This window comes from Cucumis sativus, chromosome 5 (assembly GCF_000004075.3).
Source record: "Cucumis sativus cultivar 9930 chromosome 5, Cucumber_9930_V3, whole genome shotgun sequence".
Lineage (NCBI taxonomy): Eukaryota > Viridiplantae > Streptophyta > Magnoliopsida > Cucurbitales > Cucurbitaceae > Cucumis > Cucumis sativus.
Window position 1 is genome coordinate 23,152,531 of NC_026659.2, and position 72,089 is coordinate 23,224,619.

The 72,089-nt window shown below is 32.5% G+C and overlaps 5 protein-coding genes, 1 long non-coding RNA gene and 4 other non-coding genes across 10 annotated transcripts in view; 4 read left to right on the plus strand and 6 right to left on the minus strand.

Annotated features, from left to right (window-relative positions):
* Window positions 1–4,637: 4,637 nt before the first annotated feature.
* On the plus strand, window positions 4,638–9,196 carry LOC101205704 (probable RNA-dependent RNA polymerase 1). Its single transcript, XM_031885052.1, has 5 exons — window positions 4,638–4,721; window positions 5,030–5,603; window positions 5,748–7,582; window positions 7,728–7,878; window positions 8,041–9,196. The coding sequence occupies exons 2-5, from the start codon at window positions 5,067–5,069 to the stop codon at window positions 8,866–8,868; spliced, it is 3,351 nt and encodes a 1,116-aa protein (XP_031740912.1). The 5' UTR covers window positions 4,638–4,721; window positions 5,030–5,066; the 3' UTR covers window positions 8,869–9,196.
* Window positions 9,197–13,035: 3,839 nt separating this feature from the next.
* Window positions 13,036–13,117, minus strand: TRNAS-AGA. Its single transcript has one exon. It is a non-coding gene; the product is annotated as a tRNA-Ser (tRNA).
* Window positions 13,118–13,494: 377 nt separating this feature from the next.
* Window positions 13,495–14,791, plus strand: LOC105435533 (putative B3 domain-containing protein At3g24850). The gene has a single exon (XM_011657139.2). It carries the CDS (start codon window positions 13,748–13,750, stop codon window positions 14,543–14,545), a length of 798 nt encoding a protein of 265 aa, XP_011655441.2. The 5' UTR covers window positions 13,495–13,747; the 3' UTR covers window positions 14,546–14,791.
* Window positions 14,792–15,529: 738 nt separating this feature from the next.
* Window positions 15,530–15,611, minus strand: TRNAS-AGA. The gene has a single exon. It is a non-coding gene; the product is annotated as a tRNA-Ser (tRNA).
* A 5,251-nt stretch (window positions 15,612–20,862) lies between these two features.
* On the minus strand, window positions 20,863–28,895 carry LOC101209321 (plant UBX domain-containing protein 2). Its single transcript, XM_011657140.2, has 3 exons — window positions 27,761–28,895; window positions 21,844–22,122; window positions 20,863–21,423 (listed from the first exon to the last, which is right to left on the minus strand). Exons 1-3 carry the CDS (start codon window positions 28,631–28,633, stop codon window positions 21,157–21,159), a joined length of 1,419 nt encoding a protein of 472 aa, XP_011655442.1. The 5' UTR covers window positions 28,634–28,895; the 3' UTR covers window positions 20,863–21,156.
* A 1,673-nt stretch (window positions 28,896–30,568) lies between these two features.
* Window positions 30,569–45,730, minus strand: LOC105435534. Its single transcript, XR_969589.2, has 3 exons — window positions 45,312–45,730; window positions 31,566–31,631; window positions 30,569–31,314 (listed from the first exon to the last, which is right to left on the minus strand). It is a non-coding gene; the product is annotated as an uncharacterized LOC105435534 (long non-coding RNA).
* Window positions 41,777–41,848, plus strand: TRNAE-UUC. The gene has a single exon. It is a non-coding gene; the product is annotated as a tRNA-Glu (tRNA).
* A 3,872-nt stretch (window positions 45,731–49,602) lies between the features above and the next one.
* On the minus strand, window positions 49,603–52,693 carry LOC101211671 (plasmodesmata-located protein 6). Its single transcript, XM_004142780.3, has 3 exons — window positions 51,804–52,693; window positions 50,746–50,874; window positions 49,603–49,953 (listed from the first exon to the last, which is right to left on the minus strand). The coding sequence occupies exons 1-3, from the start codon at window positions 52,570–52,572 to the stop codon at window positions 49,943–49,945; spliced, it is 909 nt and encodes a 302-aa protein (XP_004142828.1). The 5' UTR covers window positions 52,573–52,693; the 3' UTR covers window positions 49,603–49,942.
* A 3,524-nt stretch (window positions 52,694–56,217) lies between these two features.
* Window positions 56,218–56,289, plus strand: TRNAK-UUU. Its single transcript has one exon. It is a non-coding gene; the product is annotated as a tRNA-Lys (tRNA).
* An 8,945-nt stretch (window positions 56,290–65,234) lies between these two features.
* LOC101209154 (zinc finger protein VAR3, chloroplastic) overlaps window positions 65,235–72,089 on the minus strand; it is an 11,011-nt gene continuing 4,156 nt past the window's right edge. The window contains exons 7-11 of the mRNA XM_011657941.2: window positions 71,940–71,991; window positions 70,308–70,447; window positions 69,006–69,131; window positions 68,804–68,930; window positions 65,235–65,678 (exon numbers count right to left, since the gene is read on the minus strand). Coding sequence (XP_011656243.1) covers window positions 65,620–65,678; window positions 68,804–68,930; window positions 69,006–69,131; window positions 70,308–70,447; window positions 71,940–71,991 — 504 coding nt within the window. The 3' untranslated portion in view covers window positions 65,235–65,619. The remainder of the gene's footprint in view (window positions 65,679–68,803; window positions 68,931–69,005; window positions 69,132–70,307; window positions 70,448–71,939; window positions 71,992–72,089) is intronic.

Consider the following 72,089-nt stretch of genomic DNA (forward strand, 5'->3'; position numbering starts at 1 on the left):
CTACAGGATACTGTTTTTACTTAGGTGATTCTCTCATCTCATGGCGTAGTAAGAAACAAAGTGTTATATCTCGTTCCAGTACGGAATCTGAATATCGTGCTCTGGCTGATGCTACAGCTGAACTTATATGGCTTCGGTGGCTCCTTGCCGATATGGGTGTCCCTCAACAGGGTCCTACCCTCCTCCATTGTGACAATCGTAGTGCCATTCAGATTGCTCACAATGATGTGTTTCATGAACGTACAAAACACATTGAAAATGACTGTCACTTTGTTCGTCACCACCTCCTAAGCAACACCCTCCTCTTACGTTCTGTTTCTACTATTGAACAACCTGCGGATATCTTCACCAAAGCCTTGCCATCTAATCGATTCTGTCAATTACTTACCAAACTCAAGTTGATCGCTACTCTACCACCTTGAGTTTGAGGGAGGGTATTAATGTAAATTCTGTAAATTAGGCTAATTACATTACATTAGGCTAATTATATTACATTCCTTAGTTAATTTGGGTAATTTAGCTATTTATGCATAATTTTCATACTCTTGTAAATATACTGAACTTTGATCAATAAACCACACAAGAATATTCTTCAGCATATTCTCCTACAAAACCTTTGTTGCCATCATGTTTTTGTTCATTTGGTAAAATTTGATTGCTTTTTGTTTATAAAAATTAAGCTTATAAACCACGTCTCTTCAATTTTTTTTTCTTTTTTAAAAATAAAGTAGTATTTAATAACTTATTTTTGTTTTTTGAATTAGTTAAAAGAATTCAACTATTTTAGTTAAGAAGATGAAAATCATGATAAAAAGAAAATACTTAATTTTATACAATCTCAAAAAATTGATTACCAATTTAAAAATTATGTTTGGCTCCTCTATTGTCTTTAGAATGATTTTCCTCTCTAGTAAACATTTATACTCTTAAATTTTTAAAAATAATATAAAAGTTAAAATTAGGACAAATTACACTTTTGGTAAGAGCTTAATTAATAATTAATTTTCATGTAGTTTCGAAATTTCTAAAGCAATGCTTCATCTTTTTAAGTACGTCTTGGAGGAAGAATGATTTGGATTCAGTACCTCTTATCATTGAAATAAAACATACGGAACATACGGATGACATTTAAGTTAGGTTTCTTTTGGCTAAATCTATACTTCAGTTTCTTAAGTTTAGAAAATAATTTCAAGTGATTCATAGATTAAAATTGAGTGATTGGACTAAAATTTGATGTTTTAAAAATTACAAAATATACCGATTTAATTAAAAAAATGCATCAACAATTTAAATAGACTAAAACATTATTTTGAGATTTAATTAAAAAATTAATTGCATTGAAAAATGGTAGAGTAAAGGTGTCATTTTGTTAGAATTTGATAAAAATGCCATATATTGCCTCTATTGGTTATCAAAGTTATGTTCATATTTGAGAAAGCTAAAATTATATGGTTACTAATAAGGTTGCAAATAGAGCTGCATCCTACTATCTTCACTTGGCTCTTTTTTAACCAATTTTCCTATCCAATAATTCTACTTCTTTTGATGAATTTTTTCTTTAATAAAGACTTTATTGTTATATTAAAAAAAGAAAAGAAAAGAAAATTTGATTACTTTGTAGTAAAATGCAACAATTTAAAATTTTGGAATCAAATTCTGCTCAATCTCTAGTTGAGAATAGATTTTGAAACTTCTTTCATATTTGCCCTCCAATCCAATGCTATTTCTTCTCAATTTCCAACTTTATGGTACTTGAAAATTAAAGAGACTATCAAGTACCAAAATTCTATGTGCCACATTATTCCACTTACCTACTTATTTGGAAACCTTATGGCCTAAGATTGGTTCTTTTACTTGCTCCACACTCTTTCTTTTCTTATATTATCAAATCAAAAACCAATAAAATCATATTTCACAATCACTGCCCATTTCAAACTTTTAAACTTGACTTTACTTTTCATAGTCAATGTATGTCTATGTTTAGAATACACTTTTTGTTTCTTTTTAATAAAAATGGTTTAAAACAAAAATAAAGACGTTAAGAAGGAATAAGTATTATACGGAATTTTCTGAACTCAAAACTTTGTAGGGTAAGATGGGTTATCTTGGAAATATGCATTTTTAAGATTTTTAAATTTTATGTTTCATTGTTTAACATGCGCAAGGAGGATCATTTTATTTGTCTTTATTTTTTTAGCAGATTTTAGTACAATAAATGTTAAGGGGGAAAACCAAACCTCCTATATTTAGGAGGTAAGGTATGGACTCCAACTTTATGCTCTTTAAATTACATATATATATAAAACTGAAATGATATCAAATTTATATGCTAGTTGAGTGGTAAAATTGTCTCACACAATAGTTATAATAATAATAGTTAGTTTAGCAGTCAATTTAGTTAGTTTATAGCTCGGTGTTGAGAGTAGGTTCAAACTCCATTCTTTACAAATTTTTTCAAATTAATTTTATTTAATTATAAAGCAACTCATCAACCAAAATTTTACCATTTTTCAACTTTCCCAATTCTTTATTTATTTATGAAATTTTTTAAAAATAGTAGATTTTGTAAAATATTTACTACCTATAGCAAATTCTATCCTTTAGTCTTTAATATACTATAGTGATAGAAGATTATCAATAATAGAATCCAAAATTTTGTTATAGTTCGTAAATATTTTAATTTACTTTTGTTATTTTTAAAAATGTTCCTAAAATAAATGTGTTCTATGTCTTTAAAATAAAATTTTAATTTTTAAAAAGCAAGTGTTTGTTGGATAATTAATTCACTTATTTTATTTTCTAAATAAGAAACTTGCCTTTAAAATTATAATTATGAAAGAAAATTGAAAATGAAAAAAAAGTATATACATCTTGTTAAAAAAAAAAAAGTATTACCAAACATGTACCATTTTGGATTTTAATAAGCAAAAAATTAAAAATAAAATTTAAAAATACAAAAAATACAAATGGTTAGGATTGGACGATAAATTTCGAACTAATAAAAAAGTGTCATATCATTTATCAAATTAATGACAAAAAAATACAAATAATTGAATTTGAGATTAATTAAAATTTAACACGTGTCCCAAATTAAAATTGAAGACATAATTGGCCAATTCTAATGATGTCACATGTTTTCATTTGGATCTAGTTAATTATTTTGATCAAATTAAATATTATTTATTTGAGCTAAAATTCAATTGACTAGAAAAAAAACTTAATTTAGTCTAGGGATAGTTGTAAATTTAGCAATTAAATTCAAATTAATGAAGTATATAACACAATTTTAAAAAATTTGCAAATGTAGCAAAATAATATTTTTAAAATCTCAACTTTGGATGTCGTGAAATAATATTTTTAGTAGGTAAATGCAAGTATTTCTTTTTTCTTTTGCACGTTTAATATGACATATACATTGAAAGAATCAATACACTCTACCAATTCAAAATTATGTCAACACGAAAAGATACCTTGAACAGATGCATCCAAAAAACATCTATTGCATTATCCTTTAAAGAGTAGTATCTTAGCTAAGATAATTCGACAAACAGAAACACACCTTCATATTCACATAGGCATGCTATTTTAACGTAAATTACCCAGATATTTTTATTTTGTATTTTCCAATTCAAATCATATTCTTACAGAATAAATAAGCCTCCGATGTCTTGAAAGGGAGGCCATGCCCATACACTGAGTTTTTGTTTAATTTCCAATCACATTTCTACGTAATATGTTTAGGATAACTATTTTTCTTTCTTTCTTTCTTTTTGGTTTAATTTTGGAAATTAAGATTATAAACTTTACTTTCCCTTCCAAATTTCTTTCTGTTAATTGTTATCTACTTCTTACAAATAGTTTAAAAATCAAACTAAAATTTAAAAAGTACAAAGTAGTTTTGAAAATGTATTTTTGTTTTTAGTATTTAGTTATGAATTCAATCATTATACTTAAAAAAAATGTATAAATAATCTTGATAAGAAACAAAGAAAAAATAAACTTAATTTTCAAAAATAAAAAAATTGTGAAAGTTATCAAACAAGACCTAAATATATGTATATGAGTCGAAGAAAGAGAAATTAACCGATGACGTCGAAAAAGAATCATAAGAGAAATTAACAAATGACATCGAAAAAGAACCATTCCAAACGAGTCCATATGGTCACTTTGGAATAGAAAGTAAAGAGAAAAAAAAGAGTGTAGGAGTAGTATAATGATTGTAAGAGAAGTTTTATGTTAGTTTCCAATCACATTCCTATGGGATGGGTTGAAAGTATTAAAATAAACAAACTATAACCTTTTTTCCATCTTTAACGTGTGGACCCATTTAGAAAGAATAATTGGGAGAAAAAGAGGTTCAATTCTTAGTTATTAAATAATAAAAGTTTGATTTAAAAATTGGAGTTAAAATGGAAAGAATTTTAATTATAAAATTAAAAGTGAGTTGTTGAATTATGTAATAAAAGTAAATAAATAAATCTGAATGTTTTACGTCATAAATAAGAGATTAGTGAAGAGGAGGAAAGGCATAAAGTTGGTTTAGAAGTTGAGATGACCTAAGAGAGTCGTGAGGACTTTGAGTAAAAAGTATAGTCTCCTCCTCATAGCTTCTTTAATTTATTCTCTATAAATTCCACATTTTTTGGTTTCATATTTTCCCACACACCTTTCACTGATCATTAATTTTCTTTTTGCTTCACACTGCTTCCAATATTCTTCAGGTTCCTTCTCTTTCTCTCAGCTTTCTATTTGAATTGTTGTATTCTGTTGTGTTTTTGTACCCAACAAAAATTATACTGTCATCCAACTCATCAAATTCAACACACATTTGAAAACATATTTCCCCACACACTTTTACTTTTAGTTTTCTCTCATACTAGACTTCTTTATTAAATCTTTTTTAAATGGATACATGGAATGAAAATTTTACGCTTGCCAAATATGAGATCTCCATATATATATAGTTTTGATGGACGTCCTAACATCACACAAATTCATATATCCATTATCTACTTTCAAAAACATGCAGCTGAAAAACAAATTGCTACAATACAATAAACAACGACATGGGAAAGACGATCGAAATTTACGGATTTCGGCCCCAGGTGACCGCCGACGAGGTGAAAGAATTTCTCGAGAATCACACTGGAGATGGAACTGTATCAACGGTGCGGATTTCGAAACCCAAAGACGAAAAAGCCCGGTTCACATCTGTGACTGTCCTGTTCAAGAGCAAACTAGCAGCTGAGTACATAGTGGCGAAGTCGACAACGGAGGAGAGGAAACTGTGGTTCGAAAGTTCATATCTGAAAGCCAGAGAATTGGAGAAGGCGGTAGTGGCGAAGGAAACCAAGGGTGTTCTCGAAATGGAGAGAATGGAAGACGTGAAGGGGCACTTGGGAAGCATGATTTCGAACGGGAAAATGAGAGTGATTTGGGAAGGAGAGAAATGGAGTGTGGAATTTGGAAATGGATTTAGGAAATTATGGTTTTATTTGAGTTATGAAGTTGATGAGTACAAAATGGAGCTTTGTTTTGAGAATATTTTGAGTGTTGAGTTTCGTTGCCCTCTCAACGAACCTTCCAAGTTTTTTCTCATTCAGGTTTCTTCTTTCTTTCTTTCTTTCTTTTTTTTTTCATTACTTAAATTCAACTAAAAAACAAAATATATATGATCTCCATGCATGTTAATGTGAATGTTATTAGGTTTGTTATATTATATTGAATTTTGTTTAAATTGTGTGCAGTTGCAGGGTGCTCCACGAATTTTCAGGAAAACTCCATCATCTTCCTCCTCACCATTATATTCCAACAAATCCACTAGTTTTCGTTGGATTAGGGATGTGGATTTCACTCCATCTTCCTGCATTGGACAATCCTTTACTATATGCCTCCAACTTTCTCCTTCACATCACCTTCCTCCTTTCTTCCAAACATTGGTTGGCTACAAAGTGACCTATGCTCCATTCATTCTCCATAAAGGTTCTTCTCTCGTTTCAAATTCAAATTTGGTTCCTATCATTACTCCACCCCAAGCTTTTGATATCTCTTATAAAATTTTGTTCAAAATCAATGCCCTCCTTCAACATGGTTATCTTTCTGGACCGACGCTAGATGATGAATTTTTTCGACTTGTTGATTCAAGTAGATTTCATTCTGACTACATTGAACACGCCTTAGAAAAACTGTTTAATTTGAAGGAATGTTGTTATAAACCACAAAAGTGGCTCAAAGACCAATATCTTTCATACTACACCTCTAATCAGCTTCCATGGAAATCTAATATTTCTCTAGATGATGGCCTAGTGTATGTGCATAGAGTTCAAATTACACCGTTGAAAGTGTACTTCTGTGGTCCGGAGGCCAATCTTTCTAATAGAGTAGTCCGTCGTTTTATTGGTGATATAGATAATTTTCTTCGTGTATCTTTTGTTGATGAGGAATTGGATAAACTTCATTCCATTGATCTAGCTCCACGTTCATCATCTCCTGAAAATAGTCAAAGAACTAGAGTATATGATAGAGTAATATCTATATTAAAAAATGGTATAGTGATTGGTAATAAAAAGTTTGAGTTTCTGGCTTTTTCAGCTAGTCAATTAAGGGAAAATTCTTTTTGGATGTTTGCTTCGAGGGAGGGGTTAAGTGCAGCAGATATCAGAGAGTGGATGGGTGACTTTCATCATATAAGAAATGTGGCAAAATATGCTGCTCGACTTGGTCAATCTTTTGGCTCATCTAGAAAAACTTTGTGTGTTGAAGAACATGAAATTGAAGTTATTCCTGACGTAGAAGTTGAAAGGAAGAACATTATGTATTGTTTCTCTGATGGGATTGGAAAAATATCTAAAACACTAGCTAAGAAAGTTGCTGAAAAATGTGGTTTGACCAGTCATACACCATCTGCCTTTCAGATTCGCTATGCCGGATACAAAGGTGTTGTAGCTATTGACCCTACGTCGGAAAAGAAATTGTCATTACGAAAGAGTATGTTGAAGTATATGTCACTTGATACACAACTTGATGTTTTGTTGTGGAGCAAGTATCAACCATGTTTTCTTAACCGTCAGGTGATAAACCTTCTATCAACTCTTGGAATTAGGGACGATGTTTTTGTGAAAAAACAAAAGGAGGCTATAGATCAACTAGATTCTATTTTGGAAGATCCATCAAGGGCATTAGAAGTGTTGGAGTTGATGTCCCCTGGAGAAATGACTAGTATTTTAAAGGAACTACTTTCGTTTTACATGCCAAATCAAGAACCTTTTCTAAATATGATGCTACGGACATTTCGTGCAGATAAATTGTTAGATTTGAGGACAAAGTCAAGGATATTTGTTCCAAAGGGAAGGACAATGATGGGTTGCCTGGATGAAACTCAAACACTAGAATATGGGCAGGTGTTTGTTCATTGCTCTATCCCTGGAAGATCAAGTGAGGGTAATTTTGTAGTTAAGGGTAAAGTAGTTGTTGCTAAAAATCCATGTTTACATCCGGGGGACGTGCGTTTGCTCGATGCTATTGATGTGAAAGCTCTACATCACATGGTGGACTGTGTTGTTTTTCCACAAAAAGGAAAAAGGTAGGAAAACTTATCGTGTATCAATTGCTTATGTATATTCATTTATTTCATGATTGCATATATTAAGTTAAATACATATATATTCAGCAATTTTTTTTTTTTTTTTATAATTCTCCTTAACTAATATTTCAATATGTTATATTAGACCTCACCCAAACGAGTGTTCTGGAAGTGATTTGGATGGTGACTTGTACTTTGTTTGTTGGGATACTGAGCTAACTTGTATCAAACAAGTTAAACCTATGAGCTACAAACCTGCACCAACAATACAATTGGATCATGATGTCACAATTGAGGTGTGTTTTTAGGACGTATTTGTTACTATTCCAAATATGTGCATCTTTTTTGTTATTTTTATATAAGTAATAATATACATGCATTTGTTTCAAATTTAAAAGTTTACAAGAAATTTTTTATTTTACAATAAGTTTGAATTAAATATGAATATTTTGATATAGGAAGTTCAAGAATATTTTGCCAATTACATGGTGAACGATGGTCTTGGAGCCATTGCAAATGCTCACACTGTCTTTGCAGATAAGAACTCTAAGAAGGCAATGAGTGCTGAATGTATTAAACTTGCAAAATTGTTCTCCATTGCTGTTGACTTCCCGAAGACTGGTGTGCCAGCAAACTTGCCACGCAACCTTCGTGTCCACGAGTATCCTGATTTCATGGACAAGCCTAATAAAGCAACTTATGTATCAAATGGTGTTCTTGGGAAGCTTTTTAGAGGAGTGAAAGATGTTTCATCTGATGTCAGCGCCTTTGAAATTTTCACTAGAGAAGTTGCAACCAAGTGCTACGATCCAGACATGGAAGTAGATGGGTTTGAAAAGTATTTGAGAGAAGCTTTTGATTACAAAACTAAGTACGATTTCAAGTTGGGGAACCTTATGGATTATTATGGTATTAAAACAGAACCTGAATTAGTTAGTGGAAATATCTTGAAAATGGCTAAATCTTTTGATAAAAGGAAGGATTTGGAACAAATTGCATTTGCTATGAAGTCTCTAAGAAAGGAGGTTAGGTTTTGGTTCAATGAGAATGAAAGTAAGTCTACATACGACGATATCCAAGACGAATATGCAAGAGCATCTGCATGGTACTGTGTCACGTATCACCCAGATTATTGGGGTTGTTACAATGAAGGTACAAAACGGGATCACTTTTTGAGTTTTCCATGGTGTGTTGCTGACAAACTTATTCAAATCAAAAGAGAGAAGATGTCAATGAGAAATTCTTCTCCAAAGTCATCACTATTACACACAATTTTGATGGGGTGAGTTTGTACTAACGTTTGGAGGCCTATGTTTTTCATCATGATCATCTATGTAGTTTTTAGCTTGTGAAATATAATATGTATTAATATTGTAATTTTATGAAGTCATTTTAATAGGTTTTATATACTTAAAAGAGACTATGATGAGAAGATGATCAAAAGGTTTGATGGGCTGTGTCCTTGAGTTCTAAGATAATGTAAGGAGAGGTTGTAATTTAATTTACATGTTTCCAGGCTATCTAGTGATATGAAATTTAAAGTTTTACGTTTGAAATTGTATGCCTCGTATAATAGAGGAAAATGATGAATTCAACAACAATATTTGTCTAAAAGCAATTTGGTATTTGGTATGAAGTAGTTTATCCAAATTTAAACAAGTTGTTGAAATTGGAGGTTTCGTATTAGAAAAAAGAAAAAAGAAAAAGAATTGCTCATTTTTATTACTAATTTCCCATGTAACTTTGAGTATCGTCACTCTACACTTCTTTTAAATATCAATTTGAATAGTTTGTAATTAACTTTAACTTTTAATTAGTTTACATCATACATCTGAACACAAAGAGGAACCCCTTAATTGAATCAAATTAGGTTACACGTAACCAATCTTCCATACTAAAGATCACATGATTGATAAATTTCTAAATGAGCCAGACGAGTGCACCAAAAGAAAATCACCAATTCATTTGGTTTTCCATGCTCCCTCATCACAACTCAAAGGAGTTCAACGTTACTAATCACTTGAAAATGACACAACATCAGTTGAGAGAAGAAATGATATCAAATAATAACCCTTAGTCACACGATTGCAAAATAATTCCAAATGCGTCACAATACCCACAAGAAAACCCAACCAAATCATTCACCCAACTAGTCCAAATGGTGTCCACCTCTTCTTCTAAACCACAAAACATTAACCTATAAGAAGTTATGTAAAAAAACAATGTACCCAACTAATTTTGTCCCACCTTATTTAAAATTAATTCAATTGCAAAACCTTTTTCTTCCTAATTTGGCTATTTTAATATTGTGATTAATCAATTTATTTAAAAATGTTATATAATTAATTTTTAAAATTTTGTAGGTAGTTTGGTTACAATAACTAAATCAATTAGTTAGACTAACTAAGCTAGAGGAGAATTACTAACAGTAATAACTTTTTTAATTTGATTTTGGTTGTTAAAGGTCTCATGCTATTTTGAGAGGTATGCCAAAGTTAGTATTATTTTCAAATTAAAAAAAAAAAACTGACCATTTTGAATTTTTAAACAATTTGAATAAGCTTTTTTGGCTATGAATAATTTCATCCATGGAAACAATACATGTCCTCTAGAAAAAAAAAAAAACTCCAGAAACTTTTACAATCTCCGTGTCCTCTTTTCTTCGTTCAAACCTCTAGGCTTTATAGTCCCTACTTCTCTTAGCTTTCACCTTCTTAAAAGAAAACCAAAGGATTTACGACCACCATTTTGTCTTCTCTTCCTATCAACCCCTAAATCTTCATCTTTCTCCAAAGAAAGAAAACTCTCTATAGTACCATAAATCCAACACACAAAAAAAAAGAGGAATAATTCTTTTTATTAGGATAATATTTTAATGTTAACGAACCATAAATTGTGTCAAGAAAAATTAAATTGGGTAATAGGAAATTTATGTATTTTTAGTTTTAAAAATAAATTTTATCCCATCCAATTCTTTTGTTTTTTCTTATTTTAAATGTCAATCAAACTCAAATTTTTAAGGGTGGAATATAATGATCACTTATTACTTTTTTACGATTTTAATTTAACACCAAAAAAATTTATTTTGTACTTACAGATTTCTTTCTCCCAAGACTAAACTAAAAATAAAGTTGCAATATTTAAGGGGAAAAAGAGCTAAAACAAAATTCAATTTTTTTTTTAACCAACGTTTACAACTAATTTTACAATGTTGGTGAAGATCTATATATATATAAAATAAATGAAGAAAAATTATAAAAATTAAAATAGAACATTTGATAAAATAATTACAGGTTATTAAAAAAAACATATGAATTTGTTAGTTTTGTTACGTGGACAGTGGACAGTAGATAGTTTATCAATTTTTTTTTACTTTAAAAAAATTCTTTTAATTTTTTTTTTGTTATATTTAAGGTTTGATTATTTAAAATGTCATATTAATTATAATCTAGAACTTAATTATTATTATTAGAATACATTTTTTGAAATAAGTTTTAAATTTGAAAAAATAGAATGGTTTGAGTTTGATTTGTAGATAAAAGAATTGAAGAAAAAAACCATGTAATTGTTTTATAGATTTCATATTGATTTCAAATTTAAAAAATATTTATTTCTTATTCAAATTACATAAATAGCCCTAGTAATCATCAACCAATCAACTAAAGGGGGAAAGAAAGTTTGTTATAAGTTTTCTTTTTTGAAAATTTATTTTGTTTTTTTTCCTCAATCCTTTTTAACTAAAATGATTTTTCTATGTAAAAATATAGTTTTTATTTTAACCTGAATTATTGTAGGTAATGTGATTTTTTTTCTTTTCTTTTTGCAAACTTCAAGTGTTTCCCGTTAATATAAGTCCCAAAAGAAATAGGAGATTTCTTTTAAAGATTTTATGATTTTTTTTTATTAAAAAAGATTTATTATTTGTCTTTTATATAAAATGATGTTTTTTTCCAATTTATTTTTAATATGAATATTATTTTCTAGATAAATTGTGTTTCTTTATGATGGAAAAAGAATGAGAAAATTTTACTTAATGATTTGATATGAAACATCGTCAAAGAATCTTTTTCTATAGCTATTTTTAGATAGTATACATATATATACAAATATCATAGTAATCACTTTTGTTTAAAAGTGAGAAGCTAATAATAATAATAAGTAGAAAATAAGAAGTTACTGATTTAGTTTAGTCTAATCATAGCAAAGAAAAGAGGAGGAGGCTCAAATTCATAATCTTTTCTAAAGCACCAAAGTTGAATATGTTGTCTTTTCTTCAATCCCATTTCTTCTACAAATGCATTCCATTGTGTCATCAAATAGTACACTTTTCCGTTTCCACTTCCAATCTTCCATTTCTTCAAGCAAATGCTTCTAATCTCTTCAACACTATTATTCATTATCATTACATTTATCCCTTTCTTGTTTTCTTGTTGGCTTACCAAATTTCTCTCCTCCTCTCTTGTAAACTCAAACACAAGTTTCTTTTTTGGTAGAAACAAACGTCATTCATTCTTGTTTAAATTTGTGTCTGTGAGTTATTTTTGAATGACCGTATTAATTTCATAGCCACCCATTTTCTCGATTCGATCTCTCATTGCCGTTGGCATCTCATGAATGGACGGATACTCAATCTGTTTTACTTTCTTGTTCTTTCTCTGTTTCTTAATGGTAGTATTGGTCCTTAGAAGGTTATTTCTTTTGAATATCTTCCTTTCATAGAATTATTATTATTATATACATTAATATTTGACTGATTTTGAGATATTTTGTTTAAGAGACTAACATTCAACCTTTTCTAAATTTGATAACTTGATGGTGTTATTTTCATAATAACAAATGTTTTTTTGTTTAAAAATAAAAGTCTAAATATAAATGTGTTTGATAATAGTTTATTTTTAAGCTTACATGCTATTTGATACAATTTTAAGTTTAAGGGTAAGGATGTTCAAATAACTTGATAAGCTCAATCCAAGCTATATATACTTGTAGCCTAAAATAAAATTTTTAAAAAATAAATAAAAGACAAATGGAAATTCAAAGCTAAATCTTAGATATTAGGAATGAAAATTTTTATTTGCTTGATATGAAGGGTAGACTGTATTAAATTTACTTTTGGAGAAAGATATTTTAAAAAATAAGACTGGATTTGTGAATTTGAAAGATAAAATTCTAAAAGTTTTAAATACAATTATGGTTCTAGGAAAATTAAAACTCAAGGAAAAAAAGAAAAGGAAACTCAAATTAGGTATTGGGAAATAGAAATTTAGAAAACATAGAAAGAGATTTGGTGACATTTTATAAGTATACTATAAGCTTCACTGAATCTAAATTATTTAATTTAAAATTTTATGATTATGGAGAATTAAACGATATTTGTAAAAGAAAATGGAGAATTCAAAGCGTAAAAAAAATAGAGTTGATGTCTTTTAAAAAACAAAAGAAAAGAAGAGAAGCGTGAGCGGCAGGATTCGAACCTGCGCGGGCAGAGCCCACATGATTTCTAGTCATGCCCGATAACCACTCCGGCACGCCCACTCGATGAACTTTAAGACCCGAGGTTTAAAGGGTTCTAAGTTCTAACTTCCCAGTTGATATTTTATATAGAAATACACATTTATGGCCTCATTTGAGAACACAACTGAACTATATATATATACCAACTTTGAGAACATAGCCTCACTGGAACATAATAAATAACTGGAAAAAGTCATAAAACTCTTTGATTTAATAATCAAAACTCCAAACTATCAAATTTCAATAATATAATTAATCATTAAATATTATTCATTAAATTAGAAGGGAGCAATGTCCAAGGTGTTGAGATATTTTATGAGTAATTACTCTGCGAGTCGGATTTGTGGGATATCAAATAAATGCAATTATGGCACTAACACACTTTGACTAACTTTGACCCAACTTTCAGATATGGAAACAAATTTTGAAGAACATAAGATTTCCAAATATTTTCCTTAACGGTACCCAATTTTCCATTTAATTTTCCTAACCCAACGGTAAACAGATTCATAAAAGGAAAATAATTCGTATATTAAGCTTTTTATTTCACTCCCATCAACAAATTACTCACAAATCATCATCACTTCATTCAATTCTCTCCACTCTGTTTCAATCTCAAATTTCACATTCACTTTCTGTGTTTAACAAATAATGGTAATGGAGACATCTGTTCGTTGTGGCTTAAGAATCTGTCTTCAACTTCCTGATTTAAACAATGTTTACGTACCTCGGAAAAGACGTGGATCTTCCTCCGGCGTCGGCAAGAAAGAGCAATCCATGACTGAAACCGAACTCCCCTTGTCTATGGCGGAGGCTGCGTCTATTCAAATACAACTGGCAAACTCTGTTCCTGATGTTCCACTGCAAAAAATAAACAAAACCCGCAAGAGAAAAAACCCTCCGACGCAGACGGAGGCATCGACGAGTAGGACTAAGCAACAGAGGAAGAAGAATGTGGCATCGACGAGTAGGACTAAGAAACAGAGGAAGATGAATGTAGACCAGAGTGAGCGTCCTCCGATGCCGGTGGCGATGAGAGATCGGATTTTAGAGATGGGTGGGTATGAAATAAACCTAGTGATTCAAAAACAACTTACTGATACGGATTTAAACAAAAACCATGGTCGTTTGTCGATGAACACAAAACTACTATCGTTCGATTTTGCAACCGAGGAAGAGAGCGAGTTACTGAGCGAACAAGAAAATAAGAACAAGAGGGGGATAAACGTAATGGTATTGGACGATGTTCTAGAAGAAAGAATGGTTTGTTTGAAGAAGTGGAAAATTGGAAGTGGAGAAGTTTACTGTTTGATGACACATTGGAATTCGATGGTTGAAAAAAGGGGATTGAAGAGTGGAGAAGAGATTCAAGTTTGGAGCTTCAGAAAAGATGATGAAGATGAAGCTCATCGTCTTTGCTTGGCTTTGGTTAAATTAGCAACTTGCTAATTCAACTGAGTACCTTTATGTAAGAATGACTAATTTTGGAATTGGGTGAAGAATTAGGGTTTGTGAGTTCAGGTGCGAAGCGAGGAAGGAAGAAGATGGAAAATTGTAAATGCAAATTTACTAAGAAAATGAGACGTAGGGTTTTAGAGATTTAGGAGAATGAAATTTAAAGGCCCATTCGGTCCTTTTGATGTAAAGAAACGAAATGGATTAATGAATTTAGATTTCTCATTGGCAAATGTCAAACTTTTCCAAAATTCCACCCAAATTTTCTCATTTGCACATATGCTTCTACTTCTTTTTAAATATGTTATAGATATACATTTTTAAGTTTACATAACAATTAAGAAAAAAATTGATAACCAGTTGTTAGAAATTAAAAAATTGAGACTAAATTATTACATATTCAAAGATAAAAAATTAAATTATTTTAAATTTGAAATGGTAAAAATTGAATAGTTAGCTAAATAGTTAGAAAGGAATGTTGAAGAGTTAAATATTTTAGAGGATAATATTTGACAAACAAATTTTGGTAAATTAAACTTAACCATAATTCAATTTCGCTCCAACTTTTAATCATGTTACTTGAAACTTAAATTAAATATATTGACAAACTATCAATAAACAAAAATTGATGGCTAACCTAAATTTAGATTATGTATCGGCTTGTTTTTATAGGTAGAAGCTCAAACTATTTTTGTATTATTCTAAATTCTCCTATCGTTCTAAATTTATCAAAATCATTATTTCAATTTTAGTACGATTATAATTTGGAGTAATCATATTATTGTATGGGTAAAAAAAATCTAGTTGTAGCTATTTCAATATATTTAGTAGGATTATGATTTTAAGTAATAATGGATTGTGATAGTTAATTACTATACTTTTGTTATTGAATAGCATTATGATTAAAAGTTAATTACTACATGAATCATTGATTAACGATAGGCAGTAAGTAATAAAAGGAAAAGAAAATAAAAAAGGCGTGAGCGGCAGGATTCGAACCTGCGCGGGCAGAGCCCACATGATTTCTAGTCATGCCCGATAACCACTCCGGCACGCCCACTCAATGAGATTGAAGGCAGTTGATAACATTATTTAAATAAATTAATTCTTCTAAATTTTCTAAACATATATTTGCAACATTACTTCCCTGGGCTCTCACATGCTTTTAAGTATTCAAATAATATTTTCATCTTTTCAATTATCTAATTTCCCCAGAAGTCAAAATTACTTTTTCCTATTTCTATATCTCAATTCCCTTTTCTGCTCATTTTAAAATTGCCGTGTGAAACTTAATACTCAATGTCGAAGATGAAGAGATTTTTAGTGCATTTTGTTAGTTTGTTTGTTACATCAAAATAACATTCCTTATATAACAACAAAATCAGCTAGTTGCTAATTAGACACATGATGAGTTAGGTTAGCTTTACCATTGCAAAATAGAGACGATGATGACCCTCAATTTCATGGTCAGCTCCATATTTGAATATAATCTCCATTTTTCAATCTTCTTTCTTCCACATATGAATTCCACTCAGTCATCAAATAGTACACATTTTCCTCCCAATCTTCCACTTGTTCAGGTTGAAAACAAATGTTAGAATTTTGTTGTACCCTTTCGAACCACTACTTTCAAAGCAAAATTCGGTGTAACCTTAGTGCAAAATCATATATGTTGGTTGTTGTTAACGACAATGTCAAAAATAGAGTGTGCAATAACTATAAGAACAATGACAATGTCGATGGTGGATATTTGGGGTTTGGAAGTTTCAATCAAAGTAGATTTTTGTTTTGTTCCAACACCGGAAGAACCCCTTCTTGTTCGAGGAATGTAAATGTGGTTCAATCTTTAAGATGATCTCCAAAATTAAATTTTAATCTCAGTTTGTCGTCGTTGAATAGAATTTTAGTTTTGAAAAATTGATGAGATGAGAAATGGGAAATGAGGAATGAGATAGAGAGGGGTGAAGATGAAGACGGAGACGGAATAATGTTGTTTTGAGATTTTTTTTGTTTGCCATAAATGCTCTGTTTCTAAAGGTAACAAACAGAGCCCATGAAACTCCAATCACAATCTTCACTTCTAACTTTCTCTATCACTCACTCACTATCACAAATTAGTCTCAATTATTTTTTAAAAAAGATTTTCTCTTTTTTTGTTTTATTTTATTTTATTTTCGAAAGACTAATGTGTTATTTTAGTTAGAATAATTGTTTTTTAATTAAATCCATAGCAAATTTAACATGAAAGAGTAACGTTTGAATGGAAAAATTAAATTAAATATGCAAATTTAAAATTTTAATAAAGTTATATAAACCAAAATATTAGTGGCCAAGGCCACAGGGAACTTGTAAATATTAAAAATGTTTGGCAATATAAATGTAATTATACTAGGAATTATATAATACAAAGTTGATCTAAAATTTAAGTTAAATAGGTATAAATTTAATCATTAATGAACAGAATTTATATTGAGTTCACATAAAAGTGAGTTGAGTTTTTCTTCTTCTTCTTTTTTTCTTTTTGGAAAAATAAGTGAGCTGAATTATGTAATAAGAAATAGGAAAAATAAAGATTAATTCGTTATGTAATAAATGAAGAGCAACGAGGGTATAAAGTTGGTTTAAAAGCTGGTGATGACCTTCACTCTTTCAAGACTTGACTAAAGTATAGTCTCCTCTCTATTCTATTCTCTATAAATTGCATATTTTTTGCTTCATATTTTCATCAATAATATCTTCTTTTCTTTTCATTTCACTTCTTGGTTTTCCTTTACAGACACTAGTACCCACAAACCTGCCACCCAATCTTCGTGCTTACGAGTATACAAATTTTATGGATAAGTCCAATAAACCAATTGATGTATCAAATGTGTGTTCTCGAAAAGCTTTTTTGAGGAGTGAAAGATATTTTTTTTGATGTCAACACTCTTGAAGTAGATGGTTTCAGAGGGAAGCTTTTGATTACAAAACTAGGTACAAACTTCAAATTAGATAACCTCATCGATCTTATGATATTGAAATTGAACTGGAATTGGTTATAGTGGAAATATGGACAAGTTTTTTTTGACAAAAGGAATGACCTGGAACAAATTACATTTGCCATGAAGTCACTAAGAAAATAAGCGAGAACTTGGTTCAATGAGAAAGAAAGTAATTCTACGTATGACGATAACAAAGATGACGACGAAGAATATGCAAAAGCATTTGCATGGTAACATGTCACATACCATTCAGATTATTGGGGTCATTACAATGAAGGTCGCTTTAGTTTTCCATCGTGTTTTATATACTGTCAGGCTTATTCAAATCAAAAGAGAAAAGATATCATTGGTGAAATTATATCATCACTAATAGGCAAATAATTTGAAAGGCTCAAGCTTATACTTACTTTTGGAGGGAAAGTTATGTTTTGTATTTTGATTTTCTCTATATTTTTATCACGTGAAATATTATATGTTTATGTAACACAAGATTCTAATTTTTTTTTTACTTGTAATTTTATGAAATTTTTTATTGGTTTTATATACTTAAAGGAGATCGTATGAGATGGTCAAAAGACTTAACATTTGTGTCCTTGACTTCCATGAAGGATGATGAGAGGCTATAAAATTTATTTTTATCGTTTATACTTTATTGGATGATAACAATGAATTCAACAACCTTTGTCTAAAATGGTATTTGTGTTTAATTTGTTGCCGGAAGAAAATCCATTTGTAACCAATTATGAAGTTCTGAGGTTCAAATCTCCCTATTCCAATATTTTGTACTAAAAAGGTTTTGGAAAATTATATAAGTTGACAAAAAAATTTATGAAAAAACAGTTCATAATACATCTTTTTTGCATATTGTAATATAACAAATATGACAAGTAATTAAATATACCACCGGACTATCAAAAGACTATCAGCTTTTAAATTTGTTACTTTTGCAATTTAAAAAATGTAGTGATATAAATCCAATTATCACAAATTTATATGCTATTTTTGCGAACGTCCCAAAAAATTTTAATTGGTCGAGATCATACTCCTTTAATCTTGAGCATATTTAAAAAAACAAACAAACAATTGTATGAAGAGAAAAGTTTGATCACTCAGTGTATACTTCACTTTATATATTATTAGATACTTTAGAACTATTTTATGTGTTACCTATTAGTATAAGATATAGAAATTTGAACCCTAATAGAAATTTGAACCTTCAGCTTCTAAGGAATAAGTCTACGTCAATTATTATAGTCACGTTGATAACTAATTTATATACATTCACATCCTAAATTAAAATATTGGGTTAAAAAGTCATAATTTAATAATCTCTTTAGACTTAAATAATTTTTTCTTTATTTATTTTCTTACCAAAATTCAATTCAAATCAATCGAACATGCACGATACTGGAAAAAAAAGAATAAACATCAAATTATACTATGAATTTTGAGAATTGTATCAGTTTAAATTTCAAAGTAATAGTTGTATCAATTTATACTTTTAACTTTAATAATTATATCAATTTCAATATTAGACTTTTAGAAATGTATCTAGTTTAAAATATTACACGGTACATTTAATTTTTTCAATTACACTTACAAATTTTCTTTTATCTTTTTCGTTTTTTTTTTTGTCTTTGTGTAGACAAAAATCAAGAGGGCAAAGGCCCAACCAATTACCAAATATGATCATTAGATAAAAGTGTAAAAAACCATGCAAAATAAGGAGAATGGAGGATAGAAGACCCATGATCCACCAAAACTTTACACACAACATTGTGAACAAGATCATTTTGACTCTGGCGAACATGGGAGAAGACAAGGACAACCCCTAAGCTCAACAAAGTTATTTAACATATTAATTACTTACAAGCAATCATACTCAACAAAAATATTTGAAATAAGATATGTATTGAGGAAATATTCTGAAGACCAAAACATATGGTCATCGCTTCAAGAAGCCTGACCTCCCTGCAACGGAGGACAAACTTATATCCAACCAAATCAACTTGTCCAAAGTGGTCTTGAAGCACCGAACCTAAGCCGTTTGAGTTTGAAATTTGGACACCAAGCGACATCTATGTGTTCAGCCTTCAAAAAGAGGGTGTCATCTAAACAATGACGAGAAATGGCCAGAAAGGGCTTTACCATTAGAATCCTCACATCATATTGAAACCCAAGGAGATGCTTGGCTATTGAGAGTCACTTGTAGAGGGTGTTTGGACACACGTAGTGGGATTGGAGTGCTTTAGAGTGTAATCCAAAATTCATGTTTGGATTGTGCGTTTTGAGCTCTAATGGAAAAATTAAACTCATTTCATTTCAACAGTTTTCATTAAACTCTAGTTTCCATCGTTTCCACTTTTTACATATATTTTTGTTCTACCCTCTATTTGACACACATTTCAATACTCTTTTGATTCCAAGTAATTTTGATTACATTCCAGCTCTCCAATCACAGTTAGCATTGACATATCGTTATCTCGGAAACATCAAATTGTTCCAAGCTAATTCCCAAATTTGTCACGCTGACAATTATCACGACCTTGTCCAGCTCCAAAGGATCAAAACGATAAAAATTCAAATTCAAACTAGCTTGATAGCTCCAATGAGTCCTGGGCATTACAAAGAACATCAACATTATTAGAAAAGAAAGCTTCTAGGCCAAATCTCTCTAGAAAATGGGCACTTCCACATAATGTAGGAAGCAGCTTCAACATGCTCCCTACAAAAACACACACACACACAAAAGATCAGTATGGACTCCCTTGTAGACAAGATTAGATTTGATAGGGAAAATATTATGAGCAATTGGCCAACAGCAAACTTTAGCCGGGGGCTTTGGTCTTCCATAGTGATCACCACATATGCTTGCAATCCCTCCCCCCCCCATCAGACAAACATGATCTCTATCATGGTTTTTGTATTTGAAGATTGACCATTATAACTTACAAATTGTTATAGTGAGTCAATTTATAACTATTATTAAGATTGACCATATTACCATCAACTTTCACATAAACCTTATTTGAGAGTCTTTGAGAGTCTAAATTAATCTGCTTATCAAAGTTAAAAAATTTAATTGATAAAATTAATTACAAGTCTTCCATGTTGTTCATTTTAATAAAACATAATAGAAAATTTAAATTAAAAGAATTGTAAAAATTCAATTTAAGATCTAAATTGATACATCACTTTATGGTGAGTAATTGCAAAGAGTCTCGCAAAATTCCATTCCTTGAATATAATGAACAACATCGACAGCATTTCATCTAGTCTTCGCTGATTATAAAATGGGTTTCAAACCTTTTTTATAATAAAGATATAATATTTAAAGCTAACCTCCAGCTCCAACTTTTTTTTTTTATAGACATCTAACTATAGATACAGAGTTTTATCAATGATAATTCAATATTAAAAACGATTTGTCCACTACCCATAAAAGGGTATTAAAAGTGTTAAAACCCTTCATTATGCAATTGCTTTCCACCTCTAAGAAGAAAAATAGATTACAAAGAAGGCAACTGAACAAGGGAGTAAATGGGGACTTCTTACTGAAACAACCACATCAACACAGAACGGCCAGACATCAAAATGTATATTCACCCATTGTATCAAATAGATTTAAACTTGCGTAGGAGGAGCCACGGCTGAACCGCTTACAAGTGGTTCGATAATCTCAAGCAGTTCGTTACGCAAACCTGTGAAGACAACTGAATCTGTTTCAATTGGTCTAAACTTTACCAGAGCTGAGGGGACTAACTCCTCATCATCTAGTGTCTTAGATTTCTCTCCTTCTGCGGGAAAATGAGCGATTGTACGTCGTTTAACACCAACAGGATGTATCAACTCAAATTCCAAACAGGGTTCTTTCAGTGCTGTGCTCACAAACTGCCAACAAACCAGATATTCCTTCAGTATGCAGGAAGAGAGTTTTAAGACAAATATTTTAAATTTTAACTAAGAATAGTTGGTATTATATCTATATCACAGAACAAACAATCCACACCAAACGGCTGGTGCAACTTGGCAAGCCAGGGAGAAGGAACATCACATTTCATAGTTTCACACGCTAAGTCCATGTCTGGGAGTAATTCTAAAGTTGCTAGAATACTTCCTAATTGCTCTGAAACCGTCTTTAAACCACTCAAAATTAACTTAGTGTAGTATTCATATCATCGAAACTGATATTGAATGATTCAAAACATGTTTTAAAGTCATTTTGAAAATGACAACAGAGATTTTAATCATTTCAGAATCATTTAGAAAAATGACCTAAGTTCAAGGGTCTAAGCTAAGAATAAAGCTAACCTCATATAGAGCACTTGTTGGTTCCCAAGGAGAAAAAACACCTTGAAGAACCACACCGTCCGGAAATTGAATTCTGATAACCGTTCTTGTGTACTTCCTCCTAGCAGCTTTTGCTTGTTTTTCCTTGTATGATTTGGGAACCAAAAGCTGAGATTCAGCAATCTTTTGCTTCCTCATTATAGCTTCTCTTTTAACCTCTTCAACAGAGAGTCTGTAAAAGGAGTCTGGTAGTTCAATCTTCGCTGCAATGTTTTCAGGGACAGCAAAGAATACCCGAATCTGGAAATAATAAATTATCCAAAACATCAGCTATGGAAGTTGTGAACAACAAAAACTAGTACATTATATTTCAAAAGTGTTCATTCAGTTTCTCACCACAGTATTCTAACAGAACATCTTAGTACAAATTGATTTCCAGAACATTTTTTGAGAAGTCACAAATTGTGACTTCAGCCAGTTAACATGATTGAGGCATACTGAATAAACAACAAAGCCATGCCATGTCCCCAATAAATAGAGATCAAACTTCTCATCAACAGAAGGTGCCCTTTTCTATGATGCAAATCGTTGTCCATGGATCATAGAGCTACAATTTTAAGATTCCTATTCTGCCTTTTGCATTATTAGCAAAAAGGAAAAATCTATCTAATTATTGGCATTGATGAATTTTGAAATTCAAAATAATCTTGGTTTTAAAAAAGAAAATTTTAAAAATTACTCCTTTCTAAATAAAATGAAAATCAATTCCATATAAATACTTTAAATCAAACACAAGCAACGATGCATCCCTACTGGACCCTTACCCGGGCCTCTGATAGACCCCAAATTATACACCAGTACAGTAGAAGGAAGAAGAAGCAAGGTTAACCGCACGTGCCAGGGAGAATAGCCTTAATAGCTTTAATATTGTTAGTACATAATTCCGTAATAAAATAAAAGAGTATAAATAGGAGTTTGTTATGGAGAGAGAAAGTTAGTTAGAGTATAAATAGGAGTTTGTTATGGAGAGAGAAAGCTAGTTAGAGTATAAATAGGAGTTTGTTATCGAGAGAGAGGGGAGTGAGAATTTTGTGGTAGGCTCAGGATTTTCCAAGAGGAAAAAAAGAGAGCAGAGGAGAGTCTTTCGTTTCCGAATTGAGCATCCTCAATTCGTTTTACATTGTAATTTCGTTAGTTTTCAGGATTAATACTATCGTAACGAGGCTGTTCCTACTTATTCGGTTTCAATCAAGAGGAGTTCCATCATTTGGTATCAAAGCTCGTCGAATCTGGGCAAGGAGAGAACTATGGTTAACACGCGATCGGAAGAGAGAATGGAAGTTCACGGTCAGGAAATGTTGCTGATGAAGAAAGAAGTGAGTAAAATTTCGGCGATCGAAGAAAGCTTAACAGAGATCAGTCAACAAACCGAAAAGACGCATCAAATGCTGATGATACTCATGGATTCTATTGCGAAAGAAGGGACGACAACCAGTGAGAAGTTGGCAGACTACGGCGCACAGGAAACTGGATGCAAAAAAAATAATGATGGAACTTCTCTTGATCGAAACCGAACAAGTAGGAACAGCCTCATTACGATAGTATTAATCCCGAAAACTAACGAAATTACAATGTAAAACGAATTGAGGATGCTCAATTCGGAAACGAAGGACTCTCCTCTGCTCTCTTTTTTTCCTCTTGGAAAATCCTGAGCTTACCACAAAATTCTCACTCCCCTCTCTCTCTCTCGATAACAAACTCCTATTTATACTCTAACTAGCTTTCTCTCTCCATAACAAACTCCTATTTATACTCTAACTAACTTTCTCTCTCCATAACAAACTCCTATTTATACTCTATTATTTATTATGGAATTATCTACTAACAATATTAAATCTATTAAGGCTATTCTCCCTGGCACGTGCGGTTAACCTTGCTTCTTCTTCCTTCTACTGTACTGGTGTATAATTGGGGGTCTATCATTACATTCCCTTTCCTTTACATCGATGACCATGAAAGTACTTTTCATTACAGCGAAAGCAAAGTCCCTTCTCTTTTCGGGCTTGAAACTCTGCATCGGGTAGTCTCTTCGTCGGGCCTTCTTTCTTAACTTCTCCAGCCATTGTTCTTAATGTCACCATCCTCATCGAAAATATGGTATTTCCTTTGTTCTCACTGTTATTCATCATTGCACTACTTTTGATGTTTGAAGAGTTTGGAGGGGGGTATGATGACCCTACCAGTCTTGGCATTGCCAGACTTCAGTAGAACCTTTGAATTGGAAACAGATGCATCGGGGTATCGCATAGGAGTTGTGTTAATGCAAGCCAAGAAGCCGATTGCCTACTTCAGCCACACCTTGGCAGTAAGGGACAGAGTAAAGCCCGTATATGAAAGACAATTAATGGCCGTGGTCATGGCTGTACAGAGGTGGAGACCGTACTTACTCGAGAAACCATTCATAGTAGGGACTGACCAGAAATCATTGAAGTTTTTACTAGAGCAGAGAGTAATTCAACCTCAGTACCAAAAGTGGGTAGCCAAGCTATTGGGATACTCTTTTGAAGTACAATACAAACCAGGACTAGAGAATAAAGCCGCTAACGCCTTATCCCGTGTACCTCCAGCAGTTCAATTCAGTAGCTTAACGGCACCAGCATTAATAGATTTATTAGTAGTCAAGAAGGAAGTGGAAGAAGATACCAGACTTCGCAAAGTATGGGAAGCACTACAAGCAGGGGAGGAGAATACTGAAAGAAAATTTTCTATCAGACACGGAATGCTAAGATACAATGACAGATTGGTGTTATCTCAGTCATCAGCTTTGATCCCAGCCATATGGTATACTTATCATGATTCTGTGCTAGGTGGACATTCTGGTTTTCTAAGAACTTATAAGAGAATTACTGAAGAGTTGTATTGGGCAGGAATGAAAACTGACATCAAAAGGTACTGTGATGAATGTCTGATTTGTCAGAAAAATAAATCCTTGGCTTTGACCTCGGCTGGGGTATTACTGCCATTGGAAGTTCCCAATAACATTTGGAGTGATATCTCAATGGACTTCATTGAGGGGTTGCCGAAATCAGGTGGCTTTGAAACTATATTTGTAGTGGTCGATAGGTTCAGCAAATATGGCCATTTCCTTGCCTTCAAACATCCTTTCACAGCGAAAACTGTAGCAAAAGTATTTGTTAAAGAAATTGTGCATCTACACGGATTTCCTAAATCCATCGTATCAGATAGAGATAAGGTATTTGTGAGTAGCTTTTGGAAAGGAATGTTCAAGTTGGCTGGCACTAAATTAAATAGAAGCACGACATATCACCCACAAAGAGATGGTCAGACAGAAGTGGTCAACAGGAGCGTGGAAACATATTTAAGATGTTTCTGTAGTGAGAAACCAAAGGAATGGACGAAATGGCTACACTGGGCAGAGTATTGGTACAATACCACCTTCCACCGGTCATTGGGAATCACTCCTTTTCAGGCTGTATATGGTCGCACACCCCCTCCGTTAATATACTATGGGGATCAAAGCACATCTAACTTCCTGTTAGATGAACAACTCAAGGCAAGGGATGAAGTCTTGGAAGTATTGAAGGAACACCTTTGAGTGGCTCAAGATAAAATGAAAAAGAATGCAGATTTGAAGAGAAGAGATGTGGATATAAGGTTGGTGACATGGTGTTTTTAAAAATTAGGCCATACAGGCAATCTTCCTTGCGTAAGAAAAAGAATGGGAAACTGTCCCCAAAGTTTTTTGGGCCGTTTGATGTTACAGAACGAATAGGATTGGTAGCATACAAGCTCCAGTTGCCGAAATCTTCATGTATTCACCCAGTCTTTCATGTCTCGTAACTTAAAAAGATGGTGGGGAATCACACCATGCTGAAACCAGAAGAAATGGCCTGTTTAAATGAAAACTATGAATGGTTGGCTATTCCGGAGGAGATATATGGGTATTCGAAGAACAAGGAAGGAATTTGGGAGGTACTGATTAAATGGCAGGGGCTATCACCTCAGGAAGCGTCTTGGGAGGAGTATGAAGAATTTCAGAAGAAGTTAAGAAAGAAGGCCCAACGAAGAGACTACCCGATGCAGAGTTTCAAGCCCGAAAAGAGAAGGGACTTTGCTTTCGCTGTAATGAAAAGTACTTTCATGGTCATCGATGTAAAGGAAAGGGAATGTAATGATAGACCCCCAATTATACACCAGTACAGTAGAAGGAAGAAGAAGCAAGGTTAACTGCACGTGCCAGGGAGAATAGCCTTAATAGATTTAATATTGTTAGTAGATAATTCCATAATAAATAATAGAGTATAAATAGGATTTTGTAATGGAGAGAGAAAGTTAGTTAGAGTATAAATAGGAGTTTGTTATGGAGAGAGAAAGCTAGTTAGAGTATAAATAGGAGTTTGTTATCGAGAGAGAGGGGAGTGAGAATTTTGTGGGTAAGCTCAGGATTTTCCGAGAGGAAAAAAAGAGAGCAGGGGAGAGTCTTTCGTTTCCGAATTGAGGATCCTCAATTCGTTTTACATTGTAATTTCGTTAGTTTTCAGAATTAATACTATCGTAATGAGGCTGTTCCTACTTGTTCGGTTTAGATCAAGAGGAGTTCCATCAGCCTCCTCCCAATAAAAACAACACAACGAAAGTAAGTGTAGGTTGATGTTATTAATATAATTAGATTATTCTTAGGAGATATTATTCTTAGGAGATATTATTCTTAGGAGATATTATTCTGGAGATATTATTTGATATTATTTCCTTAAGTGTATTTCTCTATGGTTATATATAGGCTTGTATCTCTATTAAGTAATTAATGAAATATAGATTAATTCCATAAAATCAACAGATGTTACCCAAGCTACTAAACGACCCAGCTTTCAAATATCAAAAGAAGAGAATCATTGGTCTCTTCAGAACGAGAGCAACAACCATAATAACAACACCCTCCCCTGAAAAATTTCTCAAGTTGTTTTTATTATTGCTCTGGCATGGAGTAGTCATAAATGATATCTCTCCTTCGACAAGTTTGAATGACCTTGGAAGGCTTTATGTAACTTCCTTACACTCGCGGCCCTCTTTTTTATATTTTATCACATCAATGAAAGGTCTTATTATTATGTATGTGTGTGTTGGAAGGCTTTATTTAACTTCCTTTCGCTTGCGGCCCTCTGTTTTTATATTTTATCACATCAATGAAAGGTCTTATTATTATGTATGTGTGTACACACACATACAAATATAAGATGTAGGAGGCAACTATCAAATTGAACACCTAGATGTATTCCACCGAAACTTCTTTTGTATTCCTCGGCTTTCAGTTTCTTATAGAACAACCATCGTTGTTTCACAATAGGGCCAAATTTGCACTCGCTTGGAAAAGCTACAAAGGGTGACAGGAGACGGGGACAAAACTCAAGGTTCCAACTAAATGGGAAATCGTGAGAGTAATAGACTAACAAAATCAGCAAGAGAGAGAAGCAATTTGAGGAAAGTACCCATAAAATCTATATTGGTGACTATTATCTTGAACTAAAATATGGATCTCATAATGTTACTTATAGTCACCAAACTAAACATTTTAAACAAATTACTTCAAGCCAGTCCTTACCAGAATTGAACTATCATGAGCAGAATTCTCTTATCTAGCCATGAAAAACACTTCTCTATGTGGTCCTTTGGCAAAATTTACATCATAACCAGTAATCACAATGTTAGTTAACATTCCATTTGTGTTCTTTTGAAAACTATAGTCACAACAGAGACAAACCAAGAGCTTCATCTTTTGCTCACAAGTCATAGCAACCCTGTTATTAAGTAGCGTGCATCACTGTGAAGTGTGACCATCAAAACATAATGGAACCCTTCCAAGAAAAGAGAAATCGACACAAAATATAAAACCAGTGCAAATAAGAAATGAGAACCAAACCTGTCTGTCCACCTTCTTTGGTTCAATCAGGTCAGGTGCTGTGCTGGCTTTCTTTTGCTGTTCTTCAAGCTTTGGCTGGTCAATCAAATCGATTACCTTACATAATAGGTTAATTTGTTCCTCCGTTGGAACCTCCATGGTTGCCCACATTTCACCATCTTCCTCTTGCAATTTAAAACCCACAAACTCCAACAATTCCACTCCCCCAACAGCCTCACCAATTGCCTCCTTAATTTTGGGATTACTCAGACGAATCTTCCTAAATTTTGAATTCTCTGGTTCCCGAACTATGTTCCTCAAAAGCTTCAGAACAATATCCAATGAACCTTGTGTTGGCTTCCCTGATAAGAAAGTACCAATACAAGCTTCCAATTCACTCCTAGGTTCTGCATCACTCGTAGGCGGATCTTCTGCTCCCTTGGCTGTACTATCGTTGACACAGCTATCTACGTGCACCGAAACCTCTTCTTCAGACCTGTAACTCCGACCACAAATCGGACATTCAAACACGTTTAAGGAATACCCATTTCCAGATCTTTTCCCAGATGTTATAAACGAGTCAAATGGGTCAAATCCATCGGCCGGAATACGATCTGGATTCGATGTATTCGACGGGTCCGACCTGTTTTGACCAGTGGCAATCGAATTGGCAACCGGGGGCTTAGAATTGGCAGAGGAATTTGAAGGTGGACTAACAAGCTTCGGCTTTGAAATGGGATTCTCCGATGGGCGGGTAGGCATAGAACTAGTCGACCCAGAAGAAGATGAACCTAAAACTCTTCCCTGTCCCTTAAAATTCGTAGAAGAAGATGAAGACAACGTGTTATTAAACCTTTTCATGAAACCCTTGACCTTGTCCTTCACGTCTCCCATGATAAGCAATAGAATCAGAAAGAAAGAGCTCTAACAATCAAGGAAGAAGAAGAATACAATTTACAGCAAATTAGCTAAAATTTTCCTCTGGGTCATTAAGAACAGACTTTTCCACAAAAGACTTGACTTTACAGACGTGATTCTCCTTTGGAGATCCCAAAAACTCACAGAAAGAAAGAAGGCTGTTATTGGCGGTTGATGTTATTCGTCGTCTCCCAACGCGGTTTCTCAGGCTTACGACTCGCATTTCCCATCAAACTCTTTCTCAGTTTCTTTCTTAATTTATTGCCTTCCAAGAAAAGATGACGGTCACTTCCTCGTGTGCCACACGGTCTTTGATGATTAAAGGTTAAATTACAATCTTGTCCTTAAATTGAACTCATAAGCCATAACGAAAACAGTCAAATATAAAAGATAACAAAAGAATACAAAGATAAACCAAGAATTGGAGTACTTGAACCCACTCAATGTTCAAATCACTCTCAAATCCTTATTCATTCAACAAACGTTGCCACCTCTTCCTTCACAAATTGCTTAACTAACCCATTATCATAACTCTAGAATTAACATTATTCTACTATTTCTTTATTTCTCCTCTGTCATTCTTTCTCACTCTTCATCTTTTTTTTTTCGTCACTATTTTTCACTCCCCAAAAGTTATTATATATTTTACAAATTTTAATTATGCTTCTTTTCTTATGTACCTTTAAAGATTTAGTTTAATTAAAAAATCAAATGAAAATTTGCGTAACATTAAAATATTGTAATATTATTTATGAAAATTAACATGACAATGAATATTTGACGTCACATCAACCACCAAATCAATTTGAAACAAGGTTAGAGTTTAATGATATTTTTTTTAAAACAAATTCAAAAGTTTAAAAAGAAAAATAACAATTTTTCAAAGTTTTAAATAATGTTAATAATATTACTATCATATTAGAATAAAAGTTGTTAAAATTTAAATGACAAGAACTTATAATCTTCCTAAAATATATAAATTTAGAAGTTTAAAGAGAAATTGTGAAAACCTAAATAGTATAAATAGATATGTGAATTTAATTAATTAAAATATCATTTAAACATTCTTAGTCTCATTTTCATTTTTTAAGATTCTTGCTTACTCATGACATATCATGAATTGACTTATGTAAAGACAAATTTTTTTATTACTAATTATTGTTTTTGATAAAAAAAAGAAAATATTATTATTTGATTTTTTTTAGAAGTTACGTTTGTTAGACTCGTCCTTTTCCTGTACTGGCACTAATTAGCCGCTCACGGTTGTGATAAACTCAGTTTGAAGCTAAATTTATTAGATCAACATCCTAATTAACCAAATTTAATAAAACCAATTGAAAAAAATGTTTATTTCATCTACATTATATATGTACATCAAACAAGTGTAGTGAAAAGCCAAGATTATAATAACACGAACTATAATAATTTGCACCTCAATCACAAATTATAATAACACATGCTATAATAGTTTGCATCTCAAATACATACTATAATAACTCATAGTACTCTACACTCCAAACGTAGACTATTATAACACACTCCTTGCCTTAAATGACCTTTAATATTCCACCTAATACCATTCTTATTATATCGTCTAACAATATTTGAGCTCATATTATAAAAGTTTGGAGTTATATGTACACTTTTGTGTTTTGAGTAGATCCAAAACATTTGCATTGACTATTTAGAATAGTAAAGTTCATAATAAATATCAATGGTAAAGACAACAAAGTAGGATGAGAAAAATGTTCAATTAAAACCCTAAACATGTAGAAAAAAAACCCAAAAGCCTAGATAGATATATCAAACTACGTTAAAAGAATGAGTGGAAAGCTATATTGGAAAGGCATGAAGGCATGTATCAAACAATATGTTGAGCAATGTGAGATCTGTCAAAGGAATAAGTATAAGGCAACCAAACCAGCAGGGGTGCTACAACCGATTCCAATTCCAAAGAAAATTTTGGAAGAAAATTAACATTTAAGTTGACCTCTAAACAATCAAGGTGGCAAGAATTTTTGACTAAATTAAACTTCAAGTTTAAGCACAAAAGAGGAACCAGTAATCTAGCTGCCAATGCTCAATCGTAAAGCCAAGCATGCTGCCTTGTGTATGCTTGCCCTTATGCATAGGAGTAAAGTTGATGCATCGATGCACTATCATTATGGAGTTCATTCAGAAGGATCCATCTGCTTAAGCTTGTCACACCCTATTTTAGACTTTCCCTCTTGCTAGCTCCTTCGTACATTCTTTTCAAACATAAGATTTATAAAAACACCTTTTCCAATAATAAAAAGAAAACATCTAGAGAAAATTCGACAACACCTCCCCTAAAATACAAGGTAGCCAAACTTGAAAAGGTAAATATTTTCACTTCAATACATAAGAAACCAAACTTCATATACTACCACACTATAAGTGTGTCTCACCACACACATCCCAACAGTTCCAGAGTTCCAAGTAGAATTCAAAATTTAAACTAGGAATTACATACAAAAAAGACTTCAATCTAATGTGAATTCCTTCAAAATTCGAGTTCTTAGCATCTCTCTTGATACAACTAACCACTCCCATGATGTAACAGAGTGTAACTACATACCAAAATGAAGGTCTACAAAATAATGGAGAATGATCAACGCTTGATCCTGGATTGCTACCTGGGGAGGGGAAGAAAACATTGAGAAAGTAAGTTGAAAACTCAGTGAGTGGCAATTAGATGTAAAACTCGTAAAACATGCTAAGATGTGTAAATTGAAGGGATAAAAGCCCTATGGCAACGGAAGAATTAAAGAACCATTACTCAAATTAATTTGAAAATCTTAAAATACTGGTACATTGACAAAATTTTAGAATCAAAATTCTAAATAAATTATAAATAAGCTTTTAAAGATAAGATACGAAAACTTACTTTCGATGACGTCTCTGAATCTACAACTCAATCTCCAAATTGGGACACCACCCGTCGGAGACCTTCCTAGGATGAGATTGGTTTGTGGGAACCAATTGGGATGAAAAAGGTTCAGAGATATTTGAGAGAAACTCTTTTTGTAGAGAGAAAAAACATTGACTTTTTTATTAATGAATTTGGTTAAAGAAAAATGTTTTCTTCTAGATATTTATAAGTCTCTTTTCTTCTTGGAATAGAAAAATGAGTAGGAGAGAATCACGAGACTCTCTTATCAAATCTACTAATTAATCAATTAGTTAATAATTATTTAAATCATATTTTATTTCATTCAAAACTTATTTGAATAAATATCTCTCCAATATTTTATAGATTTATATTAATATAATTAATTAAATTTCATTCAAATCTTATTTGAATGAATATCTTTCCAATATCTTATGTATTTATATTAATATAATTAATTAAATAAATTAATATCTTTGCAATATCTTATAAATTTAATTATATTAAATTTAATTAAATGAACTTAATTATTAACTAAATTAAATATCGTATATTTAACTTAAATTAAATTTGAATCATATTCAAATATAAGTTTCTCTCATAACCAATAATTTTAATATGATTCCAATTCACATTAAATTAATATTTGAACTTATTCAAATACTTTATCTCTTATAAATTAATTTTGAATCATATCCAAAATTAAAATTATATAATAAAGTTTTACAAATTTTATATTATAATGTATCACTATACATTAAACTAATTCCCTAAGTAAATTTGAACATTTCAAATTACAACCGATATAAATAAATTTCATTACCCTTTACGAGCTAGGAAGGGGACCTAATAGACCTATAGATCAAAAGCTACAACGATTTGAGATTAATTAGCTAAATTCATTAACCACATTAATCAATATTCGTTAACTGTGTGTACATTCCACTAAAGACGACTCACAACTGAACTCTTCTCACTGTAGATATATTTATGTGTCCACGGATACATACCAATAACAGTAAGTTAGTCCTTCACGAGTTTTCATAACACCAGCTGGATCAATTTAGCATTTTACCCCTAGGTTACCTCTAATCCTTAAATAGTAGTGCTCATCCAATGAACAACCTGTTTATGGTCCTACCAATAAACAAAAACCCCTCTTGTGCCATAGAGAGAGTATGGTCATTTGTTCAAGACCTGGAGACACCATTTAAGGAAACACTTATCTACTTACCCTAAAGTAGGGAATGAGTGAATTCAATCTTGTGTAATTATGTTTCCAGTTCCCCACTCGGTCTTGTCCCCAAAATGATAAGTTTATTGAGTCGGCGATCTGGTCACTCTCATCCGTACAAATCAAAGGACAATCCCTTGCGAACAAGAGTTCATAACACACGATTAAGACTAAGTTACCTAGGTCATCCTAGTGAAATAGAAACCTAACTAGTTAACGGAGTTACATCTAGTGGTTACTATTTTGCGGTCTGATCTTATGCAAACTCATTGCATAGGATACCCTCACTCGCATGTCAGCTACACGAACGAGTTGGATCATTGCGTTTGTATCAAATACTAAGTGAGTCGTATCAATAGTGTTACCAGGATAAGGTACCCAACCTTATCCCTATACTATAAACCCTTTAAGTTGATCTTGAACATTGATATCTATATGTCTCTACATACTGTTCAAGACTCATTAAACAACTTAGGATGTTAGTTTATTGGATTTGGGTTATTTAGACAAAACTAATAATTTAGTCAATAACAATTATTACAATAATAACACTTTATTAATAATGGTCAGTGGATTATATTTACAATCTACGAGTTTTAGAACATAAATCCCAACAAATATGCATTTATAATGAAATATTAACTAAAAACGATATCGTCACATAATCCACAAGTCAACCAACAAGCAGGACATCTAGATATACGACCAAGAATAGCTCGCACATGATCAAAGAATCATACAACCACAACTAGGTCACACATATTTAGGACCTACCACGATAGTCACCTCCATCTAATTTGACCGTGATAGCATACTAAGTACACAGCTCGAAATAGCTCACGAGTGATCCATATACACAAGGAAACACACGGCCAAACGGAGCTCAGCACCTACCACGATATTCACCTTGATTTTCGCTCTTATGTGCACATAGAGCTACCCACCATGGTTTAAACTAGTCCCACACTCCCCCATCCACATCCTCACCTAAGTTCAAGTTCTTGGGTCTCCGACCACAACCTCTTTCAGCCCCAAAATCCCCTAACTACCATAGATAGTGCTACGGAAACACATTCACATAGCTTATGGGTAAATCACCATCATACATACTTCACATACTTTATGCTAAAAACTCAATTTTCATAAAGTAGTTCTAAACATGCATATCCTTGAAACCATTGTGACTAAATGTATCGTTTAAATATAAATGAAAAAATATAATTATAAAAAGTTTAAACAATGGTAGTTTCCACGCAATCTCATAAATTAGCACGTATACGTATAGAGAAAACTTGAAACGAGGCACTCATAGTCAATAACTGGATCCCTTACGATTGTAAGCTCTTCATACTTCAATTTGGCCTAAAATATAAATCAAGGTCATATCAATATCTTCATATGATAAGAGGCTACAACTATTTGCAAAATATTTTGTAAGGCCGCTAAAATCTATTTGTTGCTTCAAGGTCCTAGAATATACAAAGCAGCTAGGATTAAACTAAATTTTTCACATATGAATCCTTGGACCCAAACTCTAGATACTTAACCCATGAGCATACAACTTAGTTCAGAACTCAACGGTCTTTTATGTAGATACACTTTTTATCCTCACTAACAATGATGCTTGGGATTCATACCCATTATATTACCCCAAGTCAAACTTAAAGACTCCCTAAGATCACTTCAACCATTTATGTTTCAAAAATGAGGAAACAACACCCAACAACTTCTAAAGCTAGAAGAAACTCCAGCTTGACCTCTAACATTCAACTTTAGGACCCGAGTCTTATGAGTAATCTAACTTAAACACTTAGATTCAATGGGCATAAAAGAACTCAAAGGAAAATCGCTAAAATCAAAGTACTCTTAACCTCAATGGGCAACATCCTAATCACTTTCTAAGTTCAAAATCAAGTATCCACCTTCATGGTTTATTCAAAACTATTACTAAGATCAGATGGATACTCAAGATTGACCCAAAAAAGCTTAAAATCTTACTCAAGTTGCGTCAAACGCCTAAATTCGAGCTTTTGAACGACTGGACAATGACTAATATCATCCAAGAATCCAAATCTAACAATGAAATGTAATGAGTAATGTGAAAATCAAGCCGAAACTTAATGGGTATTCGAAAAACTTAAAGAAACCCAACAAAATGAGTATATCCTTACTTGAAACTCTCAAATCCAACTAATGACCACAAGATCGAGTGAGAAGAATCGATGCAACTGTGATTGAGATCTCGTGATGGACAATAAGAAGGTTGTGCGATGATGTGATCAAGTGGAGTGACACTAGAGAGGGTTGTCAGCGTCAGTGTCGACATCGTGAAGCAGTCGAGTCGTTGCCAAAGAGCTTCATGGTGGGCGTGCGTCGACGAGATGAGATAAAGAAAGGGAGAGACGGTGCCGACTGTCAACAGAGAGAAAGAATCGAGAAGAAGAAGGGGGAAGGGAGACTTGAGTGCTTCCACGATGAACAAGAAGGAGAGAAGTTCTTTCTTCTTTTTTTAATTTTATTTTTATTTATTTAAAAGAAAATAGAAAATTACCAAGTTGCCTCTCATTCCTAATAAATTTCTCATTTTGCCTCATAGGTCATTCTTTAATCCTCATCTTTATTTTTCTTCTTTCAACACCTAAAGAAAAATTTCAAGTTTTAATCCAAACTAAAAGGTTCTAGAAATTTCATCACTGGATTAAGGAGATCAACTATCTTGTGTAATTCAGAGAATTCTTTTTCACCCCTACAACTGAACAAATACCTCCAAGGAATTCCCTCTTTCGAACAAGATGCACCATTAATGGTAAAGTGTGTCAAGTTATCGTTGATAGTGGTAGTAGTGAAAACTTAGTGTTTAAAAAACTAGCTTCTGTCCTAAATTTGAAAACTGACCCAACTCGAATCCAAATAAGGTTAGTTGGATAAAAAAAATATAGGGAGAAGTTGTTTAGTGAGGTTTGTACTATCTCTTTATCAATAGGACAACGCTATAAAGACCAAATTATATGTGATGTTCTTGATATGGATACTTGCCACTTCCTTTTAGGAAAACATTGGCAATATGACACAGATTACATTCATAGAGGTAGAGCTAACTGTAAGGACCACAATCATTCAAATATTAGAGGAAGAAGAGTTGGATTATCAAGACTATTTTTCAGAAAATGAAAATGGGAAGAAGAGGAATGGGCCACCAAGTAATTCTGATTGGAAAAATGTTGAAGTGTTTGTCATGTTTTCGACAACGATGGGCTTATGAGCAAAGCTGCTCGACATTCAAACTAGAAAGTGGAGTGGAAAGCTTTCCCGCGGAGCTTCTTTGCTTTGCTCTCTTTCTGAAATTGAAGATAGAAATCGAAAGGGATGTTTCCGAGCTAGGCCCTGCTATCATCCACCCTTATCCTTTCCTGTATAGAAAGAAGGAGCGATCCCAAGCGGCTATTCCAAGCAGCTATTCCAAGCAGCTATTCCAAGAATAGGGTGAGGTACGACTTATTCGTAATAGGTAAGATCATCCTAACTCAGAATCTAAGTCGTTCCAGGACGAATCGGCAGGCTTGACTGTATTGGTTAGCGGAAATAATACGACCAATGCAGGAAGAAGCTCGACTCTAAGAATGAGTCTGATTCTTTCCTCCGTTGAAGCTTAGTTGGCCGAGTTGGGTAGAATATCTCTGATTCTAGAAGGTTCCAGAAAGCTGATACTCTTTCTAAGATCAAGTGGTATTCTCAGTTGCGGACGAAGCCCACGGAGCGGTAGCATTCTCATTCGAGGTATTCACTAGCCCTTTGCTAGAACAAGCAGTTCAAGAAAACTAACTTCTCCAGCAACCACAGCAAGAACCTCGTAAGCTGCTGCCTATTACCGTTCATCAGAGTTTCAGTGTGGGTGAAGAATTTGCTAACTCATTTGGAGCTTGATTTTTCATTGCTTGTTCATTGATTCATTTACGAATTTCTTGCGGGACTGATTAATGGAACTTATCCTATTTTATGTCTTTCGATTTATGGTAGGCTTTCCTCTTACTAGTGGGTTCCCACTCCTTTTGCATCAAAATGCAATTCCTTCCTTTTTCTCGTTCGCTAGGCTTTCGCAATATTCTTTGCGCCTTGCCTCCCGCAATATTCTTTGCGCCTTAAGTGGATTTTAGTATTTTAGTAGGTTCTGCCTTCGTCTTTTCTTCTTTTTCTTCCATTCCAGCTCTCACTTTGAATGAAAAAGAGGGACTCCAAAAATCTTGATTATCTATCTCTCAGAAAAGTATAGAAAATCCACTTTTCCTGTAATAGGGAAATAGCCAAGTTTTTGATGCTCATCAACTCTTTGAGGAGAAAATAGGTTATAGATCTAGAAACCTATTCCTACGCGGACCCCAGATCAGAAGCGCTTTGTTCTAAGATCCCACATTAAGGCTGGGCGCGGGCTAGCTAGGAATGATCAAGCTTTAGTCCCCTCCTAAAGAAGGTCAACTTCTTAGCTCGAGCTCTCCTTCGGAAAGAGAGTGAGACTCATTCCCCGAAGAACCTGGCTGGACCCGACCAGAGGTCCCTGTTTCGGCCCGTTGTCCCCAGTGGGAGAGGTTGAGGATCTTGGTGCGCGGATCTTGTCTTTCTTAAGTGGCTTTTCTTTCAGCAGTTCTTGAAAAATCAAGCTCTGGTTCAAAGAATTTTGAAGAATGAATCCGTTCATCTTTAGTGGAAAGAAGGAAGTCCGATGAGCTTAGAGGTTTCTTAGCTCTTCCTCTTGTGGTTCTTCTCTCTTTTACCCTTTATCAAGAGAGTTTTGATATGCTGTCTTGTTCTCCCTAGGATGTCCCCCGCTCCGTGGGTGTCCCCTAAGACCTCTTCTGTCCCCTCCTCTCCCTGAATCTTCCCCTAAGACCGCCCTACCGTCCGGTAAAGGCGAGCTCTTCTTCTTGCATAAGTTCTTGTCCCTGTAGTGCCTGCTGTCCTGTCCCGAGTTGGGTGCCCCTTTCTTCTTCTCTTTGCTTTGTTCTTTCTCTCTTTCATTCTATGTTTCCGTTAAGAAGTTGACTTAGTCCGGTCATTAGTCCTTCTTTCGGTATCCCGTTAAGGGAAGGGCGATATCAAGAAGAGTTAAGGAAGAAGATGCAGTTAGGTCCTTCTTGCAGGGAATCGGCCCACTACGCGGGAAGGTCTTGATGAAGAGTCAGCTCTTGAGGTTAGAAGGAGAGACCTCGGTCTAGAGGTTGAGGGGAAGGAGTGGGATCGGCATGATCTCTTTAGTCTGAGTCCGCTCTTGTGGAGTCTTTTTTGATGGGCTAATTCAATAACTTAAAGAGAAAGAAGACTCGGGGACCTATTTCCTTGCTTAATTCCTTGCTTAAGAGTTCCGGTTCTTTCAGAAAGAGAAGTTGAGAAAGAGGGTTAGCCTCATCCTATCTCGGCTCGGGGAATGAGATCTTAGCCAAATTGGCTTTGAACGAGAAAGCCTTGGACCCTTGTTCATTGACTCCTTTCAGTCGAGCCGTCCTTTGCCTTTGCTTTGCCTACTAGTAAGAGGTTCGCCTATCCTCCTTCTACGCCTTCTACGCCATAAACAAAACATAAGAGAGAAAGTTGGAAGGTTTTAGTTATCGATGTTCTCGGAAGATTAATAAGGCAGAGAATAATAGTCTTCATGTTTTCAGCCCACTACGCGGTTCTTTGAGTAGGAAATTTCTTTAGCTGGTCAATATTCTTTGAACCTAGCTGACTCAAATTCAGTAATGGAATTCAGAATATAGAAAAGAAAGAAAGACCCGACTCACCCTATTGCTATCGGTCGTAGACCTCTAACTGCCGGATTTCCTGCTCGACTTTCGTTCTTTCTACCGCTACGTGGGCCCGAGCGCGGTTGGGCACCTATCCACGCCTCCTCTGGCTCTCATCCCTCAGTGACTCCGTCAAAGGGACACCTCTTTTCAGATCGGGGTCTGATTCAACCGCCTACCTACTACTTTGGATGTTCAAATGGAGGATTTTTCGTGCTTTCTCAACCCAATTCAGGGAATAAGGACGAGAATGAAGGTAGAACATAGGTCGATCAAGGAGGCTTGACTTGCTTGGGCTGGGGCGCAGAAGGTTCCCGAGATCGGGGGAGTTTTCCCAGAGCTCTCTTCTTGTACACGGATTAGTCTGATTCCCACAGAGCGGTATTGCAAAGCAAAGTTCAGGCAACGAATGGATTGCATGAGAAATCTCCCCATTATCTCGTAATTAGAGAAGTCAATTCCGTCTTGTCTCGAACTCTTTGCACCTCACGCAACGCATATTTCATTGCGCCTTCGGACCTGTCTTCTCGCCTTTGTCATTGAGCAGATCCCCATTATTAAGCGTAGAAGGCCCAAAGAAGAAAAAAAATGTGCAAAGAATATTGCAAAAATTCTCATAATGACAAGACTGGAAGGCGCAAAGAATATTACGGAGAGAAAGATTAGACCGCTCTTTGCGCCTTCGGACGGTGTGAAAAGAAAGCCTATCAAATGAGCAATATTCTTTGTCGGACTGGACCTTTGTTTTTGAATGAACTTTGCGACTGAGGCTCCATAAGACAGGGATATTGTAGGACTATGAAGAATATTTGAAAAAGAAAGAATTATCGAAAGAGGATAGGCCGGTCAAAGAAAAAGAAGGCGCAACTTACTCTATCTCCTAGTCACTAAGTTCTGCTATTCAGTCCTCGGGGGGACTCCACCCTTCTTTCTCTCACGTAATTTCGCCCCTTCCACTTCCGTGCCGGAGGAAATGGGATGAGAACCCATGATAGAATCTTCTTCTATGTCGATTTAGCAAACCAATGCCTTTAGCCACTCAGCCATACCTCCAACTTGTTGATCGGAATTTGAGCCGGCTAAGAGAACTTTGCTTTCAGTCTAGGAATGGTTCGTAGAAGCCCGACCCGATCTCTTTTACCTCTTCCTCTCTTGCCTATGCCGGTTGAAGTTTTCGTGGAAAGGAGGTATTGGGTGGTCGCTTACCTGCCTGCCTGTCCCCATTTCTCGCTGAATACTAAGCAGGAAGGGCTAAAGTGAATCCCTCTTCCCGGAAGATAGAGTGAGAGCTTAGCTTCGATTGTGAGCGTCTTTTTGCTGGAATAGGTTTTTCATGTGCAAATACTCTGAATAAAAGGAATGCGGAGGAGTCAAATAAGAAGCTGGAGGCTGGGGCAAAAAGAGTAGAATCGAGATGGGACATCTTTCTACCCTACTTTCTCCTTTGAAGTTAGGCTCTTTGCTCGTCTCTAGTAGCCGATCGAACTACTAAAGAACGAGAACCGCTCCGGTCTGAATTTGCAAAGATGTCCTTATCAATGAGACGACTGAGGCTCCAAGCTAATATGTCCTTATCAATGAGACGGGTGCAGCCCACGGAGCCTGAATTACGTTTCGGTTCATCTTTCATTTTGAAATATTAGAAAGAATTAGAAAGGCGGTCGATGACTTCTATAAAGATAGGTTTTTAGTTCTCAAATTGAGCAATATGCGCCTCTACAAGGCTCAAAGGATATTGAGGTCAAGATGAGATTCTTTCTTTTCTGGCGCTAGGTGCAAAGATCTATGGATAAGGCTGAATTCAATTTTCGTTTGCGTTCCGTGTTAAATATAAAAAGTATTATGGAACTGAAAGGAGCGGAGCGCGGAAGGACTCGGCGGTTCATCTTTCCTTTTTGAGAAGTGTCAAAATCAAATAATAGATTGATAGGACTGAGGTTCAATAGGGTAGAGTCTCCTTCACCGATATTTAATTGGAAATTAAGCTGCTCCTCCTCGCAATATTCTTTGCACCTGGACCTTTGTTTTTGAATATGGATCAAAATCAGTCCCACTATTTCATTGAAAGTTCCATTAATCAGTTGCACTCCTTACCGCTACGTGGGTAGAAAGCCGAGTCTATCTGCACCCGCGCCTGATTTTTCTTCTTCGCGCCTTCGGTTCAAAGTAATAGCTATTCATAGTCCTTCGGTTTAAGACGCCTACTTTTAGGAAAAAGAAAGGTCAATATGACATTCTTTCTTTTCTAGGGTCCTAAAAAATGAACCGAAAATCTAAGATAATTTAGGATCAATGAAATTTGATGAGTCATGATCCCTTATAAAGAAAAAAATAGAAAGGAGTCTTAAGAACGCAATATTCTTTGGGCCTCCGTAGCTTAATATGGGACTTGTTTTTATCCGTCCGCTCTACAATATCCCTGTCTTATGGCACCGCGTAGTGGGGCAACTCCCGCAACTCCGCAATATTCTTTGCACCTCTATCGTCTGATTCTTCCTTGCCTAAATCTTCCCTCTCGTCTGAATTCCTTAAGGCTTTGACGAAGGAGTCTTCTCTTCCTTAAGTCGGAGAAGGATTCTTCCCTTCCGCTCCCTCCGTTAGGATCCATAAGACAGGTCCGAAGGCTCAAAGAATTTGAGGAATGAATGAGAAAGCGGAAAATTTTCTGAGTCAGCTGGTCCGAAGGACTGACCGCAGACCTTAGTAGGAGCTTTGAATATTGCGTGGAAATAATATCCGCAAAGAATATTGCTCAGTGATGATTTTCAAGAAATAAAGAAAGCAAAAAGTCAAATTCTCTAATGGATAGGCCTTCTGACTTGTTTTTATCCACACCAGCTGACCTTACTTTCTAAGCCCGACGCCTCCCTTTCTTTATAGAAAGATCGTAAGCTTAACCTACTTTCTTTCTTACTTTAGCATAGGCAGAGCGCCCGAATTCTTTTTTTCATTAGAAAGCCTTACTTATTCTGTTCAGAGGGGGATGAAAGACAAAGAAAGAGATCAGGGGACTTCAAAATAAGGGTAAGGACGGTGCTTGGTCTATCACTGGGTCGGTGGGTGGAAGGGGGGAGGACCCGCTGAATCAGAAATCGCCAAGATTCAGACAAAGGAAATCGTCGAATTGCGTATATCAATCAAAGGAAGGACTTCTATTCTCGGATCCCACTACTAGGTATATGAAGAATGGCTTTTTGGTCCCTTTCGTCCAGTGGTTAGGACATCGTCTTTTCATGTCGAAGACACGGGTTCGATTCCCGTAAGGGATAGGTACTAATTCTCGGCCGCTTTTAGTCTGAATTGCTGAGTGATCGCTCGCTATCTGCCTTCAAAAGGTGGTCCGTCCTCTCTCCCAGCAAGCAAGACGAGATCACCAGTAATGGACTTTCTTGAATTCTTTCTTAGCATCTCTTTTCATAGATTGAAGAATATCCGACAGATGAACATCATGCTTTCTTCTCCTCGTCAGACATTTGAATCTCATTTCCCACTACGCGGGGGTTAAAGTCTAATCTTTCTCTCACGCAATATTCTTTGCCTGAAATTTGAAGGAGTCTTAAGACCAAAGAACAGACGGGTTAATATGGATAGGACTGAGGACGGGATTTCAAAATTTTCTTTGAGCCTTAACAATCTAGTCAATATTCTTTGATTTGGAGGACAATTCAACTAATGGATAGTCCTTCGGACCTGTTTTATTGCACCGCAGAGTGGGCCATAGATCTTTGCACTTGTCTTATGGAGCCATTAATTGAGTTCATCTGTCCTCAGTCGCAGTTCATTTATAGACCGGATCCAAGGAGAAGGACTTAAAGGAGGCAAAGAACTACCCCTATCTCAGACAAAGGAAAGCACTCGAGGAACCCCACCTCTTTCCCTTTCATCATACTCATTCCCCGTCCTTGCATAGGAAGCGAAGGCACCCACTACACGAGAAGAGGAGTGCAGAAGGAGAGAGACAGAGGTTAGAAAGTTGAGAGGAGTTAAGCTCTTATAGAGAGGGAGAGAGATTTTCTCGGAGCTCTTCTTCTTATCGATCGGTGAGGTTGATCAGTTGAATGATATGGTAAATAAGAAATTCTCTCATAAGAAAGTAATACGATATGGTATGTCTGCGGGGGCATGATCGGGCCTAGAATCACTCGTGCGTCCATCTCTCCATTCAAAGCGGGCAGTGACCCAAGGGACCTCGTTTACGCTTTCCCACCTCTCATCTTTCAAAAGAGAAAAAGAATCAAGACCAGGGTCAAAGAATATTGATAGTCCCACCAGTTCCTAGAAAAGAGGAAGTTTCAGTTCTTCTTTCTGGAAGATCACCTAGGAGAGGTTCATTGCAGATGATCGTCAATATTATTTTCACCTTGTTCATCATCTTATTAGCTTAATTCAAAGGAAAAAATACAACCAAGGGTTCTATCTTACCTATAAGTTGGGATTAGGGGGGCGGTTCTCTATTAACTTGGATTTATCCCCACTCCTTCCCAAAAATCCGTATGTGATCCTACTTATGAAACTGAGGCCTCGTCATCGGATATCTATTCTTGAAAGAATACAAAAATCCCACTTGATCGATCCTGAACAGAGAACATAGAAGAAAGAAAGCCTAGGTCCAAAGTCAGTCTTCCTCCAAGAAAGTATGTGGGACATCTAAGAAGATTCCTTTCCAGGTGGGTGTCGAGCTTTCTATTGCGCGAGTGGTCGAGGATTTCTTCCTAAACTTTCTTAAAAGGAAAAGAGGCAAAGACTTCGCACCTCTCAAAAAAGAAGAGGTGCAAAGAATATTGCAAAGAGGCAAGGCAGATGGGTCCGAAGGACAAACATGCGCGTTGAATAGATTATGCGAAAGGAGGGGCAAAGAATATTGCAAGACTGGTCCTTCGTCTTGGATCTGGGATAGGCTTTCTTTTCAGTCCTCAGGTAGTAATAGGAATCATGACTTCTTACAATATCCCTGTCTTTTCTTCTTCTTCTCCACCATAACAATCTAGTTCCTCAGTCGGAATATGGACCAAGAATATTCTTGTCTTATGGCGTCTGGACCTTTCTTTGACTATTGATGGCTCTTCTTGCTTTCAGTAAAGAAGCTTGCTTCCTCTTATTCATTCAATGTAGGATAAGAATAGTACTGAACTTAAGAAAGAGTGCTTATTGAAGTTATCAGTCTTCTTAGAGGAAATCCCCACTTTAGGAGAATAGTTCTTGCTTCCCCTTCAACGATCCGAGACTTTTCTTTTCAAAGTCAGAGCCTTTGTTTTTGGACCTTCTCATTCTTCTAGCTTTAGGCTAGGGCTAACCTCTACAACTAAGCAGCATAGCTCATGACCCCAAATCAGAGTTCTGAGAAGGTCTAACCTCTACAACTATTAATACAAAGTTCTTGCTAGCCTACTTTTTTTTATGTGAGTCATTTTCTTGTTCTGATTCTTCTGCCTCTTAAGCGCATCTGATCCGGTCAATCAATTCGAGTTAGCTGCTTTGCTCTACTCCATGGGTAGTCTCCCTAGGTCAAGCATATTCTAAACAGTCGTGATCGCCCCAACTCTGATAGCTCTGGATGGAACTCATTTGAGACTACCCCAAAAGGTTTTTATGACCTGGGCAATCTAGCAGCTTAGCACCTTTCCGACTTAGAATTTTGAGTTCTAACTGGAGGCTAGTCCTACTCTTGGAAAGCTTCTCCATATCTACTAATGGGATTATACTCGTAATTCGTAGACTCTCTTATGAATAATATACAAGAAGGAAAGCAACTGCCACTATTTTAGTAGGTCTCTCTGTTTGAACCTCTGCTGCAAGAACAAGGGCGGCTACTTCTGAAATCTTTGGCCTAAAAATTATTTGTAGTTTACCCTTGATTTTTACCGTAGATAGGTAGCACGGGTATCGAATCCAAGAGAGTGTAAGATAGACGTTTTCTTGAATGTAATGCTTGAGAAGAATGAGATTAGTAACAAAAGTAAAAGAAAAGCATTGGAAACAATTTTTGGGAAAATTAGAAGGGAGAATGAAAAGAGGAATTTAGTTTGCAATACAATTCACAAAAATGGATATTAAAGATTGAATTCCAAGAAGGGAAGTGGGGAATGGGTTTAGGCATGGATCTAATTTTATCATTGAATCAAAGAAACTAAAGGAAGTTGAATCATGCATAACTAAGAGGAGATTTTTTATTCAAGATTTCTTACAAGATCAAGTTGCTTGATCTTGGAAGAATTTTGAATCAAAATTCAAGAAAATGGATGAATTTCATAGAGATTAGTTTAATTTTTGCAATCTTAACTAAACTCTTAATTGTTCTTCAAAGAAAATTACAAGATAGATCAATCATAACTTTGCATCCAAGGAATTAAAAGAGAATTAATGTGTGCACCAAAAAAGTATGCAATTTAATTCCAAGAATTGACTAAAGCATCAAACAATTCCAGAAATGGGAGAGACAAAATCAAGAATTAAGAGAATTTTTGTGTAGAAACAAGTAATTCAATTAGTCGTACACTAATTGATATACTTAGGGTAAATTGCTTACAAAGATTAAACCAAAAAATCAAAGATCAAGAATCAAATTACAAAAATTAATAAAATTGCATCACAGATCTAATTCTTGATACAATTGATTGAGGATTCTAACAAATATTACATCGAAATCAAAGATTAATCAAACCCTAATTATAGTAAAAAAAAAATCAAAGTAATGAAATTCTCAAAGATTAGAATCATATAAGCCCAAATTACCTCAAGAAATTAGTCTTGCATCTTCAATAATTCCGGAAAATTTGTTGAAGATCCAAATAATACAGAATGGGGTAGAGAATTTGGAATTTGGAAGAAATTGGGAGTAATTTTAGAGGGAATAGTGAATTGAATTGAATTCTATATGAAATTAGGAGTTAAAAGGGATATTTGTAGAGAAAATTGGGGGATTATAGCAAATGGGGAAAAATCACGAAAAATGGAGAAGTTTCGAAAATTTGGCAAGAATTTGTCATTGAAAATGGAAGAAAATAAATGGTTTTGCGTTAGGTGGGAGTCGAACTCAGGTGGCTAAGGGGCGCGGAGATCGGATGAGATGGGAAGACACGGATTGAAGATTCAAATAAGATTGCTTCATTTGTGCGTGAGGGGGATTCAAACTGTCATCTGGGGATGCGTGCGCGGATAACGCAAAATGACGTTGTTTTCTTCTTTCATAATCCGGATTTAAATTGCGTCTGGTAAGGTTCAAACGCGTGACGTCCGAGTGGCACGTGCGCGTGTAGTTGACTCACGTGCCAATCTTCTTCAATATTTACCAAAATGCCCCTTATGTTTAATTTGTCCGTTCTTCTTCGTTTTAACTCCAAATTAGGTGATTTTTGTATTGTTGAGTTCGTATCAAAGTCTACTTTATACTTTGTATAAAAACATAAAATTAGTGAACATATGCACGATAAGGATTGAGAATAGGCTATCTTTAAACGGGTCAATATTTGCCACAACATATGTCGACACTGAGAATGAGAACTCCGCCTCCCTAGTGTGAATGAAGGACAAAAGAAGTCGACCTATCCTCAGTCGTAAAGTTAATTTATAGGCTTTTGACTTGTTTTTATCTGTCAAAGATTCTTAAGAAATTGATTCCCCATTACCTAGAAAACCATTATTTTTCTCTCTCAAATGAGCCTTGATCATGAATTTTCTTTCCTTATTATCTTCCATTTCACTAGAGTGAGAATAAAAGAAAGAAGAAAAATCACTTCTGCTATCGCCTCAGCTACAAGACCCCAGATGAGAAAGTGGGTTGAGGAATAGACAAGAGGAGAGGGATAACTTATCTCAGAAGAGGACCATACGGACTACGGCAAGGGCCAAATGTCATGAATCAGAGGTGCAAAGAATATTTTTTAGAAGAATTTGACTTGCTCTATTGCGAGGAAGAGAAAACGATAGGTTTGAATTGATCTATTGCTCTACTGTTAAGGAGAGGAGAGAGAACTAGTAGGACTCGCCTAAAAGTATTGCTCATCTTAGTTAGTCGTTAGGATCTCCACCCTTTATGCCACAACAACATAAGAAGAAGGGTCTGCGCAGGTCGAACAACCTGCTGCTTCCCTTCGCACCTCTCATCGAGTCTGGGATCTTAATTCATTCATTAAGAGAGGCTAAGAAGTATGATAACATTTTCTCTCCAACTAAGCTGCAACGGGGCCCCTATCCTATCCTAGGCCTAGCCCTCTTCCGATTTTCTTTCAAATCAAAGACTTTTCATAAAGAAAAGAAAGAAGTAAAGAAAGACCAAAAAAAGGGCAAGTCAAATTCTTCTCATAAATATTCTGTGCACCTATTAGTCATTTTTAGGTTCCCACTCCTTTTGCATAAAAATAGAAGTTGCTCTTGTCAAAGGATCTGGCTTTAACGCTTCTAGCCATCTCACCTTCTATCTTGTGTTTAAGTCACTTGTAGTACATGAAAAAGAGAAAGATAAGAAACCCCTCTAAAGTAGCCTTCCTCATTAGGAAGGAGAGTTGGACTAGCCAACCAGCTACACCTATGAATCATGACTTCACCAAACTCTTGAATAACCGATATTCCATGAAAGAGAGAGGGATGAGCCACATTCTGACTTCTGCTGAAGCTTGTTTTGAATCTCAATCATTAGAATTTGACAGGATTTCCTATCCAATGAAAATAGTCAAATCACAGTCTCCATTTGCAATTTGAATGTATAATATATATCGTCTTGCACCTTAAATGACAATTTGTTCATCTTACATATTAAAAGTCTAAATTATGGAGAGATGAAAAAAAAATTAACCCACCAACCCAACTAGCCTTACTCGAAATTTTTGGATTGGGTTGAGTTGACTCTTGCATATTGAACCGATAGATTTCATTTTTTGTCAACCCGGATGACTAGTTAGCTAGTTTTGGTTGGTCCATAATTTTCCTCCAACTCGACTTATGCACACTCTTGTTCCTCTATTTTATTTATGTTTGGTATTATTTCCCTTTGAACACTTGTGTGCTAACCAAGGGTTTGCTTTTTGTATTTTTTATTTTATTTTAAAAAATTGTCAAATGAATATAGCTTAACTAACTAACTATGGTGGTTAAAAGATAACTATGCTCACCATGACAATTTTTTTAGCAATTAATAGATTAAAATTCAAACTTTTAGGATGATAATTGATTTATATAAAAAAATTACAAAATTATCAAGGCCTTTTTCCTTTGTAAAAAATTGCCATTGAGTTTAACAAATACATGTTCAGCATACATACAAATAGGTAAGTTATAGAAAATATTCTAAAATTTTACCGCTTGTATCAAAAGTACTTTCGAATTTTCAAAAGTTTCAATAATATATTTAAACTAAAAAAATACTGAAACATATTTAAAAATTGGTTGGAATGAAAACTATTGATATTTCTATTTTGATTTTTAAAAATATCCTTAAAATTTTAGGGGGTTTCAATTCTACAAGCTTTCAAAAAATTTCAAAAGTACCTATATGGTTTTCTTTTTATATATATAATTTTAAAATTTTTGTTTTCATATTGTGTACCAACAAACAAATTCTTAATAACAAGACTTGAAATATTAGTTGGGTTTATAATGTTTAATTTTTATTTTTTAAAAAGTGAGTTCTATAATATGGTTGTAAATGATTAGAGAAATTGGGCCACAACACTAATAAAATCATGGGAAATAAAATAGTTGATGTATCATCTATCTCCCAAGTTTGAGAATCCTTTTCAAAGATTGGGACAGAAAGGATAGCCAAAAAGTGACAGTTTTTCTAAGTTTTAAAAATCAAAACCTAAACATATATAATCAATAATAATAGATGAGAGAGAGATATGAGATGAGATTATAATTTGTATGGTTCTCACATAATTACTTCCCTACCACTTTTTATCATTGTCATGATAGTGATCAGAGAGATAATGACACTTTTTATAATTTTTCTTCTTCTAATTTTATTGCCTAAGTTCAAAATGTCTAAGGCACGAGGTAATCTACCTACTTTATCTCAACATTTTAACATAAGTTACCATCATATCAATTTTGTTTATTATTGGGTGATTTTCACTACCGAATTAGATACGGAAGTACTTCAAAGTCAAATAAAAAAGTTTCAATCAAGCCGTTATCTGTTTTATATATTTAATATACCTCTAATTACTTTTATTCTAACTATAAAATAGATCATAAAAAATAATAATTTGTTCAACTCACACTATACTACAGATTAAAAGATATGTTATACTTTCAAAAACCGTAATATATACTAATAATCAAGATCGGTCATTGCCACACTATTTTAGATCTAATTCTATAAATCTAATATATATATATAGATAGAAAACGGGAAGAGTGGTTGTTATAAGAAATTAAGAAAAGATGATAAGATAAAGAAGTAGTGGAGGCATTAAATTGTTGGGCAAAATTGGTAATGAATAGAATAGGGTATCATTTTCAATATAAACCTTTTGAAGAGCAATTACCAAACCCACTTTTTTGGTTATGGATCAAGTAAAAGACATCTTTGGTCAATTCATAGGTTGGCAGATGTGATAGACCAATTATTCCAACTTTTGTTTACCCTTTTTTCTTTTCTTTTCCTTTTTTTAAATGAAAATTGGAATGACTTTTTACAAAAAGATGTTTTCTTTTTCTATAAACACAATCTTAATTTTTTATGAAGTAGTAACTTAAAAAGGATTGAGCAAAGCTTCTCAAATGATTTTAGATAATCACTCGTATTTTTATTTTTTATTAAAAAATACTTATTTAAAAAGTTGAATTAAAATTTTATATTTTAAAAAAGTATTCCATCATTCTACATCATTCAATTGGTTGTAATATTTAACACTTTTTTTTTCTAAATTAATTGATTAGTTAAATACATAAATATAAGTTTTATATTAGAATTTAAACTTTCAACTTTGTATTAGAGATATATGCTACTTAAAAATTTTAAAAAAAATATGACCATGTCCTTTCCAAATAGATTAAAACAAATTAAGCATATGCTTTTTCAATCTCATAAAAATGGACTTTTTTTTTTTATTTGTAAGAATTATTGTCGAAGACCTAAGTTATATATATTTATATATATATTGTATATATACAACATTAATATTATATAACAGAAAAATAGATATAGAAAATAGAGGCTGAAAAATCAAAAGTGGGAAAATGTTGTAGCTTTTTTTTTCTCCTTTCCTTCTTATTGTAATTCATTGTTGAATCTTCTTCTCTTTGCTTCTGTTGAGTCCCCTTAGCTTCTTCTTTGCATAATTAAACTCTTTTTATTCTTTAGAGACCCACAAAAGTTCTGAAAATTACAGCTTTGCCCACACAAACTATCTTCAACTAATTAATTACTTACAACCTGCATATTATAAAATTGGGTTTTAATTCTAACAATATATATAATTATTATAAAAAACGACTAAAAGAATTTAATATTTTAATTCTTTTCAAAGCAATCTTTCATTCAAATAAAATAAGGAAGGACAATTTTGTTTGTTTCTTTGTATTATGCAGACTAAATAGTTGTCCAAATTGAGGTTGAAATGATAAGATCAACAATATTTTTAAACAGAATTTAAATGAAGTGTGTATCATTAGATCATTTATATAACGTGTATAAATGGACATTACTATTTCAAGTTCCTTCAAGTTATTTGTTTGAATTTTATTCATTATATTTTGAAATTTATAATAAAAACTAAAATTATCGATAAATTGTTTTTGCCCGTAACAAATTATGAAGTTATAAACAAAATTGGAAATTTTAAAAAATTAATGACAAAAATAAAACTAAATAATGATATTTATTATATAATTTAACTCATAAAATCTTGTTCATATTTTAAAGTAAATAAAAGAGGAAAGAAAGCATAAAATGGTAAAATTGATTTGAAATACAGGACCACTAACAAATTTAACTCAAAACACAAAGTATAATTATAATCCAAAACATTAAACATTTTCATATATAGCGGAGTGTAGAAAAAATTTGAAGTTATCAATAATAGATATTTTGTTAATATTTTTAACCGATTTATCATTTACCATTGTTTTTATATATATATATATAATAGATTAAAAAAGAAAGCAAAAGATAAAAAAAATTATTTTAAAAGGAGAGAGAGAGAGAGAGAGAGAGAGTTAAAATTACCTTTTCCCTTCTCACATTTTTTGTTGAGGTAAGTGATGAATAAGATGAGCAATGCAACGGCTGCAATGAGTCCAATTATTATTGCTAATGTCTTGTTCGTCTCATTGTCATTGCCTTTTGACTCTTCTTCTGCAAATCCAATATATTACTCCAACTAATCACCTTTCTTTTTCTTCTTCTTTTTTAAAAAATTATTTTCATCATCCATGGGAACCCAAATATTTTCATTTCTTTTCTTTCTTTTTTTAAATAAATAATATTCGTAATTTGTTTTATTACAAATAAATAAAAACAAGTTGTCCAAACACAACAATTACATTTTAACTAAATTTTCCTCTAATAAACTAAGGGCCTATTACATAATAATTATCAATTATGTTTTAAAAGAAAAAGTACTTGTATTGGGAATGAGTATCCAAATGTGGTTGAAGTAAGAGATGGGTTGGAAGACAAATATATAAGTCTCTTGATTTAAAGATACATTATCTTTTCTTATAATTACCTAAATTTTAAGAAAATAAAAAATGGTTTTGGAGAGAGACTACTCTCAAATACACCTACCTCATTTACAAGAAGACTCCTCGTTTTATTTTATAATTAGATTGTAATTGTATTTATCCACAAAGACTAAATTAAAGAGAGCAAAAATCAAACATGAAGCCCTTCAATAAAAGAAGAGTATCAATTCAAAATAAAAATAAAATAATTTCAAGAAAGAAAATATTGGCCATTTACTCTTTTTACATTAAAATTTTTAATTTTTATTTTATGTAAACGTTATGGAAATTATAAAACTTATTTTCATCTTTAATATTTAAGAGACACTAAAAAGGGGGGGGGGGGGGGGGGGGGAATTCAGAACTATAAGATTAAAAAAGTTGTGTAAATTTACGAGTTAAACATTTAAAATAAATAGTTTCTTTTAAAAAAGGAATTAGAATTTAATGTTTATATTTGGAGCCTGGAGGTGAAAATTTAAAGAAATTATAAGAATCAAAATTTAAGTTTTGTAGAATGAGAGACTAATTTGTAAATATAATTTTAAAAAATTGACTTACTATTTGCATTTGCGTTTGCATAACCAAAGCCATTTCCATTATCTTGGGCGTGGTCAGCACCTGTAGTAAAGCGCGCGTAGCATTTGGCCAAAAACAAATCACCCCAAGAGTAAGGCCCACAAGCAGATTTAAGCCGTCCGATGGCATCGGAAACACAATCCTGACACTCGCTCACACTCAAATCCCCAACGCACTGCGCCACACTCCGTACATCCCCGGACCCACCTGTTTTGTAGGTCCCCCCACTGCTAACCAAATACTCCAGCGCAGCATCAAGTCCAGTCAACCCCTCCACGTCAGACCCAATCGACGCCCCACATTTCTTCAGCACCACCGTCTTGTCCTCTACTCCAAAGAAGCTTTTGTTGTCGTACTTCACGAAACACCCCTCCAGTTGCAACGCGCCGCCGCACGCGTCGCTGCAAATGGTTCCCAGACGGCTGACCGCTCCAGCAACGCACTGAGAGCAGTCCCCGGAGTTGAGGTCGCCCCGGCATTGGTAGAGGCCGTAGATGGTGTTTTGTGAGGCGGAACCGAGGACGGTGAAGTTGCCGTAAGTGGCGGATGCGGAGGAGGTGACGAGGCGGGTGAGGAGTAAGTTGAGATTGGAATCGTAAGGGGAATTGGGAATGTATTTTTGGATTGTGCAGCCGACGAAGACGAAGGTGTCTAAGGAAGCGGAGGATGAAGGAGATGTCAGAATTACGATGGCTCCGTACAGAAATGTCAGAAATGAAGAGAAAGGAAGTCGTCTTTCAGTTGCCGACATGTCGAATGAGAAAGAGGGATTTTGCAGAGAGAATTTAGGTGGAGAAGACGACGATCGGAAAAAGAAAATTGGTAATTTACTTTCCCAAGCCCAGTTAGAGCCTGACTTTACAAATATATATATATAATCATTATATTATATCATATTATAAAGTTTACGTAAAAAGCAAAAAAGCCGAAATTATATTATATATATATATAAGAAGAAAAAAATCATTGTTGACCCATCTTATACATTTGAATTTTTCATTTTTCTCTTTCAAAGAAATTAATAAAAGCCCAGCTATAAGGCAAAAGCACTACCACGTCACTAAAAATTAAAAACTTAATTGAGAAAGTCGAAAGCCTAACCACAACCAACAACTTTCCTAACGGAAGAAATAAAAAACTCTATACCATTTGCTAAACAAACATAAAATTAAGACACACGATGAGTAGTACTAATAGACACACATGTACAGAATGAACTCATCCATTTTAACAACTGAGTCGTTTATTTACATTAAAAAAAATCTTTTGATCAACCATTGTTTAGAAGGTCTGCAATTATAACTTTAAATTTTTAGTATTACAAAAATATTAACGTGCTCCAAAGTTTTAAAAAAATCGACTGTTCAATCAAATGAATTGATTAAAATTCAGGGGGGGGGGGGGGGGGGGGGAAATAAACAACGTTTCTATCTTTTTGGTTCAGTCTAGGAAATTTGCAAATTTATTCCATTATTAGTTTATACATTATTAGTCAAACTTACTAAAGGGTGTAGGTAGATTCTTAATTATAACTTTTCTTATTTCTTGAAATTAGTGTAAAAATTAGCACAATATTTCAATTTTGAGTCTAATTTGATGAAATTCAAAGTGATACAAGCTAATTTTTTTTTACAAAGATATAAATTAGATTTAATTCGGCAACTTTTAAAATGCTGTTCATTAGCTTAAATATAATACTTTAAAATATTCTAATTATCAAAATAATTAATCTGTGATACAATCTAAAACTTTGATTGTTTCTTAGAAAACATATATATTAGATTTAATCCACCAACTAATGGTGTTCATTAACTTCAATAATTTAAAATAATCTAATTATTAAAGTAACTGAATCTTCAATTATTTACCTAATAAGTTTCAATTTTGTACGTAATGAATTTTTATAATAATTTAGAGAGTTGTTAAAAGCTTTGTTTTATAGTACAGGAGATTTAATCATAACTACAACTTTGGAGGTTAAAAATTGAGAGGTTTAATAAAAAGATTAAGGATATAGGGACTAAAATTGAAACTTTTAACCTTTCTAACAGAGTATAATTCAACAAATTATAACATTTAGTAATCCTCCAAATCTTTATTTTTAAGTTCAAATAACAAATAAACAACACATAAGATTAGGGCATTCAAATATTGACTTCTTTGGTCTATGATTTCCATACATTAATCAGCAAAGTGTTTTATATTTGACTAATATTTAAATTCTTGAAAAATTCATAACTCAGTTTCATGGTTATCCTAATTGACTATACAAAATGATCAAAATAAAAGATCTAAACATGGATGTAAACCGTAATCCATAAGATTATAGAATTACCTGGAATTAAATTATTAATAACATATAAACATATATGAGACTATAAAGGCATAGTGTTTTTGGTACTATAACTTTATATCAATAAGCTGATTCTGAGGATTAACTTCCATAACGCACAATCACACTTCCATATCAAGTTATAATCCCACGATCAAAATCACACAGTATGTCCATTAAATAACCCAAATATAATTGTCGGTTATCTACATTTAAGCTAACTATTACCTTAGTTCCAACACAAATCCCTATTTCATGTAATTGGTTGCAATAAAAAAATATATACATATTTGAAATTATGTGCATCATCACCCACTTGAATTTAATATAATGTATGCTTCACATTTCATTAAAGTCATCCATTATTTTACGTAGTACTATATAAAATAATCAATTAAGAAAATTTCATACAAACACATGTGTGCATGTAATCAAAATTTTGAAAAGAAAAAGATAATGATGATCATATACGTACCAACTTATTTGTTTGCTATTTAATTCACAATACTCTTGAATGTGACCAACTCTTGAACTAAACCAATAGTTAATTTGGTATAAAGTTTTGAAACTTCAAGTTGTTGTCATAATTAAGGCATTATTTATAACTAGTAAAAAAATTATTTGATTTAAGTATTTGTGTGGAATCTTCATACAATTAGATATTTTTTTATGTAAAAGAAAATAGATAATAATGTGTGAACATTATTATGGGGGCAAAAAGGTCAAATTTAGGGTCCAAAGTGGTTATCCATGTCAGCACGGAAAATAACAAAAGAAAAATGGTTTGGTTTAGAATTAACCCTATTATTGAAACAGAAATGACATAGATTCCCTAGTTGCTTAATTACTATTTTACCCATATGGCCACATCCATCATTATCTTACAATTCTTTTTTTCTTTTCACTCTAGATAATAAAAAATAAATTATATTTTCAAAAGTTTGAATGTTATTCACTTGTATTCTTCGTTTGTTTTAATGTATTGGACAAATCTAAAATTAGATTGAAATATCCCAAATTTATCGATGAATTAAGAGTGTTTCGTGTATGAAAACTATTTTACCTATATGGACACATATCTACTACTGTTATAATCATTTCTACGGCTACCATTATTGTTATTGTTACAGTCGAAAAATTACCAATTTTGATATTTTTATTGTTACGAGAATTAGAAGTAGAGGTAGAGATAATAAATTTAACAAAATCTACAATTTGAAATAAATACGATTAAAACTGATATCTATGATTTAGGCGTGTTACAATTAATCAATAAAAATGAAAATCACTGCCATTAGATCAATTTTTTTTCTAGAGTATGATAATTGTGTCCTTAATATTTGTCCATGTCAGGCTAAAAGAAAAAGAAGCAAATTAAAATTTATAGGTAGGTTTGGTTATTATTTAATTGGAAAGAAAAGTTGGGAAGAAATAAAAAAGTGATATATTTTATGGGTGTTGGAGGGTTGTAAATAAGAATATATATATATATATATATATATATTAGGGTGAAGTTGAAAACCAAAAGAGAGAATAAATTGGAAAAAGGGACAAATTACAAACTCCAAATTTGATGACTTTAAAGGGAATGGTTAGTTAAGGTCACAAACCCTAATAATTGTAATCATGGCTCTAATTCTAAAACATATCACCCCAATATCTTTAACCTGCTATGTACCTTTTAACATCAACAAAAAGTTGTAACATCTTAGGAATTTTTCTTACTTTATGAACTGAATGGTGGGTGATGAGAAGTTAAGTTAAGTTTAATTTAAAGGCATTTAGAGTGTGTTTAATTAGTTTATTTGTTAAATTTTGAAAACACTTTTAGTTAACTTGAATAGATAATATAATGAGTTGGTAAATTGTACTATTCATATATTTATAATTTACACCAACTTTAAATTCTTGAAGCTCTGCAAATTAAACAATAAACTTATATAAAAGATATTTTTAGTTGTATTAGATTAGGATGTTGAAATTTTATTAAATATAAATTTAATAGCTTGATTGGTGTTTATATAGTATAATATTATTAAATATAAGCATTTTATAAATAAACAAGCCGTCTTAGCTCAGTGGTAGAGCGCGTGGCTTTTAACCACGTGGTCGTGGGTTCGATCCCCACAGACGGCGTGCATCTGTTTATATAAATTTATATTTTGGAGAGAAAAAACAGTTAAAGTACTCTTCAATATAAAAGAAATTAAGCAGTTAATTAAGTAGAACAATTTGAATTACTCAATTGAGAATGTTAGGGTTAAGTCGAGTTAGAAAGAAAATTTGTTAATTTTTATAAATAAAACAAAACACCAAAATATTTACGATCTATAGAACAATGGAAGAAAAAATAATTAAAACTTATTGTTTTTTTCAAAATTTCGTTCTGGTTTATAGGGATAAAATCGTGTTTGGTTGGGTTGGGTTGGGAGACATTCTCAACCCAACACATATTTTCAAGTTATTTGGTCGGCAACTCGAATAACTCGAATTTAGTTTCCAACCCAACCCGGTTGTATAGGTTTCTTCTTCTTCTTTTTTCTTTCTTTTCTTTCGTTTCTAGTTACATTTAAATCAAATTGTATAGGTTTGTTACATTTAAATTTCAAACATATATAATTCAAAATTTCATACAATAAATTCAAGCTAAGAATTCATAAATTTAAAGTTACCAACACAAATAAATTCAAAATACTTAAAATACATAAATAAAAACTCATAAATGTTCATAAAGTTCATTTTTAATAATAAAGTTCAAGATACAACCCAACCTAAACCTAAAAAATTAAGAAATCTTATTGTTTTTTAATTAAATAATAATAATATATTATTATAATATATTATATTAATTTTGGTTGGGTTTGGTTGAACCGAATTTCTCAACCCTCCAACCCGAGACACGACCCAACCCAAAAAAAATATTATTTTGTTGTTGTCAAGAAGAATAGCAAATTATGAGTTTTACTTTGGGAAAATAGCAAAAATAATTTTAAATTGTTATAATAGCATAACATAAAAATTAGAAAAATAAATAAATGAAACAATCCCTCAAATGCCTCTATCCAATATAAAAAGTATAATTATTTATCTAAATCTAAAATACATTGTAATTGAAATAACACATGCTATATAAAAAATCTCTCACTAAAACATAAAGATTAAAATTTGCCATTAATGGAAAGCTCAACCTCATACCTGCAAAATTTAAAATCTATTTCAATATCTAAAAGATGCAATTCAATTGAAGTTGGTAATTGCAAAATTGAGACACATTCAATCAAAGGGTTTGGCTCTACACCTGTCGAACATCGTTGATATTACAATAAAGATGAAATCATGAAATTATACCATAGAATTGAAAACTTATATGCAAGATACGCATCGGTGAGTTCGTCGTATATTCGAGATTCATTTGAGCTATTCTCTCTTGTTTGCAATAAAAAAAATTCTCTTTCACATTGAGTTTATCTCTTGTTGGTTGCCTCACTCAAACTCTTTCTTTTCTTTTCTTTAATAAAACCTAAAAGAAAAATATTCGAATAAATTCAAAAATGTCATTGAGGCCTAATTAAATCCTAAAATTTAAATTCAAATTTTTATTAAAAATATATTTTCAAATTGTTATTAAAAATATATATTCAAATTTTTATTAACAGTTATATATTACGTGTTATTTAATAAATTGTTTAAAATATAACAAATTTGAAAATAGTCATTAGCATAAATCTAGCAACAAAATAGCAAATTTAATTAAGATTTACCAAATTTGGATATTGTTTGCAAAATACACTTCTATAATAAGAGAGACACAATAAATTAATTTTTTTAAATAAAAATCAATCAAAATAAGTTTACTTGAAATATAAATTAAAATAACTATGTATTATCTAATAAAGTTTTTAAAAATAATTTAAAATATAAATCCTTTGAAAACAGTGGATTAGTGATTGTCATTATTTTAGGAATTAGATTTCATAATATTTAAATTCAAAATAGTATGAAATACAAGGAAAGGGGAAAGTTGAAAATCTTTTAACAATTTTTAGGAAAAATATTTATTAAACCTAAGTTTTATGAATTAAATAAATAAATGTTAATTAATTTGATTTGAATATTAAAATTAAAAAATTTGTTATGAATTATAGACATATATTTAAGAGGTATTGAGAAAATCTTATCCATCTCGAAAATATCTAATAGTTTGCAAATACACTGGTATGATATTTGGTCTCATTATTTGTATCATGTAAATACAAGTAAAACACGTATTATTATACATAAAGATATAACACATGTATTATACATTATACATGTATAACAATGATGATTGGAAATAAAAACGTCACATATAAAATAAAACGTCTAATTAAAATAAATATTAATATTAATGTAATTAAAAAACACAATGTGAAAAATAATTATCCAATACAAGAGGCACAATAAATTATTTTTTAATAAAAATCAATCAAAATAAGTGTATAATCATAATCAACACGATTGTAGCGATGATAAAACTTTGTTTTAAAATTATTATTAATCATACATACTATGTATTATCTGATAATTTTTTTTAAAATAACTTAAAATATAAATAATATGAAATGCTTAATTTATGTTTGCCATTAAGAAAATGATGTAATATTTGAAATCAAAATATTATGAAATATAATGAATTGGAAATAGTTGAAATTCACGTAACCATTTTTTTTATTAATCACAGGTACTATGTATTATCCTATGAAAATAATGAAGTAGTGATTGTCATTGTTTTATGGATTAGATTTTATAATATTTTGTGAAGAACGGTTGAAATTCTTTTAGCAATTTTGTAGAGAAAATCTTTATTAAACATGAATTAAATAAATAAATGTTAATTAATTAGATTTAAATGCTAAAAATTCGAAAATTTGTTATAAATTATAGACATATATTCAACGGATATAGGAAAAATCTTGTTAATCCAAATTAGTTAATATTTTTCAAAACTAATTGTAGTTTGCAAATATATTGTATCTGTGATGGTGTGTTATTTGACAAATACATTGTATCTGAAAACACCTATTATCCTACCTAAAGGTATAAATGTGTAAAAAAAATCCAAAATATTCTGCAACCATCAGTTTTGTTAAAATTCTTAATATTTTTCAAACTTGCTATTTTTAAGTTTGTTATATTAAATTTTGCTATTTTCCCAGTTATCTTTTTTTTTTTTTACTCAAACCCAACTCATATTTTAATCCAACCCGTGCAATATGAGTTGGGTAGTATATGTTATTTAGGTTCAACTATTTTTAACTATTTTAATCTAACCCAACCTGTTTATAACTATTTTTCAAATTTTCTTCATCTTCTTCTTGATATTTTATGCATCATTATCTATTCTTTATTCTTTATGATATTCGACAATATTCTTTCTTTTCACCGTCTTTCTCATTTTCTTCTTTTTATTATCATTTTCTCTTCTTCTGCAATTTTTTTTAATTTTTTTTCAACTTATTATTTGGTTCAAGATCGTGTACCAAATATACATCTTTTTTATTTTTTTTCAAACTGTTATTTGGTTATTTAGATTGTGTGATAAATATAAAAAATCGTGAAAAAAATCATTCGAAAATTGGATAGCCAGATAGCCAAATCTTCAAATTTAAACTAATCTTTAAAAAAAATTGTGTTAGATTTGACTTTTCAAATTTAAACGATCAAGTCTAATAAATCATGGACAAAAATAGCCAAATATAAACAATTAGAATCTTTTAAAAAATTTAAATTTAAATGATCAAATCTAAACGATAGTGTACAAAAAAAAAATTATTAAAAAACATTTAGATTTAAATTTGGGAAGTCAAATCTAAACGATTATTTCTCAAATATATTACGCGTATCGGATGTCAATTAATCGAAACATTTTTTGAATTTTCTATTGTGGGCTTGTGGACTCTTTTAGTTTTCGAAATTATTGTATAGTACTTTGTTCTATTATTAAAATATAAATTTTTTATTGATTAATTTGTTAAAAAACAAATTATATTTTTGTTTAAGCTTTGTATTAAATATTATAGATATTTAATATTTTATAGGCTGATTTTTATTGATAAACTCACATATTTAAAATTGAAAGGAAAAAAAAGGTGTAAATATTTATGAAATGTCAAGAGTTGTCAAGAGTTGGTAGGAAAATTGATTTGGGTAATTTTTATTGTCAAATGAATCCAGTTGAATATTTTGAATTGATCCAAAAAGTACCCTCAAATTAATGAATCCAACCCATTCACATTCACAGTCTCAAGTTTGTGAAGTCACATATAGTTTGGAAATATTTATGAAATGGATTGGTAAAAATTAATTGCTTTTATCTAACTAATTTGCTATTAAAAACTTAGAAGGAATTTATGGTCCATTGCATATTATATATTCCCACCTTTTCATACACTTTCCCTTTTGTTGGAAAAGGAAAAAGCAAATTACTTAATTAATTAAGATAAGTTTTGCTTTATATCACACCATTACATGGGGAGAGATCACGAGAAATATAACAATTTCGATTTATTCTTTAGACATCTTTTCTTTTATCAATGCTTTCCTTTTCCATTATCATTCTTTGGCATGATTTTGAATTGAGATTGATTTTATCATCTAACTTAAAGTTCAATGCCTTTATATTTATTTTCAAATGCAACAATTATGAAGATTCCTTATTTTTTAAACAAAAAGCTTTAGGAGAAAATTCATTTAGAGTAATCTCACACCCTAATTTATTTATTTTGAAGAGAAATTATTTCTAAAAAAAAAAATCAAATAATTATTTTTAATAGAGAGAGAAATAATAATGGAGAGCAAAAGGGGATGGGGTTTAATAATCAATATTTCTTATTTTGGTGATGTTTGGACAAAGCATGCCCATCTTCACCTGCTTCCATTTACTATCTCTATTTTTATTCAAATATTATTTTTGAACCAATTTCTAATATTACTTTTCTCTACATTAAAAACAAATACAAAACAACATCAAATCAAATCAAATGAGTGCCAAAGTATAAAATTGAAAAGTAGCCTATCAATTCTATTATTTCCAATTTATTTCTACATGCAATTGATTTTATATATAGTTGAAAACTTGTCTTTCTATTCAATTTGAATATACATAAATTTAAAAAAAAACAAAACAAAATCATATTTTTACTAAAATTGTCCATTTTAATCTACTCTCCAATTGAGTTTGATTATTATATTCTTTCAACCAAAAAGGTAAGGCTCCAATATTTATCCTTACCACAGCCGAGTCTTCAATTGGGGTGAAGGTTGAAACTACAAACACTTTTAAATTATACAATTATAATTGCTACACTTTTTTAAGTTTATGAACAAATTTGATGAAATTAATAATTTTTTTTAGCTTATTGACCTATGATTAGTGAGAAAAGTCAATAAGAAACCCATCTTAATCTACCCACTAAGTTGACAATTGAAAAACAATTTTAGTCCTTTTCAGACATATATATAATTTTAAAATAATATTTGTTAATATAGTTGGAAATTGATTGATTGAAAACGTAGTTAACTTAAAATGAGATATGTATTATTAAATCTGTTCGCAGTATCAAATGGGTTAAATAACAAAATTATACCGAAAAATTGACCATTTCTTTATTCAAATAAAATAATAAGCTTTCAAATTTTACATTGCTACATGCTCTATTTGATAAGATGAACATCATTTTCAACTTAAAATTCAATAATTTCACTTGCATAGGAGAATTAAAGTCAAAGAAAAAAAGAAAAAAAAAAGAGTAAAGATTTGAGAGACCGAAGGAGAGAATCATAATTTTGAAACAACACCTACTACATTAATCATAAAGAGAAAGGAAAGGAAACAATCATAATTTAAACATCTACATCAACCGAATTTGTAAGAAAACACGGTTGAATTTGAAGTACTAAAATTGAAATAGGGGGTGTCAATAATTGGGGAGGGTTCATTAATGCTTATCCTTGGGTTTCTTGAGACCAAAGACCAAAAACCTATATGTCATTTAGTGAAGATAAGATTTGTATGTCTTATAAATCAATGTAATAAATTCTTGGGTAGCAATGAACCATTACATGGGGGATGCCTAAATCTATATGTATAGACCCCATGTGACATGGTTATCTAACATTGTCTAAAGGGCATCTACTTTTTTCACCAAATAAATAAATAAATATATGTATGTATACAGTATGCATAATTTTGATGATTGAAAGCGACTATGCTTACAAAAATAATTACATTCTTATTAAATGAAGAGCAAATAAATGATTAGATAAAATAATGTTAAATCATTTCTATATACTTGTGTTAAGGTAATGAATTCAAAGATAATTTTATCTTTTTGATACATTCTTTAACATTCTTCCATGTGGGGTCACCACTAGAATTTTTAGAAAGCTCTCTTCAAATATAAAAGTTGCATGATTTCTGTCAATAAACAATAAAATAATAAAAGAGTTACACCTTTTATTTTGCCATTTGTTTCAACAAAGTAAACTCCATGCTAATCATCCATCTCTTCACCTCCCAGGTTCAAACTTCTCCCTACACAGTTGTTATATTGAAAAACAAATAATAATGTTTCCAAAACGTATCACTACATCGCTTTTCACACTTCCACTCTCCTAATTTTAGTATGTAAGGGGCCGTTTCCCGATGGAAAGGAATAAGGGAGAAAATTAATTAAAAAAAATTGAAGATTAAGGGAAGGAATTATTATAATTCTTGTTCGGAAGAATGATTATTTGGAAAAGGATTACTGGTACGTTAACCCCAATATGAAAAATGATACATAATTTTTTTCTTTTTTTCGTGAACCCAATACAATATAAAAAAATATGATAATATTTTTTGCATTTGTGTAAATTGTTCATACCATAAAATCTCTGCAACCAAAAATTGTATTCAAATTCATTTTTTTAGTTAGGTTGTATCTTAATCCAACCGTTCACAAAAAAAATTGTATTGATTTTCTTTTGTTGATTTTGTATAAATATTTTTTTTACTTTAACATACACCTAATATATTTTCAAAACTAGAGTATTTTTTCTCATTTGTATAGTAGTTTCTTTCTTTCTTTTTTAACATTAGATCAAGTGCACAAAATAAAGTATATTATTTTTTTAATTGTGTAAAATATGTTTATGAAATTTATACCGTCAACTCAATTCACACATAAATTGTATTATTTAATTTTTTTATTTGTGTTCAATTTGTAGTTCAATTTGATCTGTAAATCCAATACATTAAAAAAATATGTTATTTTTTTTAATTTATAGCAAATATTTATTTTTCTCCCGCAACCCATATGAGAAAGAAATTGAATTACATTTTTTTTTCAATGTGTAAGAAATGCTTATGAAATGTTTTCTGTAAACCAAATACAAACAAAAATTGTATTTTTTTTTTTTTTTTTTTTGCGTTTGTATAAACTTAATTATTTTGTTCGTACTACTTTCCAAAACGACGAAAAAGTGTATTAAATTAATGTTTATATTGTAACCCCAACACACAGAAAATATGTATTAATTTTTAAATTTATTTTGTATAAAAAAAATTTGGATCGTACACGCAAATATAATACAAACAAATTGTATTTTTTTTCATTTATGTAAAATATGTTTATCCAAATTATACAGTAAATAGAATACAAAAATAAATTTTGTATTTTAAATTTGAATAATCAATCCTATACAGTAAAAAAATTGTATTATGTTGTTTTTATTTTTTCTTTCGTTTTTTATATTTTTTCTTCATGAAAACGATAAGTAACATATGAGAAAATGACTAATTCGTTTGACACATAAAGAAGAGAACTGAATTAATTTGTTAATTTGTTTGGAAAAGAGAAAAAATAAAAGCATTAATTTAGAGAAAAGAATAAATAAATGAGGAAAGAGAGAAGAAATAAATGAAGAAAGAGAAGAAGGAGAAGAAAGAGAAAGATTATATTGAAAAATGAAAGGATTAAGTGGAGAAAGTAGGATAATAAATGAGGAACAAAAGGATTAAGGGTATTCATTTCCCTCCCCTTAATCCATAGGCCAAACAAGGAAGAACTAGAGTCTTTCCTTTCGTTTCCTTTCCTTCTCCGAAACGGTTCCTAAAAATTTATTTGGTAAAAAATTTGAAAATAAAAGATGAAATAAAAACATGATTGTGTTTTATGTTTTTCGATAAGTGGCCATCAAAGATTAAAAATTTATAATCTCTAAATTAATTAGTGAAACGATGATGGGTAGCAATTACAAATTGGTTGTAGTTAAGTTATCACTGAGGATTAGTTGATAATAAATTATAATTGTTTTATTTATGAACATGTTTATGTTAAAAATTATAATTATCTTTTTATAATATTATATAATTAAGGATTTAGCAAACCAAGTTACTATGAAATTAATTATAGGATCAGGCTTAAAGTTTAAGCTAATTTATTATATAACAATACATGACACATGTTCTAACTTTTTTTTAAAAAAATGAATTAGGTTTATAACATGATATACCATATTTTAAAATATTTTTATCTTTGTTTAATATAATTTTACATTTTAAAATTTAAAATTCAAAGTTTGGATAAACAAAAAAACATAAAATGTTGTTTTTAGAACTTACACGGTTCGAATCACATCACATAAGTAAAAAAATAATACTCAATGAATCTAAAAACATAAAGCAAAATCAGAATTCCAAACTAAACCTATCCTAAATTTCCGTTCATATTCCATTTTTTGAGTTCAATTTTTAAATATTTTATTTCAACTTTTGAACTTTAAACATATATACATACATACATTTTTAAACCTCTTTAATCTTGTTAATTCACCACCCAAAATTAGATATCTAAGTAAACAGCAACTGAAACCCCTATAAAGACTAAAATATACTTTAATGCAAAACTTTGAAACTTAAAAACGATTTCAAGAGGAAACAATTAAAACAAATCACTTGAAAATTTAAAGGCCAAAGAGAACTAAATAGTTCAAAGAAGTGAATTCAATTCTACGTAGATACAACAATCTGCAATCTCAAGATAATAATGGCAATGATAGAATAAATAAAGGGAGAAAGTTCTCAATTTTGTTCACAACTGTCAGTCAAATAGAGGAAGGGTTAGTGGGGAACAGAATCTACAAAGATTTTGATTGACTTCTATTTAACATAACTTGTATTTGTCTTGTTTCACTTTTATCTCTTTTGCTGATCTTTTTATTTAGAACAGCTGAATGGAACACATCTCATCAAAGATGAGCTGTTGGAAAAGGGAAGGGCTATAGGCAAATAGCATAGAAGAAAATTGACATTCTGACAAACAAACATGTCACTTTAATGGAAAACAACTCAACTTCATTCATATGCGTGTAGACATCAGCATGTTGCTTAAATAGTAACATCAAATGTCTGTGTTTATTTACATTATCATATTTGGCCTTTTTACCTTAAAGAATGCAACATTTCAACACTAACCCCTTTTGGTCTATTCTTCCATCTTCATTACCTGCAACAAGTATGTCCTTTCAAACTTCAATTCCCTACCCTCTTACCGAAAGAAATAAAAAAGATAAGCAACTGAAAGGGCCTTAAAAAATATTTGAGAATCATGAGCAAGTTATTAGCACAACCATCTAGCTTGCCTACAAAAGGAAATCATATTTATCAGCAAGTGAGGAGGGGCAATGTTTCTTCAAGAATTTCCGAATGAGCTCTAACCAACTAGATATCTAGGATAGTTAGTTATAGCTTGAGACTTCAGCGCTGGAAAGCGATTTACATTATCCTGTAATTTGCACTTGCAGAGATGATGGATCAAAATTGGAAAGAATAAAAAGGAGAGATTTGAGGAACATACAAGGGGCATGGCTCAATGGAGCAATTTCTTCTTTGATCTGCACGGTAAGTATGTATGAAGAGTACCACTCCTTGAATTTACTAAAGGGCATGGCCCGAAAGAGATGTTTTACCAACTGCCCCAAGCGAGCCACTAACTCCAAAAGTAACAACTGTGGGGACATTTCTCTCAAATTCGACCACATGATGTCACCATCAACATATGAAGCTCCGTCAAGGACAGATGGTTGATGAGATTGTAAGAATCCTTTATCCTTCCAGATATGGAATCACAGGAGAGCATCTCATGAACCCACCTGATGGATGACACTGGTGTCACCCCTGATATGCCAGCACGGCAGCACCACTAAAAGCCCCATAAATATCCTCTAATTTAAACAGTTTTTGCTAATATTGGACATTTAAGTTTGGTAGGCGTAAATGTGTTCCAATAATCAAAGACTAACCAGATGGTTCAGCAAGGTTTTCATGAGGCATTTGGTTTTTTTCCATCTATTACATTAATCCTTTTTTTTATCCAGCCTTTTCTTCGGTTTGGGCTATTAAACCACCAATTCATCCAAAAGCTTAAGCTAGTGGTTGAAGGCAAATTTAATTATATATCACCAACACTCCCCCTCACTTGTGGGCTTGAAATATCTGAAAGGCCCAACAAGTGGAAATTGATTTTAATTGGGGAGGAAACGACAATGCAGGGGCTTGAACACAGGACCTCCCTAGACCACCTGCTCTGATACCATATTAAACCACCAATTCATCCAAAAGCTTAAGCTAGTGGTTGAAGGCAAATTTAATTATATATCACCAACATGGGCAACCAGGCTGTTCAATTTTCAATTTCAATATAGGTACTCAGTTCGATATTGTATTGCAGAAATGAACCAATTGGTTCAGTTCGATTCTCGATCTTGTTATAAATTTATAATGTGGTGTGGTATCCGGTCCCATCCCACCACTCCAAAGAAAAATAATAATAACAAGACCTCACGATGTCCCATGCCAGCTCAAGCAGGAGATAATGGAAGCACTTTCTTAATAAACATTTCACCTAGACGCTAGAAAATCTGGATTTTGGACTAGGCTGCCACCCACAGCTCCAAGCCTATACACCAGTGCTCCCACAGGTGAATAATTCTCTATTACACAAATTAAGTAGGAAGGAAATTAATTAAGCAGGATTATCATGCATAAAATATGCCAACTTTGAACATTCCTCTCACATGCACTAGTTCCTTTTCGATAATTAGAAGTCCTTTGTCTTTACTTGGGTATGCCACCGGGAGCCTGAAGAATCCATAATTTTTCAGGAGTCTGATGGCACGAGTGATTTGCTTCTAAGGCAGCATATTGATACTGCTGAAATCTCAGTCTTCCAAGAACACCCCATACCTGCTATCTAGATTCAATATGCCTTGGCAACTTGTTACGAGGATGATGAAAAAAAGATGAAAAGGAAAAAGAAGAAGACATCTTCTGACAAGAGACGGCAGTGAAAAAGGTTATCATCAGGTTGGATGGGAGATCTCCATTATTTTTTAAAGCTGGTCTTGGTATTGGTGGCCTGAAGCACAGAATTGCTTTTGTTATCGCGATGGAGATGACGGCTAAATTCAAAGGCATAAGCCTTATGGGTTAGATTTTTATTAGTATAAAGGGGTTGATGAAGTGGCTGGAAACTGTAAGTTCCTATAACGCCCCAAGTTATTGGGTGTATATTTCCATACACATTCTGTAAACAGGCTTGTGCTTAAAATGGTCAGAGAAGATAGAATTAAGTCTTGGGAAGCTTATTCTTGGAAGAACTATTTCCAATTATTTTCCCTGCACTCCACGGTTTGAAATAGCCCAAAGAACGATTCATATGCCAACAGAATAGCTTGTGATGAGGGTTACCAGAAGTTCAATTTCAAAAGAACCCCTTTCTCTTTGAAGCACAGGCTCGTGAATGGGCTACTTTTTATAACTTAACCCAACACCAGTTATGTGGAGTTGAACCTTGGATATGTCAATCCAATGCACTCGGATGTCTTTTCAATCAGCTTTTACATTTGTACCTAGCAATATAAATGAACCTGACCCTCAATTGCAAACCGAATGCCAAAACCCCTAAAAAAGTCCAAGTTTTTCTTTTGCACTCGGGTGCCTGTGCTTATTTACACTAGAAACAGAATTAGGATGGAGTTCCCAAGCTTTGCTTTATATGTCAACTGATGCATTATGCATATCGTTTTGGAGACCATGACCATAATTTATTTTCTTCCACTTCCAATTCATCATGCTCCTGTAGATTGCTCAATAGCTCTGGATTGGCAATTGTGCTTCCTCAAGATAGAAACAAGCCGTTTTCCAACTCCTTTGAAGCCATACTTTCAATGATTAAACTGATGGTTAAAAGATTAATGCCATGAATTTGATCTAGTAGGAGACGTGAGCAAAAAATAGTCGAACGGTTTTGAGGAGAATATGCAGGAACCTAGATGTTATGGGATATACCTAGATTTCTAGCAACAAATTGGAGTACTAGCTCCAATCAATTTTGCATGCAGATCTTTTTTGTTTTAAACAAATGAAGAGTCATCTTGGAACCTCCTTGACTGGATAGCCTTATTGGTTGTAATCTTCTTGACTGGACATAGTATATCCATCTTTCCTCAAATACAGTTTTGTTTTTTTTAATAGATAGTTTATCATTAAAGAAGCATGCAAATATATTAAATATGGTTTATATTCGAAAGAGAGGGATATGCTCTCCATGATGAGAGGTGAATAACTCACCTTCAGAAGGCTGACTTAGTCTCCTGTTCTGGGGAGAAGTCATTTCTTTCTTCAATTGCATTAATATATCCTCCATTGTATGCTCCCTTTGCCAATTAGCAAGCATGGGGAAAAGGCTTGGTTCCACCTAGTCATACAGATGGGCCGTCAATTTATTTTCAGTCGCATCATAGAAAAAGTGCATCACAAAATCATCACATACCACCCCAGTTTCTGAATTGACACAGGTCATATTAATCCGAGTTTGAAATCTAACATTTGGAGGATTATCAGGATAATCCTGTCCACAGAATAACTTGAGTTGATAGATGCGTCCTTCATGAACAGTCTGCAAAGCAAGAAGGCAGTGATTCAATTTACAATTTTGTTAGAATGTAACCTAACAAGAGATACTCAAGAACACATAAGCAACCCAAGAAAATTCAAGTTGGAAATATATTGAAATATATTCTATAATATCACAAGAATAAATAACAATATAACTCCTAGCCTTTTGAGAGGGCCAGACTCCCAAATTCCCACACAAGGAAATTCTACTACAAAATACTTCACATCTTTCCCTAATCCCCTCACCTCCTATTTATAGCAAAATAACCTAGCCTACTTCCTAACTATTTACTAATATGCCCCAACTAACAACCATATTAATATTCTCCTAAGAACTCTACTATTTCTATCACTAGGGGTCTTACAAATTTCTTTCATCCCCTCCCAATAATAACAATAAAGAAGAATACATCAATTGCCACCGTTGCAATGGAACTGTGATGCTGAAGACAGTCATTTTATCAAGAAGAGAGCAGAAATCAGACTTACCAGTTTTCTTTAATTGTCAATTTTTAGGTAAAGACAATCAGGATATTAGTAATTGAACTACATTAATAATCAAAACTGAGCACTTTTTGGGAGTTTTTAGGAGGTAGAAACTGAAGATAGAATTTACCCAGTAAAAGAACAGAGGAAACACAAAGACCAGAGAATAATGTACTCAGAAGAAAATCAATTCAGATCGTTTAAAAAATCCCAAGAACATAAATAAGATCAGATGAGATCAGGTGTATCAACTCCAAAATTTTACTCCTTTAGCATGGTAATAACAAGAATGTAGGCTAACTACACACATGCTAAAACCTTCCTGTGGTGAAGTAATAATCCTATTCAAAATTTAAAATGTTAAAAATGGCATGAAGCTTTTCTTAATCTGCAGATCTCCAGTGGTCTAATCACACATAACCAAGATTATGCTCAAATGAGAACTAATTTCAGAATAAAAAAAAAGTACAGGGAAAAACAAAAAGAGCCATACAGAAAAAAGAAGGCCTCAACCAAAGGGAACTAAAAGAACAACAGAAAACAAAACACAAAAAATTAGAAAAGGGAATTACATAGGAAAAAATATTTTCATCATTGTTTGTCACTATCCATATCAACGTATATAAAGGCTGATTCAAATGTCATCAGAAACCATAAGAAAAGAGGTAAAAGGGATGAAAAATGAAATTACGTTAGGAGGCCCAATGATAGTTCCCGTCCAAGACGCCATATAGATATCATCAGCATCATCCATTCCATAACTCACAGTTCCATCTCCAATTCCTTTTTCACCTCTTTCAAGTTCTTCCAGTAATCTGAAATTTCGAGGAACTGCACAAAATGAAAATATTGTTAACATTAGAGATTTTTTTAGAAACAACTTTCATTGAGATAAAATAAAAGCGTATAAGGGCGTTATATTTAGAGTTCATAGTGCAATGTACAAACTTTTCATTAAGATAGTACCAGCAAGTCAATAACCAAGGAGTAAGTCATGGTTTGTCTGAGTCTTATTTTATTTTATTCTATTCTATTTTATTTATTTACTATTGGAACAAAAGAAAACAAAATTTTGAGTAATGTTCTTAAACATAAAACCAACTCTGGAAACAAAGAGAATGAACTTCTGAAAACGAAGAGGATAAAGGGCTCATAATTCATAAATAATTGTTTAAGCTCTTACTTCTAAGCTTAAGGTGGAACAAACAAGTATTTTCTATATGCTTCACATGCCAGCATCATCAGAATAATAAATACAGGCCGTTTCATTTTGTGATTATAGTCAACAATATGACCGTTATAGCAAAAAGTACAATATATTAACACCCACTTGATTTGATTATAACAAAAAGTAAAATATATTAACACCCTCTTGATTTGATTATCTCCTGTCAGATCAAACCAAGCCACTCTGCTAAATCAATCTAACTTATTAATATAACAACATATACCCTCCATCCGGCTTCTTATGAGATTGCTTCAGAAACTACATCTTATCTAACGAGTAAGAAATCCATAGCAAAATTAGATTGAAAAGATCGTAAGTCAGCGCAAAACTCCAGCAAGTGAATGAACCCAAGGAATTTCAAACATTGTAACTGTAGTTGAATACAATCACTCGAAGAAGTAAAGCTGTATGATTAAATCCATAAGCAGAAGTCCAATGTCACAAATAATCAACATTTCCACGAGTCTCTGCTGCTCACACAGCAATCCTCATATAACACCTTCATTTACTGTCATCCAGCCATGACGATCTTTCATAGGTTAATTGACATCTTTTCAATAAGTTACAGATTGTCAGAAAAAAAACATAAAACACCAATTTTTAATGAGAAACCAAGAATAAGACAGTAAAGGAAATCAAACAATCAGATTCTCCTTCAAATTATCTGTTTATCTGTTATAACCCATACAACATAATACAAAGCAAAAAGTAAGACGTCCAGGATTAAGGAAACAGTGAGTACAACACAACCTGCAGAACCAAAATGACCACACCATCTTCAATTCGGAGTAAACCATACCACGAAACAAAGATATACCCAAACATTCCTAACCACAACATTAGCAACCCAGCAAGATAAAACAAAATCTGAACTAACAAACATAGTTTCCACTTCCATCACACTCACTTATAGGAGGAAAAACCAAAATAGAAGTTGATTACCAAAGAGAAAAAAACTCCAACATCCCGAAGAAGAAGAAGAAATAATTGTAAGAAGCAGAATTGACATAAAAAAAAAAAAAAGAACAAAAAAACCTAAAAAGAGTGAAAATGTCGGACTGTGCAATTGAAATTAGAGGCGTTTGAAAGACTTACCAACAACCTTCGCGGCTTCATCACCCATTGCTTGAAGCTCGGGGTAGTGAGTTTAGGGTTCCGAAAGTTAAAGAAGCAAGTGTAGAGAGAGAAAGCGTGTCATAAAAAATAGATGGGAGAGATAAAACAGTCAACCGCTGTTCATAAGCA

What these genes read in the sequence shown, in the direction of transcription:
- LOC101205704 (XM_031885052.1), top strand. Translation starts at nt 5,067, where the DNA reads ATGGGAAAGACGATCGAAATTTACGGATTTCGGCCCCAGGTGACCGCC. An exon ending in CCAAGTTTTTTCTCATTCAG is followed by an intron (nt 5,604 to 5,747) that starts GTTTCTTCTTTC and finishes AATTGTGTGCAG; the next exon opens with TTGCAGGGTGCTCCACGAAT. An exon ending in ATCATGATGTCACAATTGAG is followed by an intron (nt 7,879 to 8,040) that starts GTGTGTTTTTAG and finishes ATTTTGATATAG; the next exon opens with GAAGTTCAAGAATATTTTGC.
- LOC105435533 (XM_011657139.2), top strand. Translation starts at nt 13,748, where the DNA reads ATGGTAATGGAGACATCTGTTCGTTGTGGCTTAAGAATCTGTCTTCAA.
- LOC101209321 (XM_011657140.2), bottom strand. Translation starts at nt 28,633, where the DNA reads ATGGGAGACGTGAAGGACAAGGTCAAGGGTTTCATGAAAAGGTTTAAT. An exon ending in CAAAGAAGGTGGACAGACAG is followed by an intron (nt 22,123 to 27,760) that starts GTTTGGTTCTCA and finishes TATTATTTCCAG; the next exon opens with ATTCGGGTATTCTTTGCTGT. An exon ending in CAACAAGTGCTCTATATGAG is followed by an intron (nt 21,424 to 21,843) that starts GTTAGCTTTATT and finishes GTTTGTTGGCAG; the next exon opens with TTTGTGAGCACAGCACTGAA.
- LOC101211671 (XM_004142780.3), bottom strand. Translation starts at nt 52,572, where the DNA reads ATGTCGGCAACTGAAAGACGACTTCCTTTCTCTTCATTTCTGACATTT. An exon ending in TGCAAACGCAAATGCAAATA is followed by an intron (nt 50,875 to 51,803) that starts GTAAGTCAATTT and finishes TTGGATTTGCAG; the next exon opens with AAGAAGAGTCAAAAGGCAAT.